The 60,846-nt window shown below is 40.5% G+C and overlaps 3 protein-coding genes across 3 annotated transcripts in view; 1 reads left to right on the forward strand and 2 right to left on the reverse strand.

Annotated features, from left to right (window-relative positions):
• faxca (failed axon connections homolog, metaxin like GST domain containing a) overlaps positions 1 to 7,416 on the forward strand; it is a 10,958-nt gene extending 3,542 nt beyond the window's left edge. Inside the window, exons 2-6 of the mRNA XM_063495623.1 lie at positions 134 to 269; positions 457 to 653; positions 745 to 962; positions 1,601 to 1,717; positions 2,649 to 7,416. Coding sequence (XP_063351693.1) covers positions 134 to 269; positions 457 to 653; positions 745 to 962; positions 1,601 to 1,717; positions 2,649 to 2,953 — 973 coding nt within the window. The 3' untranslated portion in view covers positions 2,954 to 7,416. The remainder of the gene's footprint in view (positions 1 to 133; positions 270 to 456; positions 654 to 744; positions 963 to 1,600; positions 1,718 to 2,648) is intronic.
• A 4,606-nt stretch (positions 7,417 to 12,022) lies between these two features.
• On the reverse strand, positions 12,023 to 13,423 carry pou3f2a (POU class 3 homeobox 2a). Its single transcript, XM_063495735.1, has one exon. It carries the CDS (start codon positions 13,421 to 13,423, stop codon positions 12,023 to 12,025), a length of 1,401 nt encoding a protein of 466 aa, XP_063351805.1.
• Positions 13,424 to 51,030: 37,607 nt separating this feature from the next.
• LOC134643553 (G-protein coupled receptor family C group 6 member A-like) lies at positions 51,031 to 59,295 on the reverse strand. The gene is made up of 8 exons (XM_063495980.1): positions 59,247 to 59,295; positions 58,002 to 58,146; positions 57,746 to 57,912; positions 56,284 to 56,405; positions 55,065 to 55,814; positions 52,742 to 52,957; positions 52,249 to 52,375; positions 51,031 to 52,079 (listed from the first exon to the last, which is right to left on the reverse strand). The coding sequence occupies exons 1-8, from the start codon at positions 59,293 to 59,295 to the stop codon at positions 51,031 to 51,033; spliced, it is 2,625 nt and encodes an 874-aa protein (XP_063352050.1).
• Between the last annotated feature and the right edge of the window lie 1,551 nt (positions 59,296 to 60,846).

The following is a 60,846-nucleotide window of genomic DNA, read 5'->3' on the forward strand; positions in this document are numbered from 1 at the left end:
TATGTCCATGTATGCAGTTGACTCACACCCAACCCACACACCCACACTCTACATTTTAGTGTTTAGTTGTTGTTTTTTCACAACCCTTGAAGTGTATGTGACATGCAGCTCTTTCCTTCTTTGCCTCATACAGAAAGGAGGAAGAGCTGGACTCTAAAGATGCAATCATACTCCACCAGTTCTCCAGGCCCAAAACTGGCGCCCCATCTCTGTCGCCTTTCTGCCTTAAGCTGGAGACCTACCTCCGTATGGTTGACCTGCCCTACCAGGTATGACTGTGTTTACGTGGCTGCAAAAGAAAAAAGAAAAACAATATTTTGTCTGTTATATAATAAAATGAATTTATTAAAAAAAATATCTCCTGCAAAGGTCACTCAGTTTCTTTTGCAGCATTTACCAACCACTTTGAGAATTTTCTCATCATCCTCCCACCCCCTTTCCTCAACCCTCTTCTAGAACTACTTTGATGGGAAGCTTTCGCCGCAGGGAAAGATGCCGTGGATCGAGTACAACCAGGAGCAAGTGTGTGGTACAGAATTCATCATCGACTACTTAGAGGAGAAGCTGGGCATGAGCCTCAACAAGAGCCTGACACCCCAGGAGAAGGCCTTATCACGCGCCATCACCAAAATGGTGGAGGAGCACTTCTACTGGTGAGGGACCGCTGAGATTTAAGCTGATTGTTTTTGTATTAAAGGAGTGCATGTGTATGTCTGTATATATAAATATATATGCATCTCACAGGACCATAGCTTACTGTCAGTGGGTGGACAACCTGGAGGAGACCCAGAAGATGCTGTCGGTGAGCGGTCCACTGAGTGACCTACTCAAGTGGATCCTGAGTCACCTGACAGGTGGGATCGTTAAGAGGGAGATGTACGGTCACGGGATTGGACGGTTCTCTACCGAGGAGGTGTACGCCTTAATGGAGAAGGACATGCGCACCCTGGCCACCCTGCTAGGTGAGGGTTTGTTTGTTTTTTTCAATTTAAAATAGTATGAGTCAGCCTATGGGCAACTGAATCTATTTAAGTATGCATTAAGGTTGGAAGTATGTTTTTCCAGAAGACAAATGGAATCAAAACTTGGAATCCAGCAAATCACCCAGATTTAGATGTGGTCACATTCGAGTCTTCAGTGGGAAAACAGTTTTTTTTTTTTTTTTTTTTTGCTTTGTTTTGTAAATCTACAAATCACTTTGTATTGTGAAGCTCGATCTCAGTGTGTGTCACCATTTTGCTTGCATAGTTTACCCCAGGGGCAGATCAGTGGCTTTTCAATATGCGCCTTGAGACCTATAACCAGAGACATCATGTTTGTTAGCAGCAGTGGATGGAAAAAAACTGAAGTTTTTCAAGCTCAACACTGACCTCCTGTGGTAGAAACTTAGCATTGCAATCACTGTCAAACCTGGCAGTTCATGGTAGGCGATTTGCAGTTATTTGGCCATGACAGGTGGCTTCTCAGGTTAAATTTTTTTCACTAAAGGTGTCAGTTAATCTGTTACCAGTATGTGTTTATTTATTATAAAACAAGAAAATGGAATTCAAGGGGGAAAAGCTTCACCGTTTGACTTATATTTTTCTGTCTGCTGTCTAAGGTGATAAGAAGTACATTATGGGCTCTAAGCTTTCAACAGTAGACGCCACAGTGTTTGGTCACCTGGCCCCTGCTATGTGGACACTACCGGGATCGCGGCCAGAGCAGCTAATCAAAGGTGAATTCACCAGAAAGGCAGTCTACCTAATTTCAAGCAAACTTGCACTTGAGTGATGTATGTACAGTATACACAACTCCAATTCCAAAAAAGTCAGGGTGATGCGTAAAGTGTAAATCAAAACAGAATGCAATAATTTGCAAATCTCCCAAATCCAGATTTGATTCATAATAGAACACAGAAAACATATCTAATGTTTTTCTTTCTGAATTTTTAATGGCTCTATGAGATATAGAAATGTGAACTTTTGCATGTTCTAATTACACATTCAGCACAGAATTCATACATTTGAACACTCTATTGTATGAGAGGAAAACAATACAATGTCCTTTAGCGAAAATCATAATCAACTGATGCAAGATGAGCAACATCAAAATGAAAATGAAATTCACTAAACTGTAAATCAAGTTAATTATCTAAGAGAATAAGAATAAAATTAATAATAAGAAACTCTCTGATCTTTGACTTAGACACTTTTTTTAACCTTTTCTGCTAACCTTTAAAGCTCATCAGTGCCTAAAAGGACCAATGGAAAAGTGATGAATTATCATTTTATTACTATTTATACATAAAAATGTGTTTTCTTCTTTTTTTAAATCTAAGTCATCATTACTAGAAAATAATATTTCAGTTAGGACCACTTTAGTCAAAAGAAGGTGTTATTTCCATTAGGCAGTGCTCTATATGATGTATACACAACAGCCCAAGATGGGATTAAAATGAGCAACTGGTGTTTAGGTGGGTTGCAAAGCAGCTTGTAGACAGGCTAGAGCAGTTGCACAGAAATCCCCAGTAAAGTGTTTCCTGAGCTGGCGTTGCTATTTGCTGTTTTATGGACTGTGAGATCTAATCTTATACTCACTTATATCGCTGGTGTCTCAGTGAGATACCTTCTGGGCGCTGTACCTACTGAGATGTTTGTTCCACCCAGGTGAGCTGATCAACCTCGCCATGTACTGCGAGCGCATCCGCCGGCGATTCTGGCCCGAGTGGTTCGTCGACCTGGAGGACTTCCGCTACAACGACACCACAGAGGGCAGCGACTCGCCCTCGAAGCTCCCCGACCTCGGCCTCTACTCCCGCACGGACACTTTCCAGGACGATACGCGCTCAAACACTTTACACACTCACACGCCACAAGACCCGCCATCGTCTCAGAGTGACCCCACGGGCCACTCGCTGTACGACTCTGACATGGACACGGAGTGCTCTGAAATAGACCAGCCGAAGTGCTGACGAAACACACACACACACTTATAGTACACACTACATATAGGCACGCCGCAGGAGGGAGCTGCATCCCACCTATGTTCTACCTCTTAGAACAGAAAACAAGAGGGGGGTGTATTCGGTGTTCGCCGGCCGGGACGTTGAGGGTGTAGAAGGGTAAAGTGCCAACTGCAGTGGAGGAAAGATTGCAGAACAAGGAAAAAAAGGTACAACAGAGATGAAACTGGAAAAGAAGTGAAGAGGAAAAAAAAGAAATGTAGGTTTAAAAGTGAGAACTAGACGCATTCAAATCAGGAGTAAATGACGCAGTTGCCGAGAAACTCCTCCACGTCAACTGCAACCACAACCTTCTACCCGTTGTCTGTTGCGTGCCCACCGTTGTCCCTCGTAGCAGCTCGCACCACCCAGCAGCGTTTTGCGTCTGTGTGTCTGTGTGTGTGAGTGTTTGTGAGTGCATGTGTGTGTGCGTGTACCAAATGAACCTTTAATACATGAAAGGAACTGTACAGAATCCATGAGAAAGAAAACATTTCAGTGTAAATATATAAACGAATCTGACTTCATTCTCAGATTTAATAGATAAAATCTGTATTATATATGAGTATAAATAATATAGATAGGCTGGAACTATAGTATTATGTCATCTGTCATATAGTGTAAATATTCTAGGTGTTTCTCTTATGAATTCCTACCCTGCTGGTCTAAGATCAGCTAGAGGAACCCTGTGAATTCTTGTACTGTATGTATCCGATTACAGGGATATTACAGTATTTAAACAGTTGAGAAAAGAAAAATCATAAAACATAATAGTTGGTAAACTCCCAGTTTCCATTAACATCTTGTCTAATTGAGGCAATTATTTTGCCTCCAAAAAATCCCCCACATCTTAATGTACGCTGCTGTATTTAGGAGATTTTACATGCATTCAAGCATTGAGCGCACGCCAAACAATCGTGTAGATATAGAGTGATAGATAGAAGACAGTCTGAATCAAAGTGCATGGCTGATTCAGGCCCATAAGTCTCTCTTAGCACCCCACATTGATAATCTTTAGCTACATTTCTTAGTAAGCCCAGTGTGATGGAATGATGTAGCTTGTTTGTCGGTGCCTCTGGCCAAATCAGCCATGCGAGCATGTATCCAATGGATTATGGAAAAAAAGCACTTGTTTTCTTTCAGCATTTCTGTCAGAAAATGTTACGTAAAGCAATAAGAGACACAGACACAGGTTCACTTTATGCCAGGCTGTGATAATTGAGGCGTGTGATGGTAAGGTGCAGGCTCTATGTGCGCTTGTCGTTCATCAAGCGCACGTACCGACAACGTTTTGTATGCGTGGAAGAAAGGGCGAAATACTATTTATGTTCCTGCGCATGCTAGCCTCACATCATTTTAAAAATATTTAGCTCTAGAAGTTCGTTGACTGTACTTACAGTCCTGGTATAAAGAAAGCACACCCTCTTTCAACTCTAAGGTCAGAAAACACGTCAGGACATATTAAAAAGTCACGTGGTCTTACCAGATTCTAAAATAATGTATATATAGCCTCAGGTGAATACCAACACATGACGTATTACACTGTGTTGTTATTTTAAAAAAATAAGCTGAAATGCAGAAGCAGGATGTGAATAACCAAGTATACCCCATGGTTCAGTAGCCATCTTTAGGAACATGTAAACGGGTGTAATTGTTTTCTCCATGACTAAATCAGTCTCTCGCATTGTTGTGGTGAAATTCTTTTCATGTGGCTGCAACACAGACCAACATCATCACACCTCCACTCCTGTACTGGACAGCTGGTGTGACATATTTGTGTTAATTTGCTTTGTTTGGTTTTCTCCAAACGTGGTGCTGTGCATTATGGCCAAACACCTCCACTTTAGTCTCATCTGTCCAAGCGGCATTGTTCCAGATGTCTTGCGATATGTTTATATGCAACTTTGCAAACGTTTGCCTTGCTGTCAGGTTCATGTCATATTTTAAAAGGAATGGGCAAACGAGTTACCAGGAGAAAGTTCAGTCTTTTTCTAACTGTCCTGTCAAGAACTGTAATGTTTAACATGCTAACCGAGGCCTGCAAGAGTCTCAGATTTAGCTCTTTGTTTTTTTTCAGTTTCTGTAAACACGGCACAGCCAGACTTTGGGGTGAATTTGCCAGGATGTCCACTCCTGGAATGACTGACAAATGTTTTCCCCTTGAGATTAATCTTTCTCACTGTTGTATGACAGACTTCAAATTGTTTGGAAATCGCATTATAACCCTTCTCTATGAACTTTGCAGAAGTCTTTGCTCCTTGGCAGTGTGTTAACGCAAACAAGCGGCAAAACCTTTTCCTTTCAGAGAATTGCTCACACTTCCTGATGATCAGTTAATGAAGTGCATTTGCTTAACAGCATCCGGTTGCTACTTTTGTGGAAGCAGTGAGGGTGTACACACACTGCATCTGTATTTTTGGCTTAGTTTTAGTTAAGTAAATAATGACATGGTGTAATAATGCATGTGTTATTTTTCACATCAGGTTGTAGTTACCTCATTTAAGGATCTGGTAAGGACCAGATGTCCTGATGTGCAAAACTGTAAAACTTAGTGTGGGTGTTCTTTCTTTTTGACACGACTGTACCTGAGCTAGTTAGGTGAACTCAGCTATCACAGTAAGTCCCAGACATTTTATTCGACCTGTCCTACACTCTGCCCATAACGGAGTTACAGAGTTGCTGAAACTAAAAGTTCTGTTAGGGAACTTTAGGGGAAATTACAGATCTCACAGTAAACAAATTGTGGATGTGATCAGTAATTACAGTTGGAAAAACTGTAATTTAAACCCTGATGTGAGGCCTTTAATTGGCGTATACATGATGTCAGCCAGTAAGTTACACTAAAATATATTTGGCGTAATTTTAAAAACTGCATCTCCAGTTAGTCATTTGTCCACCAGAGAGCACTGGAAGCAATTTTTTCAAATATGCTCACAACTCCTGCTGCTCTCAGTTCTAATAACCACATTTATAGGATAACATTAAAAAATGTCTTTTATGCTATAATAAGTTGCTTTTGTATGTTTGAGTCTTTCAAATGCTCAGATTTGTCTCCAAAATGTGCAAAAGTGGCTTTGTTTGTGAGGATGCTGCATGTATGTAAGACTAGAATTAAAAACAGATGTAGCATTAACTTACCTCTAATTCGAAAGAAGAAGCAACAATCCTACATGACGAAGGGAACTGATAGGGAAAGAGTCCAAAGGATGAGAGGGCTTTTTATTTATTTTTTGATCCTTAAGACACTATTATGATTCTGATGTCATTTTAAAACCATGAGTTTGAATGTGATGATGCCTCTCAGTTGAATTCTGCTCGATAAAACAATGCCATAAGTTGTTGGTCCAAACTCTGAGTCTGATCTAAGCCTTTTGTGGGGACACAGCAGACACTGAAGCCTTTATGGGTGTGTGTGTGTGTAAGTGTGTGTGTTCAGCAGCTGAATTTCAGTGGAGTAACAGACTGAAACTAAGAAGCTAATGAACTGAAAAGTTTGGTTTGGTGTCTTAAAACCCCTCGCCTGCATGCTATTGCCTTTTAACGTTAGTAGTCAGATTCAGCCTTATGGGAGCTGAAGCTAAACTGTTTACTTCATACCAGTGCCAGTGTATGACTTCTGTTTTTGAATGTTACATTTATTTATATATTATATTTAGTTTATGCTATTTCTATTAATTTATTAAGATGGCTGATGTGCTTGAATTTGATAAGCAATTCTATTTTTGAACATTTTGCACTTTAGTTATGTTTACACGTGTTTTGTTTCTATGTCTGAAAATGTATGCATTGGTGTATTAGTGCGCTACTAGATTTTCTTCAGGCTTCTGCTGACATATAACTCTTATAAAAGCTACACATGTCCATGCAAGTCACAGCAGTGGTTGCATGTATATCCACAACCTGGAAAATTTTCCAACTCATACATGCGGTTTGCTGCATGTCTGACATTTGCTGCAGACTCTGCCTTTACAAAACACAATAACTCAGCTTCGCCCTGCAGTGATTTATGTTCACTTGAAGCTGAGATACCAAACTGACACTCGATCTTCTGTAAGCAGGGTGAGGTGAGTCATCCTGCTGATCGGCTGATCATCAGTGTCTCCTCTCTCTCGTGCGACTTCACCTCTGGCAGTACAAATTGCAAAAGTCCTCCTGATAAGAGTCTGTTGCCAACTCTGTCTGTCTCAGTGTTCCTCTGCATTTCGAGGTGAGAAGTCAGGGTTTAAGCCCCGCCCTGCGCGTCACTGTTCCCATTCTACCCCGATTCCTGCTTGTAGACTTGTAGAAGCCACATTGCGCTGTTGTCTTGATGTTGTGCGTGCGGAAAAACACTTGTGGTATCTCGTTGGACTGTAAATAAGTGAGCCAGAAAAAAGCCAAACTAAATATATAATTTATAAATATATATATATATATATATATATATATATATATATATATATATATATATATATATATATATATATATATATATATATATAGAAAGACAGAGAGAGCGAGATAAATGAATATGACCTGAAAGAACATGCTCTGCAAGGGTTTTAAAAAAAAGAGATTCTTATGAATGTATCATAAACAGAGATAAAATGCTGTATGACAATGGATTACTTCTAATATTTCATTAAATATAACTGCCATATTTTCCTCTGGTTTTGTTTCCATCATTGTGTGGATTGCTACATGCATGAAAAATGAGAATATTTCTGCATGAACTGTTCAGTATCAACATGTTGAACTGGGTATACTCTGGCATATCTATCTCATAATCCCTCTCCCTCTGTGCTTGCTGCCATACGACAATACTAAGCCCACCCAACAATGCTGAAGGATTAGCTCTCTGCCCTTTTCTTTGAGCTCTAAGGGAAACAGAGAGGAAAAGCAGGGTATAGAAAGAGAAAAGGCAAGTTGCGGGAGCACCAATGTAGAGACGGAGCGTGGGTTTGGGTGCGAAGCGGGCTTGAAAAGGGGAAGAGACAAACAGCTCGAGAACAGATGAATGATATTTGATAGCTTTGGCTGGTTGCGTTTCTGAGACCATTGTGCAAAATCCCTGGGAGATCGCTTCCACACAAGATAGGGGAGACAATTCAGGACTGACAATGACACCAGAGTATAAATCATCTCTGGTGAGTCAAAGATGGCATACAGTGTCAGAGGGAGCAGCTGTGTGTGTGTGTCTAGCACGTGGCTGAATACATGATATGTGAGGTGAGACAATATGTGCAGTGAGAACTAAGCGTGTCTGAATGTGTGTGTGTGTGTGTGTGTGTGTGTGTGTGTGTGTGTGTGTGTGTGTGTGTGTGTGTGTGTGTGTGTGTAAAAATATGAAAAATGCAGAGGATGCCTGTAGGAGCGTGAGGGCCGGGAGGAGGGCAGATGGTCGCTTGCTGATAGGACAGAATCCAGGCAACGGGGTCCTCCAGAGAGCTGGGTTCAAACCAGGTTTACACACACACACACACACACACACACACAAACGCCACAAATATTCACGCTTATCTCTTTCTTTCTCTTTCAGGCACTCTCTTTTGTTGCCCCTCAACTGCACACACCAGTTTCAAGTGATGTCAAAATAAAAGCCTCAGTATATCAAATGATTGTAAAATAAAATACAGTCACACAGACAGATTTCTTGTTATTTAAGGTTGATAGCAAATTATATATCTAAATATTTTTTCATTTACTTCAACTTGACCTATTATTGAATATTTGAAATTACAAAAATGTGCATTGTGAGTTAGTTTAAATAAAGATATCCCAGTTCCACATTCTTAAAATGCAAAGTGTCAGAATGTTTTTTTTAACCACCATTCACCTAGAAATTCAACACAGGTAAATAAACTTTGCCTCCATCTCCCCTTTAATTAATACTACAATAAACCTTTTTAAAAAAAGATTTTAAAAAGGTTGATCAAGATTGTGGTGGAGAAATACAGGGATCTGGTAAAATAACATAATAACTGGATCTAAAAATTAGGGGAAAATTGTGGATCTTTATAGTAAAGAAAGAATTATAATAACAATAATAATAATGATAATAATTTCACTCAAAAATGAGTGAAACTCAAATTCTGTATGTGTTCTTCACTTTATACCTACTTTTTTTTTTTTAATTTAATGCCATTTTTAAGCTTGTGTGTCTTCTCTTGTTCTGTAACCTCATCACATAACTAATTGCCTAATGATTATTCATGAAAATCGATGATTATGGAATAATGGACACACTGGCCAGTAAAAATAATAATTTTGAACATCGGCATTCACCGTTCAAAAATCGACCACCTTACATTCAACTTAAGGCTCTTGAGGCTTCCTTTAAACCACTAGGTGGCGTCAGGACACTTTCCGATTTGACCACCGATCAGGCCAAGGTGTAATAAAACATACAGTACAGACACGAGGTGAACAAATCCAGTGCAGAGATGTACTGTTAAATGCATTTCCAGCTGGTGAAGGCTCGCACAGGTTCTGAAACAACAGTTTAAGCTTCTTCTTTTTTTTTTCTTTTTTTTTTTGTAATTTAGACTGAAGCCACAACCTTTTAATCTCTATTTGAAAAACCCTGTCGATATTTTCTTTTTCCTTTTTTTTGCACAACATTTCAGTGTTAATTTATTTGCACACGTTTCCCATTTAAACTATTTGCACATTACTTCATCGTACATGAAAATGATAAATAGGACAGGTTTATGGTTATTTTTAGTGTGCATGCTTATGGCAGCAGGCCCAATTATACATAATAACACTATTGTTACATCAGCTTCTGTCCCTCACCTGCAGTGAGGCCTATATACCTTCATTTCACATCCTTTGCAGACAGGCCTGCTTTATATTTATTTATTTATTGCCTAATAACATTTTTTTTTAAATTTTGCTTCGATGGTCAGAAATGATCTCGCCGTGCTTGTCGATCACATTTCGCATTTATCCTGATAATAATAATTTGAAGTCACTTGCTGAGCATCTTCTGTAACATCCATCACACAGCAGTATCAGAGCACATCAGCGGTAGCAAACACTTCAACGAAGCAGGTGAAGCATTTTAAACAACCGAGACGAACTGATAAAATCCCCAATTTTAATGCGAGTCCGCGCACAATAAAAAATACAGTTAAATGCGACTTTTTTCCCTTCTTTCTTCCACCCTGAAGCGCAATGAACGTGCAGGACTGCAGAGTTTTAGAAAACAAATACGCTTTAATGACAAAAAGCATTTAGAAATTGTGCAATCGTTGATTTCTTTTTCCTCTTCGTTTGATCACAGATTTCAGGTCACTGCTATTTTGTTTTGGTTTGCCTCTTTTTTCCCCCTCCACACATCAGAAACTCAAATTCAGCTGAAGATTAAACAGGGTGTGATTACAGTATTTTTTTTAAATTTCAGAAATATGAGGCCTTATTTTAATCGAGGGCGAATTATTATGTAATATCTACCCATAAATAAAAAAATGCCATGTGCGTATTGCAAAACGTTACATAAAAATATTGCTATGGTTATTTTTTTTATGATTGGCGATGAAAAGGGAGGTTATAGACCTACTTTGATGTTGTTAGGTAAGACTTATACATTCAGGGGTTTTTTTTTGTACACTGTCTCACATTAACAAGCTTTGGTCTATTAAAAATGTTCCTCTCCAGTCATCAGTATTCCTCAGCTTTATTTGAGTTTCCGCTTTCTTTCTTTCTTTTTTTCTGTTAAATATATATATAATTATTCTTCATAATTTGGTAAAAGAACCTTTTAGTGGGTTTTTCCTCCCACATACACTCCTACTATCAGATCAGGTTATCAATCACAGGATTTCAGTGGCACAAGAACACGTGTCTGTGTTTGTGCTTTGGCACAGACTGACAGAAAAGAAACTGAACATACAAACAACCAAACGAACGAACGAACGAAGCAATACAAAAACGAATGAAGATACATCCCACAGATCGCCTTCTCCGTGAATGAATGAGTCATACAGTAGTAGTAGTAGAAGTATAGCCACTGTGGCCAGAGCTGGTACCAGGATATATTCAGTTTTTTTCTTCTTCTCAGGAAAAGAAGGCAAAATGGGCTGGATTGTTCAGAGTGTTCCAGCCGGACAGTCTCGGTCTTTCTCGTCACAGCATTTTGGAAAAGTACAGAAATAACAAACAGCAAAAACACACTGTAAACAGGCGCACAGAAATGTCTGCACAAAAGGAAAAGCCTTGAAGTCCACCAATACTCAGTCTCAATTGTATTATTATTATTATTTATTTATTTATTTATTTTGTTATTATTATTTGCTGCTAAATTAGGAATGTAAAAATGTAAATACTTTCACATTTTATTATATTAAAGCAATACTGTATTTTTATTGCGAACAAGTTCAGATCGTCACAATAAATTTAGACGAATACCTACAATTTTACAATAATAATAATAATAATAATAATAATAATAATAATAATAATAATAATAATAAATTATCTGGCTGGTATTGGCTTTAATTTTTAAACATTGTACAGCAGGTGTCTGCCATTTCAGCCCTCTCTTGCCACAAGCCGCGAAGAACCCCTGTTGCTTTTGTTATGATGGAAAGATGGCGTTTATTTACCCACACTCACTGCGACTAAATCATCATGCCCGAAGCGAGTTTTTATGTTTTTTCTCCCCGCGGACACGTCTCGTCCGTGTCACACTCTGCCTTTTTTTAATCTCTTCTTCTTGTATTTTTTTAAATAACATATTTGATGATGGCACACTGGCGCCTGGGTCTGGCGTAAAGAAAATGTCGCTGTTTTTTTCTTATTCTTTTTTTTTCTGGTTAGCACACACCACCCCCGATACGTTTGGCAGTTCTGCGGCATGAAACCTCTCCATACGGCTCTGCTATGAGTATTTTTAGCGCTCGCGTGCCACTGCGTGTCCCACTGTGTCTGTCCGTGGGTCCAACATCTAAACTGGCTGAGGTCCAGTTCCGAGCGGTCCAGCACAGAGAATAAAAGAAATAAGGAGGCGTTATACCTCCTTTAAGGGGTCCGTGTTTTACTCGGGATTGAGAACTGAGGTCACTGCACGGGAGTTTGTCCTCCGTGGCGAGGAGGGGTGTCCCCGTACATGTCCTCTCCTCCAGGTATCTGTCCCCCAGCGGGCGTCATCCTCTTCTCCTTTTGCCGCCGGTTACAAAACCAAACCCTCACCACCTCCTTCTCCAGCTGCAGGCTGTCCGCTAGGGAGTTGATCTCCGCTGCTCCCGGTTTTGGACATTTGAGAAAATGGCTCTCCAGAGCCCCTTTGACGCCCACCTCAATGGAGGTTCTCTTTTTCCTTTTCCGTCCCTGTGCCGCGATTTTATCCAAGCTGGTGGGGCTCCCCGAGGTGGAGTCCGCCTCCTCCAGCCACTTGTTCAACAACGGTTTTAGTTTGCACATGTTTTTGAAGCTGAGCTGAAGCGCCTCGAACCTGCAAATGGTCGTCTGAGAAAAAACGTTCCCGTACAGTGTCCCGAGAGCCAGTCCCACGTCCGCCTGGGTGAAGCCAAGCTTGATTCGCCGCTGTTTGAACTGCTTGGCAAACTGCTCCAACTCGTCAGAGGTCGGCGTGTCCTCGTCAGACTGATCCTGATGGCCCCCGTGCTGGTGATGGTGTGTGAGAGACTGCTGGTGGGCCCCGGGGCCGCCTCCGTGTTCACTGAGGTGCGGACTGTGGCTGTGGTGGTCCTCTTCGCGCAGAGAGTGGTGGTGCATCCCCCCTTGCTCTCCCCCCGGCATCAGACCGAAGCCGGACTGAGAGTACACCAGGCTCTGGCCCTCAGATGTCGCCATACCGGAGATGTGCGTTGTGGCTGTGCTGGTTCGCCATGCTCTGGCGTCGTGATGCGCCTGCTGGTGCGCTAGGTGAGGGTGTCGCTGTTGCTGCTGCTGCTGTTGTTGCTGCTGCTGCTGCTGCAGACTGCTGGAGTTCTGCAGCTCCTCTCGGTCACTGTCATGCAATACGGGTTTCACGTCCTGTTCTCCGAGGGGACTAGACGGCCAGGGTGCCCCGCTGTCACCGTGAGACAGCGCCGTTATCCACTGGTGCGCGTGGCTGAGCGGATGCCCACCGCCCGGTAACGTGCTATAGTCGTTCTGGAGCAGGGTGTGCGCGTCCCTGTACGCTGCCGCCTGCTGCATGCTCCCGGACTCCGAGTGCGGCGGCGGCGCGCTGCTGGGGGTACTGAGGACGCTGTAGTGGTTGGACGTTGCGGTCGCCATAACTATCGGAGCCAGAGTGATAGCTGGAGTTAAAAGGAGGCTGCCTTTGACAGTAACTCTTTTGCGCCACGGGGCAGCTAGGCGTCTCTCTCCAGCATCTCCCGGGCGCTGTGCCAAGGGGACGCAGAGGCGCGCACCTGTGGTCCGCCTCGCTCCGCTCTTTATTGGCCAAGAACGGTTGACAGATGTGGTTACCCCTGACAGCACCCCGCTCATTGGTCACGGGAGATTGTACAGAAACCCCAATCACTCTGCCCAACAATACAGGCAGTCCTGCAGGATGCTAGAGTACTACAAAGTGGAGGGAGAAATCAGGCAGTGTAAACACAGAATAGGCAGAAGAATCTGGGTTGTACTAAAAGAAAAAAATAGGGGGGCTGACGTTTCTGTCTTTGTTTTAAAGTACTTTTATAACCTTGATCTGGGTCACTGGGTCACAAGTGTTGGATTTGTGCGTCAAAACGCTGCGTAAAAGTTACACACGAGATGAAGACTTTACATATTAATTATTGTAGGATAGTCATCACTCCCGTTTTAATCTTTTTTTTAAACGCAACTTTCAGGGAGCAAAATGTTCAAAATTACCAAACATTCCGACCACGTCTGATTCCACGCGCGTGAAGTTGGATATCTGGAGGTTATTTTGCGCCACGAAAACAAAGCAGCGATCGTGACGAGAAACTTCCAGCTGCCTCTCTGCCCCCAGGACGCTGTCCAGAGAGAGGGGCTGCGTGCTTCCAGCCTCTGCCCCGTTACCATGGCGAACGCAGTGAATGGAACAACAACGCCCACGTCACAGCTGCAATTCGCTCCTTCTTTTCGTTCCGTTCCAAAGGGCTCATTGGGGCCGCGCTCTCGGCCGACGGGACAAATAATAGGGAGGAGGGGGCGGGGGGCAGAGGAGAGGGCAAATCGGGGCCGAAAATAGAGGAGGCTTACAAGAATGGATCCCTCAGCCTGCTCTGAGCCCACTCCACCCTACACCACCCGCCCCCGCCTCCACCTGCCTGTTGGGTAAACTTTGAGATGTGGCACGCGAGGCTTGGCTTTTCAGACAGCAGGCCTCGACCTTTAATGTGCGGATGAGGAACAAAATGTAGAAAATATTTCCTCCTTCAGCAAATTAGTGCTCTCCAACATGAGTTAGTTTGGTATACCCACAAGTCCCATATACCATTTAAAATATCCACTTTATTGCACTTTAAAATCTCTTAGCTGAATAATTCATACAACTTTAGACTAATCCAGAAAATTCCACACTTATTTGACAGCTAATGTTACCTGTAACTATGAAGATTGAGCTTTTAAACATAATCTGATGCATTGATGTTTGATTAAAGCTGTGCTGTAATGACGATTTTAATGTATATTATATTATAAACACTACTTTGTGTACATTTTGGTCATTTTGCAGACTTTAAATTCTCCATGAAAGTGTTTTTAATGGAAACTAAGCTTTCAGTACCTCGTTTATCATTGTAGCACAGGATCATTAAGGTGTTGGGAAGACAATATCAGTTAAGTTAGTGAAAATTCATCAAAGCACTAATTTTTTTGCAGCATCTGCTGGTCCTATCTTTAAATTAATGCAATAATATTGAAATTAAACTATTCTTCATTCTGCTGAGTCCCCCTGAAACCCTATTAGACCCCTCGGGGGTCCCTGGACCTACTTTGGCAACTACTGGTATTTAGGAGATGTGATTTTATTGGCTCAAAGTGGGGCACTGACTGTAAGACATCACAGCTATTAGGAGGTTAAAGGAACCTCAAAGGACCAAAAAACATCAATGTTTCACCTTCAAATAGGGATGCTGTGCAGCATCATGGGCATCATTGAACATCTGTGTAATCTTTTATATATATATAAAATAAATTTAAAGCCAGAGGGACTCTAAGGCATGCAAAGAAAATAGCATTTATAAGGTTATTGAAGACCACGGTGACCTACAATAAAATTTCATATAAGAACTGATAGGTTAACCAATAAATCCTTCGACTGATTGAGCCGAGGATGCATAGACATAAACTGACGCGCTCAGATTTATAGGGATCGAAAGAACACTGGCTTATGATTAGGGTGTAATTCGGAGAATTACCAAATGTGTCGCCAGGGGCTCTGGCAAGCCGTGTGTTGAGAGAGGCAAAACATATTACCCTAATAGACTAATATGCAAACTACTGGCTGCCCAATTACAGGACTTAATAACGCATAAACGATGCGGGTCCTGTTCTTACAAGACGAAGAGGTCGTTGTTAATTCAGTCAAAGGGCCGGCTATGCTGTCAACACAGGCAGCGCTTTTGCACACGCATGCAGTCTTCGTTTCCCTGTCTGTATTCACGAGTGAAAGTTAATGATGGAGATTCTGAGCGTTAAATTAACAGTAATTATGGCCCCAGTGCTGTAAAGATTCAATTTCTTCCCAAGTCTAATGGGCCAAAGTGTCCCTGTGCGCAGGCACAACTCTTTATGAGATATTTATGATTGAATGATTATGATTGAGATGGAACGAAAACAAACACGCGCACGGAAAAACCCACAGAAGAAAGGCATCTGTTCCTTTTTTACATTTCCTACATTTTTGCTGTATTTGAATTTGTTTTTACTCTCTCTGTTTATTTCTTTTTTGGGTGTAGCAGTGCAGCAGGAGTACTACATTAAAGGCCAGCACTTTTTGAATCCAGATGTGAAAAGCCTTTTTTATTGGCTCCTGTGTAAACAGTACCACCCGCTCTCCCACACTGCTTTGAGAACGAACAGTTCAAGTGTGAGGTGAAGCCATTAATGTGAGCGAATGTTTGCAAGCACACCAGTACTCTGGCTGCTTTCACTTTCTCTAGACCAGTATGTGACCAGCCCATGTCCCTCCCCCTGTGGGAACTCTAACACAGGGGTAACTGGGGCAAGGGGGGCTCCTTTATGCTGCCGGACACAGGGAGATAATGGCCATTCCTCCACAGCTGGCCCATACAATCAAAGGAAGAGGGGGCTCGGAGGATTCCAGCTTTAACCAGCCCATTGTCTGGGCTAATTACATCTGAATGCAAGACTCGGAGAACCCACCTCCCCCCTGAGCGAAACCTGAACAGAATACCCCAAACAACCCTTCAGAGATGAGGGAGAGTGCACAGACACGGGGCACACACACAGGAAAATATAAACCCTGGACTAATTCATTACCCCTAAATGTAAGCACACAAACACTCATGCGCGCACACACACACACACTCAAGCCTCGTTCATTACCCATACACACTCTTGTCCCCAGCAGGCTCTTATCGTAGTTTCATGTCTCTCACTCGCTCTCACACACACATACTCACTCAGATGTGGCACTCAGCATTAGATCAGATCTCAGCTTGCTCCTCTCAGAAGAGATGAGGAGGTCTTAGAGGACTTAGGTTGAATAGAAAACACAGAGAAGAGCCATTCCCCAATGCACCCCCAAAGTCCCAATCTACACACTCCCTCGCGCCCCCAACCACCAGTGCTCGACTTCATCTGCAACCTGAAGTACGTGGCCTGGGCTCCGTTCGGTGCGGTCTGTTAAAAGTATATGTCAGGAGGTGATGCTTTAGTGTTTTCGGTTGTTTTTCGGGGGTTGGAGTCAGAGAATACATCCAGCTGGATTGATATGGATTTCCTCCAGTATGATGAGCACTGCAGTGAATGCTGGTGTTTGAAATAGAAAGAGCAAAGACAGAGAAAAAATGTGTTGCTGTGATGGCTTATACTAGAAAGTGCAGGTACAAACACAATAAATGGCTTTAAAAATGTCTGTAAGAGTTTGCTGCTTGCATCAGAGATTTTGAATGGATGTTGGAATTTAGGCTGAAGCTCTGAAAGAGTTTTAAATGCAAGAACCAAAAGCAGCTGAAATCAGTCAATGATTATTTGCTCCGAGAATTTAAAAATTAAATTTTTTAGCATGGCATTTAAAGCAGTTGGTGTGCGAGTTGAATTGTGAAGGACGACGGCTGTAGAAAATTTACAGATGAAAGCCGTTAAAATGTCAGCTAATCTGTAAACGATGACTGCAGATGAAATTTAATCTGAAGTTGAAGTGCCAAAGATAGTTTGGACTAAATGATAGAAATGTCAGTTGGAGTATAGTTGTGTAGTGAGTTAACATGCAGAGGCTGAAAGCTGTTTATTAAACTTTAATGTCAAGTTAAGGACTGTAGACAGTTTGTGTGAAGGATGAAAGCAATTGAAACCACTACCGCAGATAGTTTAAGTGCATCGTAAATAGTTGTAGAGTCAGTTGATGTGTAGCAAGTGGTCACCTGGAGGGTTGAAACATGAAGCCAATGCAGAAGTGCCAAAATGCAGTTCCCTGAACGGCCATTTGAGGCTGGCACCAAAACATATCAGTGAGTTGGTCGCCTTAAATATCAATTGTAAAATCTTCAACTAAATACCAGCATTATCCATGTTTACAGCCTAGTACCAATCTGTAAAGATAACCTGCTCATTTGCATTTTATGAAAACTTAAACTTCTGCTTTATTATTACGGGCATTGCAGTTTTCAGTTGCAGACTGATGCCGACTAGGTACCTTCTGCTGAACCAGACCTATCAAACATATTTGCAGGGTTGGTTTAATTTGGGTCATTTTGCTGCAGTCATCTAGCAAATAACATTTAATTCAATTCAGTTTTTTATATAGAGCCAAATCATAACAACAGTCACCTCGAGGGGCTTTATATTGTAAGGTAAAGATTGTACAATAATGTAGAAAAAACTCCAACAATCAAACGACTCTCTCTGAGCAAGCACTTGGTGACAGTGGGAAGGAAAAACTCTATTTTATAAGGAGGAAACCTCTGGCAGGACCAGGCTGTCATGACTGGTTGAGGGTGAATTAGGGCGTGGCTTGCTGTGCAAACAGTCATACCAACAGCTCATACAAGAAGACTATAATAACTTAGACTTTGGTCCTTCCATGCTACATATACAAGCATATAGGGAAACAACCTTTCTCAAGAATTTCCTGTGTTTGGAGGAGGTCTTGTTTTTTTCCCAGCTGATGAAAAACTATCTGCTGCAGATGAGCCGTATCTGAAAGTCAAGTATTTAAGAAATATGAAGAAATACATTAAAGGCATGACACAAGACCTGAGACATGCAACTGACTCATCAGTTGATCCACTGACTCTTCAGTGAAACCTCATAAGAAATGGTCTCAATGCAAGGTGGGCTTCTAAGGAAGGAAAACAGGGAGAAAAGGCAGAGAAGAGTTATGCCAAATTACACAAGAACTGGACTGAAAATCAGTGACAAAAGGTTTCTTGGACCTGTTGATGAATACAAATTAGAAATTTTTGGTACAAGTTGTTGCCAATATATATAGAGGTCAAGAGAGAGGTACAAGAGTGAGTGTCTGGAAACTGTCTGATTGGCACCAGATTAATTTTTCAGCATGACAATGACCCCAAACACACTGCAGTACACACACACACCTGGATCAAAAAACAAACAATATCTTTTCCCAGAGCTTGGACCTCAAAATTACTGGAGCAAAATGGAATAAAAAGGCAGCCAAAATCCAGTGAAGAGCTTTAAATATCCTTTAGGAAGCCTGGAAAACTATTCCTGAAGACTACTTAATGAAATGACGAGAAAGCTTGCCTATAGGTAAACAAATCACTGCACCAATTTTTGATTTTTCTAGCAAAATACAAAGAAATGAGGGGGTAGCTCAAGATTTTTGCACAGTGCTGATGGTTTGCATACATATAAACAGCCAATTTCTCTTTTCCTAGCTTGTAAGTACTGATATATGGACATATACACCAATTTCCATGGACACGTTTCGCATTGTGCATTTGTGTACGTGTGTGTGTTTATGTGTATAAGAGGTGGTGTCAGGGTTGGGAGGTCTCACTGGTGCTCAGTTTAGCATTGATTTATTCTCTTTCTCCAATTTATTTCCCCTTCGCCTGATCTGCCTCTGGGAGGACAAATGGAGGAGAAACACCAAGCGCAGTAACTATCTCACACACACATGCAGACACCACTAGCTGTATTTTACACATATAGTGACAAATGTTTCAAAGTACAGAAATACACTCAAATACTCAAATTCATATTTCTGTATAGGGGGTGGAAAGCCAACACACACATATAGTCAAATACCTCTAAAGCCTAGATCTCAATTTCCAGTGTTTCTGTGGTGGACCAATCAGACTGGTGACCGTTCTGTGGATCTATAAATTCACAACACTCCTCAAGTCCCAAGACACCAGAGCTACTATAAGACTTCCCATGTTGTCCCATATAACTGTCTTCAGAGAACCTATAAAGACATTAAGGGACGCTCCTACCTCTAGCTGAGTGGTCATAATTCACCAGCAGGTATTTTTACCGTGACATTGCTGTCGAGGTGCACAGATTCATCTCTCCTCCTGCTTTAAAATGTCCTACACAAACTCCAGTCAGGGGAAGCAGTCGTATTTTACCGGCAGCTACTTGTCACAGCCTGGTGTAATGGTTTGGAGGTGTAGGGTTGTATTGGAGTGTGTGGCCTCGTGGATACAAGCTTAAAGCCTCGTGTCACTTCTGCTTTGGGGGGTGATAACGAACCTCTCCCTTTTCTCCTCAAGCAGAAAAAGAGCACATCAGGAAAAGGGGGAGTGCGGGACGGGAGAAGAGGCAGGTAGGTCGTTAAACCCACTTGAAAGCTCAGCGCCTTGATCGATAGTCTTGGGCCAAGCAGGGATTAAAATCAGGCTAAGTCTGTTCCAATCAATACTGATGGCTAACCCTGGGGTTAAAGCAGGAGTAAATCTCCATAAACGTCCATACACAAATCTGCACTGCGCCCTACAGTACAAATAAATCTACAGCTATCCATGCAAATGGACACACAATGGGTTACTGTGTGAGCACAGTCGATATGAATGAGTCCTGTATAGGCCTTCAGCGAAGACAGACTGGTTGTTTGTACCTGGGTATATACTGTTTATGTGAAAGATTGAAGTAATAATGGAGTTTGTCGATGAAAATGAGCAGACTGAGTAAAATCCTTATAAAGAGGTGCAGAGTGTTTAAATTGAGAAACAAACAGCAGGTTTCCATGTTTGTGCATACACACAATCAGAGAATGATTTAAAGAGCTGACATGTATGACTGACTGCTTTGCACCCTAACCGAGGAGGGCCATTGCTGTCTAGACTGATCTTACAAACATAGGTCTCTCTATTGATTACTAATACTGATCAATGCAGGTATTGACAGGAAAGCATGTTGTATTTCGATATTCCAATCAGCTAATTTTTCTAGTGTAAAGTTTAATGTCTCTTTCTTAAATGGCTATCGGTTTCCTCTAATCATTGGGGACAGATCACAGACCACAAAAAAACAGGAACCAACAGAAGTAAAATTGATAAAAACTGATAACTGTTGCTATAGTAGCAATAGTTTGGGAAATATTTTATATTAAGTCAGGAGTTTCTGAGGATTAAAGACTATGTTCACGGTTGGGGCGGGGGTGGATGGTGGGCAGCCAAAAGTGACATCGCATCAGCTAGCGTGAGCCGTGATTTGGTGTTGTTTCAGCTTGTCATACGCTTTTTTTGGTTTTTGTAATGTGGAATGTGCCAGGTTGAAGACACCATTTTCTATCGATTTCTACTTTAATTTCAATGAATCAGTACAAGAACTATGTATGTATCAGTACAAGAACTCAGAGACTCTCAGATTATACAGAGGGAGATGCTGCAACAGCTTAAAAAGATTAAACTTTCTGGAGAAAACTCTGGAAAAAAATCTCTTTGCAATTCCTTCTACTCCTATATCAGCACTGATATGAAGGTTTTCTTTGTGTAGTGAGTCCAAGTGTTCAGGAGAAGATTACAGTTGTGATGGGACTATGATGATGTCATTGTTTGTGTGTGAAACAGCAAACGTATCAATTAGGCCATTAGATGAGAAGACTTTATGGTGAGTCTCATTTAGCAGTTATTTTCACATTTAGTGTATACTACTATGTGTATATAGAGATATTAGCTTTAAATTGTGTGCTAGTATACTTTTATTTGCTATTTTCAATACATTTGGGGATTCACAGTGAAATGTACAGATACCAGCATCTTACTGGGATGTCCTTAACAGTCAAAGATTTAAAGGTTGAATATTGTAACCTTCTTACTCTGATCACAATTTCAGTACAATTGGGGGGCCAAACAACTTGCTAGCCAATGCTAGCTAGCTAACAACAACTTTGTCTTTATCAAACATTACTGTTTAATGTGGTGTTGTAACATGTCACCGTCAGTGAAGAAGAAATTAGATTTATGAGTGGTCAAAGAGTTAGCAAGTTGCAAATTTTTGCTAACGCAGCTAGCTTAACAATCCATGAGATGCTGCTATTATTATTCGCTATGAGTGCACAGCTAGTTTGTGAAATTCAGACCTTAATCTGGTAAGTACTAAAGTTTCTTGATGTCGTGTGTGTTTTGCTTGAGATATCCACCTTATTGGAAGTGAAACAACCACTGGCCACTAAGAAAAATTTCTTATTTCAAAGAAGTTGGAACAAGTGTGCTGGACCAAAAATATCCTTAAGATTGTTTTAGTCACCAGCAGATTGCCTCAGTTGCCCAGTTGACTTGTCTGCAGATATTTGCTAATTACTAGCTAAGCAGTAGTAAAACTTCAAAAAGTGTTGACAATTAAATTGAGACAGCCACACCTTTTAAAATGTGCTGGGTGCAGTTCTGAGGCACAACTTTTACTTTGAAGGCAAATGATCTCCATTTTTGCGTTTTGTGTAAACAAGACGGTGTGTTCCAGATGGTTGCCAGTTGGTTGGAGATCAGTCTCTACGCCTGTGAGACTTGAGCTTTAATTACTTGACCCTGCACTATTACCATGATTGTCACACATCCAAAATAGCGGAAAAGTTAGTCTCAAGAGATTGTATGCAAAATCTCAATACTCTGTGCAATACACGAAGGTAGGAAAAAAGTACCCAAAAGAGGCAAAAAGTTATTTTTCTACTGCTTTTACACATTTTTTCTCTATCTTGTTTACATGTTAACAACTAAATTTAACACACGCTTACAAAAACCTGACAGCTCTGTCTAAAACCCCTTGAAACCAAAAAATACAAGCACATTGTCCGCTTTTCACTTAGACTCCAATGTGAAATCATACTTTTTTTTTCTCCCCCCACCGAACACACAACACACAGTTGACAATATTTGGCACAGTCTTCACAACTCAGCTCTCTTGTGTTCATGTGCTAAAGCATTGTCTGTCAAAACGCTGAAGCAAAAGGATCAGTTGGCCACACTGATGACTCACAGGTGCAAACACTAGTTACTAAATTGGTCAATTACAAATCAGAACAGAGGGGCGAAGGTGAGTTCTCTTGCTTTGGAGATGAACGGATGACAACGGTGCACAGAGAAATGGAGGGAGAGGGTAAAGAGGAAAAGGGCACAAAAGATAAAGAGGGAGTTGCATTGTAAAAACAGCTGGGTAAGTTTGGGTGAATGGAAAGATGGACATTTTTATTTTTATCAACAAAAATGTTCGAGGAGCTGCTTTTCATTTGATTTTGCAAGATTTCTGTTTACTGGCTTGTTGTGATGCATTTTGTTTTAACGAGTGTAGTTCAAGAAGATTAAATTATCTCACAGTTGAGTTAAAAAAAAATTTAGATTTCCATTTTAGATACAGGACACAATATATGGATGTATTTTTATAATGCATATTTCATATATTAAAAAGAGGACTCCATATTTATTCTATGAAATGTGCTTTTATTGTGGATCGTGTCACTTGCATGCATCTCATCTCTTTACCAGAGAATCTAGCTGCCTTTAACCCCTGTGTCCTCCATCACTCCTACGAGCTGTTGGGGGTTGTGGAACGAGGGCAGAAGGAGGGCTATTCAATAGACTTCTTACTTTTGTGTGTCTTTTTTAAACACCCAACAAACACACAGGCCCCCCTCCAGTGCAGCACCCACGCCAAACCCAGATGCAAAGGCTAGAGTTTGGGCCAAGTAACATATATTTCCCTGAGTTTATAAGTAAACCAGTGTGTGATGTGAGAAGCATCAACCACATCTCCTGGTTTTAAATCATTTGTGCTGAAATCAGTCACGCTGCTATGTTCATGAAGTTAAGGTAAAGAGGACGTGTGTTCGAATGGATAACATGTGATAGAGATGGTGTGAGGCATGACTACATTTAAAGATCTTTTCCTGAAACTTACCCAAGATGCATGTCCAGAAATCGAACCAAGATGGATAGGGGAGAGACCTTGGGGAGCAGTAATGGTTGTTCTCAGTGTGGTAATCAAACTAATCTCTGTCTTGTTCTCTTACTTGTTTTCTCTTTCTAAAGCTCTTTTAAATCGAGTTTTTCTTTTTCTTTTTTGCTTTCCTGTGTTGCTTTCCTTACATGTACCTCCAATTTTTTTTCCCTGAGTATGAAATCTTCAAAGGATTAGTCCCCCAGTGTTTCCAGTCTCTAGTTACCATGGGATACAGATGTGCTCAAGTTCATTACAGTGTCTCTCAGCATGTGGAATTTCATAATGAACAGACAAATTCACTGTCAAATAAAACATGAAAGCAACGTGGTATTTGCCAAGAGGATATGTATTTGTGGAGTAACTCTAATATTGAAGGCTGTACTCCGATGTGTAACAGCTTATTTAATGAAACAATTGTGCATGTGCAACCATATAACTGGAAATTTGAAGACAAGGTACCAGGATTTCTGCACGGATTAAATCTTATCTGATCTTTAGCTTAGTCGCAAGTATACAATTTGTCTTTATTCACCAATTTAAGTAATAACTTGAAGTACAGGCTGGAAAAAGAAAGCGAACTCCTGAATTTGCAGAAGCTTCTCTTTGGCAACAACAAACTGCAATGAAAGTTTCATATAGCTGCTTGCAAATGAGGAGTCATTTCGAACCATTCCTCCCTCTAAAAGTGTTTCAGTTCATCAATATTTCTGTCATGCCTCAACTGAACAGCCCTCTTCAGGTTATGTTGCAGCATATTAATGAATTAAGGTCAGGACTCTGACTTGGACATACAAAAAACAGGATTTTTTTTTTTTCAACCGTTCTATTGTTGCTTTACTTGTGTGCTTTAAATCATTGCTTTGTCTACTCAAACTCTGTGGAGCTTTTAGTCAGAGACTGCTGCAATGACATTCTCAGATTTAGAATTAATTGTTCCCTCAGTGATTGCAAAGCATCCTGACTGCACCATATGCCAAACAGCCCCAAACCATCATGCTTCCTCTACCATGCGCCATAGGTTTTTTTTCCCCTCCAAATGCCAAAATGCCAATGAATTCCACTTTTGTCACAATAATGCACAAAACCTTGTCCCAGAGATGCTGTTGTGTGGGACATCCAGGTGACTTTTTTGGTATCTGCCATTAACAACGTTGTTATTAAGTGTCTTTTTTATAGTAGACACTGAATCAAAGTTTCAGTGTCTACTATAAAAAAGACACTGCATCAAAGCTAGTTGTAGAGATTTCTGGCAGTTATTGTGCTCTTGATGTGATCTTTGCAGGATCACAGGTATCCTTTTCCTTAGCTACACTTTCCAGTTCCTCCTGGGGGTTCCCGAGTCATTCCCAGGCCATATGAGGAATATAATTGCTCTGAATTGTGGGTCTAACCCAGGGTCTCTTCCCAATTCAGGTGCCCTTTTGAGGTGCCCAGACCACCTCCAAAGGGACGGACTTAAGAAGATCCTAATCAGACATAGACTACTTCAAATAAGTCCTTTTAACATGGGTTGACAGAACTATGAATTACCACCATATAACCTGGTAGTAAATATATTATAGGGTTACCCAGGCTACCAGAACTTGGAATGTCCCCTAGCGACTAAACATCAGCGACAAAGCAGTTCGCTTCCTGTGTGGATGGAGCTTAATTTCATCTCCTGCATTGGAATGCCTGAATCCAAGTAATGTTATTAGCACAGATATTGACTTATTTTTTTCAGCCTGCACTTTATCACTCAGTGAGATCAGCAAGACTTTAAAAGTAGAACTTTTTGTGTGTTATTAGTGAAATTGTGTTTGTCTGTAAATGTGATTTAGACAAAGATTAGGCTCATTTTACGAGTAATTAATGCAGAAATCCTGGTAATTCTAAAGGGTTCACAAACTTTTCTTTTGCAGCTGTCTCATTATATGATTGGCAGATGCACAAAAGCAAAGAAATGAAAGCAAACATTGCATTTTTTTGTGAAGGAATACTGCTTTACACGCTTCTCCTCCATGCATATCAAATATGCTTTAGCAATTGAAAAGCATAATTCAGGGTGGAGGGAAAACAGAGGAGGCACTCTTGGAGGCAACCTAGCCAATTAATTTGCCGCTCAGATCTCAAAGCCTCACTGGAGAGGTGCTAGGCTACATACCACCAGGCTAATTTGTGTAGTAGGTCTGTATTAAATATATGCATGAGGCTAATTCAGTTAGTGTCGTAGCCCTGTAGCTGTGGTGAGTGCGGCGCTAGCTCCCATTAGCGATGTTTCTGCCTCCAGTGGAAATCAACAGAAGTCGAGGCCGATGCCGCTTTTTTGCATAAAGCAAACAAAATTAAATTTGCTTCGCTAAATCAAAGTGTAGTGCCAAATGTGGGACTCTCTCGCGCTCTCTCCCCCGCTGTCTCTGCCTCTCTGTCTGTCCGTCTGTCTGTCTCCTTTTCTCTCTGAGGGATAAATTACTCCAGAATCATAAAAGAGTAAAAAAAAAATTATAGAGAGAGGAAAAGAGAGATTTTAGTCAAGTGGGATTCCCCCTCCCAAACAATCCCGGCATGCTTTTGCTTACTGAGATGCGTCTCCAGCGTGTTGTGAGAATTTCTCTGATTTCGGCTGTCTTGCTCTGCATGTTTCCCTGTGTGTCTCTGGTTGTACGGTGCATGCATTTACAGGATTTGTGTGTCTCGATCAGCATGATCTCACAGGAAAATTCATATTTATTTGTCAGGAAAATTAAAGTCATGTTCAGCGTGTGATGTGAACAAAAACGGAACAGACCATCTGGGCGAGTTTTGTTTATTTATGTTTTACATTAACATTACAAAAACCGTGATACAAACCATATCCAAACCTCATTTTAACTTACAGTTTGTCTTTTGACCATGAGTTAAACTTCATTTTAAACATGTTTCATACTGAAAATTAGATGTGATGGATTCTCGAGAATGGGATTTAATCATGTGGTCGTGTGAGAATTCATTTATTTTGTGCAGAATTTATTGCCAGATTCAGGTGCCACTATCAATATGTGTAAAAGAGTGTGACAGAGTGTGTTTGTATTAGTGTGTGTGTGTTTGTGTGTGAGGGAGACAGATAGATAAGGAATGAGAGCTCCTTGCAGTATACTGCAGAGCTAGTCAGTTAAAAAAAAGGGGGGGGGGGGGTGGCTTGGCTGTTCCTATTGAACTTGACCTGCGGGCCAGATCAATGTATGTGTGAGTGTGTTTGTGTGTGTGTGAGAGACAATCCTGGGGTGTGTGCATGTGTGTGTGCGCAGGTGCGTGTCCACGAGCGTGAGTGCGCGCTGCCAGATCAATGTGTCTCCGTGTGCCACAGAATGAGAGAGCACACTGATTACCCAGGGGGTGGCGGGAGGGAGGTGGAGCGGGAGGAGGAGGTGGGAGGATGGAGGAGGATGATGATACAGAGGGGAGGAGTGGAGGGGAGTGGAAGGGTAGGAGGGGGGGTGATGAGATTGAGCAGAGGACAGAGCTGAGACCAGGATCAGGAGAGAAGCTCAGCTCATTTCATTTTCATTTTCCCTTCATTTCACTGCGAGCTGTGCCGTGTGCCGGGGCATTCCACACGGATGGGGTGCCAAAAATTTAGATCCACAGCCAGATGGCATAGATCAGTCGGGAAATAGCAGCACAATCTGAATGCGATGGGATGGTTTTGGGGGGGTCAGTGAGCCATGCTTCTTGAGTCCTCTTGCTATGCTCTTTTTCTTTTTTCCTCTGTCCGTTAAGCGCCTCTACATTAATAAACTCTCACATGACCAGAGAGATGCAGTTTATATGACATAGACATGAAATTCAACCAGCCTCAAGGCCACTGACAAGATTTCTTCATGTGTGTATTAAGATGTTTGCTGTCTGTGTGCCTTGTCTTGCTTTTTTAAAAAAAATGTTTTTTATAGTTAAGAGTATGAAGGACTGTGTAGCAATCCTCAGCACTGCAGGGGCTCCTCTCATCTCTGTGTACGTGCATGTGTGTGTGTGTGTGTGGTGTGTGAGTTCTGTTTGCAAACCCCTGCCCGTGTCCAATCAGCACGTAGCCTGTGTAAAGTGTATGTGTGTGTGTGAAAGGCAGACAGAAGAGGCTATGAGTGGAGGTACGAGGTGATCTCCTGCCTTCTCTCTGAAGGGTTATACTTCATCTTCCATTCATATTTGGATGAGAATGTACAGCTAATAAAAAATCGCACAGCAGCTAAAGAACTGTTGGCATTTTCACCACTTGCGGAGAAAATTAATTCCCAGATTTTTACATTTAATTGAAAATAGTCACATAAATGCCTTTTTTACTAAACAATCAATTGTAACAGGAAGACTCTTATTTTCAGTGAAAAGTGGAGCTCTCCAGTGTCTGCGTCAGGCGTTTCAGTGCACACTGCCAGAGAATTTTAACTAAACTCAACTCTGACCCCTAAATATGCCGGCTTTTATGACTGTGTCCAATGCTGTTTTAGCTTTGACAGGCAGTGAATTGGGCAGAGTGATGGCATCAGCTTTGCTAGGGATGTGAAAGAAGCTGAATTCGAGAAAGCCTCATTTTTTTCTGCAGGGACTGAACAAACAGAACAAAAAAGACAAAAGAAAAGTTCTATCTTACCAGCTAAAAGTTTTAGAGTACCTCTATCCCTTATGGTTTATGGGAACCCATGGTTGACCTTAAATAGAACAAATGTATCTTGCAAACAAGAAGAAAAGGAAAGAATCATCTCAAACTCATACAAAAATAACCCTTTTCAGGCATTAAAAGATGAATTAACTTGTCCAGGAAAGAAATGCAAATAATTCTTAGAGATGCCGTAACTTCTTAAAACCTTCTGCTGGTGCAAGCGCTGGAACAAACTGTTACTACACCAGCTGTGCTGACCTCAATCACAAATGTCATGGTGAAGTCAGATTCCACTGTTAAGTGCAGGATTCAAATACTAGATCCTTTTTTAATATGATTTTTGTGTAAGGTTGTGCTGCTATGAATTTTTCCACAAATGTGCATTTCAGTGTAAATCAAGCTCTTCGTGACAGTTTTTAAAACTTCACTTTAAACAGCTTGTAGCTTCAATGAACAAAACATTTAATTAAAATCTTGGTAAAGTAAAATCGCTATGCAGCTTACCAATTTCAAGTAAATGTGCTTGTTATTATTATATAGCTCTTTTCTACTCAATCACTCAAAATGCTTTAGACAACATGCCTCATTCAGCTATTAACGCAAACACTTTTTATGCCTCATTGCTTTCTAGCTAACTCTCCAATGGACGCACCAGAGAACAACTTGGGGTTCAGCATCTTGCCCAAGGATACTTTGGCATGGTGCAAAAAACCTCAGCAACCTTCCAATAAATAGACGACCTGCTTTACCTCCTTAGCTACAGCCACCCTTCTTCATTCAAGTTCTACCATACCACTACCATTACTGGGTTATTAGCCAGTAACCTTTACCAGGAATGGAAAACATAGATTAACACTGAGTGACATTACAACCCCGTGTCACCTGTGTATGTACTGTAAGTGATACATTGCAAGACAATAACCTACATTACATTACAGTATCTGTGTAGCTAAGAAGAAAAGATAAACTGCATTGCTGTGTTAGCATGTATTAATATTGCTATTTAATTAAATGTGTTAGTTCAGTTACTTAGCTTCATTTTCTTTTGCTGCAAGTTAACATTGCATTGACTCGTGAAGATGTGACTGTATCTGTCTGCAAACATTTATAAAAATAATAAAATTGGATACTAGTATCAATAATTATATCACAAGACAGAGTCTTCGCTGTTTAACACATACGTCCAAAAAATGTTTTTTAAGATCACAAAAATCATTTTAATAAGCAATAATTCTGTAATTAAACACATTTTGCACCCGAAATGAGACCCCATCTTTACACAGTCACTGATGAGCTGTTTAATATTTTAAAGGGACTTACATGTTGTGCAGTGATCACAAATGGACATGTTTTTTTTAAATAATAGATTCTAATGGTACATTGTTGTTTCATTGTTATTGATGCAAGTAAACTAGCGATAGCAAGGCTAACCTACTTGTTTCTACACAGCACACCTGTCCTCTCTTTTTCAGTCAAATCAGCATCATTTCTTGGCTAATCGCTAGCGTGTGCACTGTGTTCAACTTGTTTCAGGTATATCTCAGAGATTATTGTGAACACAACCCAAAGTTAATCTTCTGAACTCCTAGCAGTTTCTCTTTTTCTACAAAAACCTAGAGTTTTGCCAAATTCTAACTTATAAGAGTGAAACTATAGTGACTTCCTCTTTAAGAACTTTCCGGTAATCTCTGGTCTGCACTTTCCAATGCAATCTAAGATAAATAATAAGCCACTGCATGAAGTAAGCATCATGTTAAACATTAAATAAATAATAACCTAACCTTACCTAATCTGAATAATGTTTAGGACAATATATACAAAGCAGAAAAAAATATTTTACGTTAACAACATCTTGATAGCTGGTGCACAAAATTCTTTATAGCTGTGACAACAGTTGGCATGAACCTCACGGTGGCTGTGGCCATGTGCTCGTGATGGTAGTTCTCGCACACTGGAGTTGTTTAGTTCCCACAACATTTGACCTACGTCATACACACACCATTCATTCATACAGAGTTTCTTAAAGACTCAGCTGGCAATCTGGAAACCCATTGGCTGTTGTTAATGAGATATTACAAAATGTAAGTTTGAGTAAGAACTGGAAAAACAGAAGCGTGTATTAGGAGGGCAGTGCTGGATTTACAGGTAAAGATGTGACTGTGTACATGACAAATAAAAGTAGTTTGAAGGTGAGGGAAGATTCAGGACGTAATAGGGAAGGGACTAATGACTTAAATGTTAAAGCATAGTGGCGCATCATTTCAGACATTACCAGAGACATTTATATTGAACAGAACTTACAGATTGTTGTTTTTTGACATTTCTAAAAAGAAGCTTCAGAAAATCTGATCAAATCAAATTGAGAAATGTGTGGAGGAAGCGTGTTTTCGAGGCTGTTTGACGATCTGATGAGCGGTTCTGAAGAAGGACGATGGGAACTTTGTTACAGCACATTTTATCCCAGGTTGCTTCTTTTGTTTAACCTCCTAAGACCTGAACTCTTCCATGGCATGCATTTTTAATTTCTCTTTGATATTTGGGCATATTGGGACCCGATGAATGTAAAAACAAAGAATCACCAGATTTTTTTTTTTTTTACCCGATTTTTGTTCCTAAGAAAAATGAGGATATTCGTTTTAAATTTTGATGAAACAGAGGCAGTATAATGTCCTCGTGAGTGGATATCAGGCCCTTGTAGAGCAAAATTTAGTATTTTGGTCTAGACAACCCATGATGTGATGTCCACATATGTGGACGCCAAGTCCTAGGAGGTTAATGTGACTCAACATTTTTCTGTGAGGCTTGTTGTTACTCTGAATAGAAGTCATGGTGTCCGTGAAGAAGACTGAAGATGCGTATCACATGTAAGCTAAGGTCAGAGTTAGTTACATATGAAATATCAAGTAAAATGCAAGCTGTGATTTAAAAAAAAAAGAAAAAAAGTTGCCTATAAAGCAAACAGGGAACACGTGATTTGAATTTAAACTCTCTTCCAAGGTCGTCTCCTTGTGTGTGTCACATTGCTCCTGCTATTCTATTTGTATATCACCCCTTTGAAGGAACATTCACAACACAAGTGCCTGCACATTTGTAATTCCACTATGGACCTCAAACTGGGACAGAGAGCAAACATCAACTGTTGTGTCCAGCCGAACACGTGACCCGTTATATGTGGATGCTCGTAATTGCCCCTAAATAAACAACTGTGAGTAATCGAAACTGAAAGACCAAATTAATGCAGAAGCAGATGTTAATGGACAGTTCAGTTGCAGATTATTATTATTTATTTATTTATTTTTGGTCACAGTGATTTCCCAGAACAGACTAACGATGAGCAATGAAATGCTGTCGACTGAGTGAAGACGGCAACCGCCGGTTGTGCGGTCAACTTGAAACGACATCAATCATACGCAACCGAAGAAACACAGACAAAAAGTGCAGACTGATGTCCACTTTTAAACTCCGAACTACAGCTGTAAATCATAACAAAGTGCTTTAAAACATACTACTTTAAAAACTAGCTGTACATTCAATAAAAAATAAAAGTACAGTTTGCTTGTTGCTGACTTTAGCTTTATCGAAGCTGTTATGACGATTTCACACATTGCAGCAGTAGCTACATCCATGTGTGATATTAGGACAGACACACACATACACACACACACACACTGCTCTCTGTAACCCCTGCCTGTGTAGCTCTACCCCAGGAGGAAATTGAATTGGAGAGTTGACCCCGCCTGACACAAGGCAAGCACCATTGATTTTTATTGAAACATGAGCCATCAATACCGAGATTGCTTTTGATTCATGGGGTTTCTTTGCCCATGTTTCCCCAGCGAATGGTGCAGGCTGGATTTGATTATCACTTAAGTCATCTTGTTGTTGTAATTTCAGTTGTGGCACACATAAATGAATCCAGAACCTCATGAATTATATTAGAGAAACTGTTTCATTTCAAGCAAATTAATATTAGATATTTAAAAATAAATAAATAAACAAATTGGCTCCGCTTTCAGCGGGGACAACTATTGTTTTTGAAAGTGAACACTAATGAAATTTGAAGTTTATCGACCAGGTTAATAAAAGTATTCTATACAGACTATGTAACATTATGACCTGAATACCTAAACAGACGAAAACAGTCACACCTTAAAGTCCTAGTGGGTGTTGTTTGAGAGTTTTGGTCGTATCACAGAATCTTTATGAAATCAAATTATACATTTGTGAATTTGATTATTTCTTTCCTTAACGTACAAACCGCCCCCGTGTTTTTCCTTACGCTTTAAGGCTGTTAAAATGATCATATTCATCACTGACTGACACAGTTGGCTCAGTTCCACTCTTCATTAACTCTACATTATGAAAACACTGAGAACCTGGAAAAAGTCCAGATACACAACATACGACTTACAGGTAGCAGGCTGCTTATAATGAGGATAAGGAACGTAAGTGTTACAAAACGAGTGGTAAACCGTGATACACTTTCTCTGCTGATTGTTCTGAAAATATTAAAATTGGTCTGAAATATTAAATATTAAATATGCTGATCCAGAATGCTGCAGTGAGAGTACTGAATGGGACTAGAAAGAAAAGAGCATATTTGTCCCACATTGGCTTTTCTTCAGTGCCTCCATGCTAAATCCACAATCAAATTTAAAATCCTTCTTCGCACATACAAGATCTTAAATAATCAGGCCCCATCTTGCCTTAAAGCTCTCATAGCATAGTACTGTATCACCCCATTAGATCATTTTACTCTCAGACTGCTGGTTTCCTTGTGGTTCATAGAGTATTTAAAAGTAGAATGGGAGGCAGAGCCTTTAACTTCCAGGCCCCTTTTCTGTGGAACCAGCTCCCAGTTTGGATTAAGGAGACAGACACCCTCTCTACTCTTAAGATTAGGCTTAAAACGTTCCTTTTTGATAAAGCACACAGTTAGGGCTGGATCAGGTGACCCTAAATCCTCTCTTAGTTATGCTGTAATAGGCCTGGGCTGTTGGGGGCTTCCCATGAGCATTTCTTCTTCCTACCATGTGTTTTCCCTTCTTGTGTGTTTACACAACACTACTATATTTAATCATCCATCATTTTTCATCTCTATCTCCCACAGTGTATCTTTGTTTCGTCTTCCTCCCCTTACCTCCAACTGGTCTTAGCAGACAGCTGCTCATCTCTGGCCCGTTTTACCTGAGGTTTCTGAGGTTTCTTCCTGTTAAAAGGGAGTTTTTCCTTCCCACTGTAGCCAAGTTCTTGCTCATAGTGGGTCATGTGATTGTTGAGGTTCCTTTGTAATATTGTAAGTTTTGTACCTTACAGTATGAAGCTGTTGTTGGGAATTGGCACTATTTAAACAACAGGATTTCCACAATTTCCCCCACTTTATCCAATTCAAGAAGAAGGGCTGGAGCCTAACTAAGCTGCGATAGGACAAGAGCTGTGGTACACCCTGGATAGGTTGCCAGTTTCTCACAGGGCTAACACAGAGAAACAGACTTGCCTTTAGACTGTGGGAGGAAGCCAGAGTACCCACAGTATTTCAAATACATGCAGAACCAGTGTCAGTTTCAACCCCAGTAAAATGTCCCTACTTATAAACAATTTGGTTGGCTCCATATATTAAACAATGGGAGGATCCCCCACTGTGTGTGTGTGTGTGTGTGTGTGTGTTCCTGTCTAGCTATCTTTGTGAGGACCGAAATCTGCATTCTACTATACTTGTGAGAACCAGCAGTCACTTGTGAGGACACACAACCCGGTCCTCACATTTTTGAAGGCATTTAAAGGCATTTTTGAGGCTCAAAATGGGGTTTTAGTGTCAGGGTTACAATTAGGTTATGGTTAGGTTTAGGGTAAGGGTTAGGGTTAGGCATTCATTTTTAATGGTTAGGGTTAGGGTAAGGGGCTAGGGAATCCATTATGTCAATGAGGGTCCTCACTAAGATAGCTGAACGGGGTTGTGTGTGTGTGTGTGTGTGTGTGTGTGTGTGTGTGTGTGTGTGTGTGTGTGTGTGTGTGTGTGCTTCATCGTACTGGTGGGAAAGCTGTGCCCTCCCTCTCCCACACTAGAGAGCTCTTTTGGTTTAGGGAGAGTGAAAGTGTTTATAGGTATTCACTAACGTGCTAACCAACTCACAGATTTGTATGAATGACTTGCACCTGTCCTAATGTTACAGCATGTGCCTCTTCTTTCATACACTGCACACTTGTGCTGTGTTTAAAGTGATAAGTAAATGTCAATAGGTCTGGCCTGATAACATCTTTTAAAAATAAGACATCTATTGTGAAAAGTGACCGGGGTGCTCTTTTGGACGTGAAGACGAGGATGATATGTTCAGATACTTACACTGCATGCTTTCTCTTGGCTGCTGTAGCATGTCTTATCTTCAAGCTAAATACGATCACCTCTTGTGCCCAGCGTCACACACTTGTTTGGATGATTTGAACATGGTCACACGCAATCATATGAAATGTTTTAATGGGATTTCAGTCATTGGATGCTGTGACCTGCTTCTCAGCTGACCACTTAATTCTATCAGGACTCTGGACAAAGAGCATCGCTCTGCCTCTTGATCACGGTTATGACCACACAGCTCACAGCATTAATGAGCCCTTTACAGGCAAAATCATGTGCACATTCATGAGCACATGGACACAAAAACACACACTAATGCTTTTATATGAACTAATTACAGACAAACACGTTTGATCTGCGCTCAGGTACTTAACAACGCACACACACACCCATACTCGCACACATTCGACTGATGAAAGCCAGCACAGTGCGGCTGTGGTGGTGCATACTGATGCCTAGCCAAGAGCTCCCCGCTGGGCTTTGCTTGATCCCAGTGTGCCCCTGATGGCTTGGAAACTCTGAAGATCTACTCTATGGTTAACCTGCAACGTACACTCAAATACGTGCATGTCCACACACACACACACACACACACACACACACACACACACACACACACACACACACACACACACACACACACACTCCTCACAAAGCTTCAGTATGTTTTATTGGGCTGAATTTGGCTTTCGGCACACAGCCGCAATTCACTGTCACCAGAAAACAAAGCACGAGTGACCTGTGTGAAACTGTCAGTGCTGCTCGTAGCTAGGACTCTTTTCCTCTCTAACACACGCTGATAGACACTCATATTTCCTGTGGTAACAAGCGTGAAAGTGGCCTCATAAATCCAAAGTGATTTTACAGAGACCACATCAGCGGCCTAAAGGAGATGTATTATGTAAATAAAACAACATGCCGTCTGTAATGCTGCCTTGTTGCTACCAGCAGATCATAATGACTCAGTGGGAGACCTTCAGTTGAATACAGCAACAGTTCGATTAGGTGTACATGAGTGTGTGTGTGTGTGCAGGCAAGCCCCCACGCAGACACACTCCTCCACTACATGATTTGATATTTCATCATAAGTCTGTATCCCAGCATGATGTGCTTCTTTGTAGCCTGCTATGGTCCAACAATCTGTGAGCAGAGCACGGGGAAGGCAGGGCCGGTGCACTTCCGTGTGTCACGCACAAACACACAGGCACCAGTCACACTGTTTATTAAAGGTGAAAGAGCGAGGAAGCTTGTGTGTATGTGTGTGTTTGTGTACAAAAGCTTGCATGCAAACACCAAATGGACTCGAGCACAGTTGGGTCTTCGCTGTGCGCCACAACAGCGCAAACATGACTCAGATTCGCATATTCAGTCATTCACACACACACACATCCACACACACACCTACGCACGCCCTAACGGCTCGTCCAGCTCCGACCCGTGATGGATTGGCTGCACTCCTGCCGTGACAGACGAGCGATGGATGGAGAGCCGAGAAGATGAAGGGAAGAAAGGGACGGAGGAGGAGGAAGAGGAGGTGGGAGGGGTGGGGTGAGGGTGTGTGCATGCACGCGCGGGTAGTGTTGGAGGAGAGAAAAAGAGCTGAGTGCAGTGGTCTTGGTGCCAGGGAGGATCTTACACGGGGGCCAAGCAGATCATTTCCTCCTCGGCAGCACGTGTCATTTCCTCTAAACAAACAGCCCTTCTGTGGACATGAGAGAGGCTGAAGGTCTGCCCTGTCAATCTCTCCCCTCTCTCCTCTGCCTCTGCCTCCCTCTGTCCTTCTTTATCTCCTCTATGAGCCTCTGTGTGTGTGTATGTGTGTGTGTGTGAGTAGGAGGAGTGTGCATTATTTATGTGTATTAGTGCTGTGAATGAAAGAGCAAGAGCAGTGTTTGTGTTATGTTGAAAACTGCTGTGAACATCTGGAGGGGAAAAAAGCAGCTGTTTCGAGTGTGAATGGCTGCTAAGGTGCAGAAATAAGGTAAAAGAAAAAAACAACAAATATTTGCACTTCTTAAATGTAAGCATCTGTTTCTATATTTTCTTTGATGCACTATGCAGGATTGGTTTAAAAAAAAGAAAACTTGTGTGTGCAGGTGGTGCAAAGGTGACCAAACAAGGTCAAGGGCATCCTACACCCCTATCCTACACCTACATCCACATTTTTCTCCCTTAACTAATTCACTTTTTAATAAATGAATGTAAAGATGCATTTGCATTTATTTCAGCGAAGAGTAATCTGTACTTATGCGTGCATCACTGCAGAAACTTCGCCTGCCGTGTCGTCTCTGCAGTAAACAGCCATGTTAGGCATAGTGTCACACACGATTTGTGTTTTCCAGTCAGGAGTGTGCCTTGTGTGCTACCCACCAATTTAACTTGCTCCTAATTACGCACTTAAAGACATAATTAGGCCTGCTTGTTCCAGTGCTGCACACAGAGACATGACAGTAGGCCACATCTGTGGAGAGGGAAGGGTTCACCCGTGGTCAGGCAAATATGCAAACACAGATGCATTTTAATGAACATACGCTAACGTAACATACAATAGAAAGTGAGAGTATTTGCCTCCTTCCTGATTTTTTCAAATTTAATTTTTAATGTATTTATTTTTGCATTTATGTCACGCATACTTTTTCAGGTCATCAAAGTATCTTTTATATTAAACAAAGATAACCAGAGTAAATACAAAATGTATTTTTTTTAAATCAAGAAATCCCTTAAATAGAACCTGTTTGACAGAGTGAAACAGGCTAAAAGATCTTTTTTTTTTTTAAAAAGCAACACGTCATGCCACGTTTTAAAGAAACTCAAAAACATCTGAGAAACAAAGTCATGGACATCTGTCAGTCTGTAAGAGGTTACAAAACCATTTTTAAGGCTTTGTGTCACAGTCATAATGGCACAGTCAGAGCCATTATCCACAAATTGAGAAAACATGGGACAGTGATGAACCTTCCCAGGAGTGGCCAGTCTTCCAAAATTACTCCAAAAGCGCATCGGTGACTCATCCAGGAGGTCACAAAAGAGCCCAGAACAACATCTAAAGAACTGCAAGCCTCACCTGCCTCAGTTAAATTTAATGTTCATGACTGGGCAAAAATGGCATCTATGGGAGAGGTCCAAGACAAAACCCACTGCTGACCAAAAACACCACATTGTCATCTCACAGGACAACTTGTAATTGATGTAATTGATTGAAATTAACTGAGAAATTGTTAATTTGAAATTGTTGTAATTGATGGAACCATGAATTTTTCTCTCTACCAGAAAATCCTGAAGGGGAATGTCCGGCCATCAGTTCATGCCCTGAAGCTCAAGTCACTCGAGTTATGCTGCAGGAAAACAATCCAAAGCACACCAGCGAGTCCACCTCAGAATGGCTCAAAATAAAAAAAACTGTTTTGGAGTTGCCTTAAATCTGATTGAGATGCTCTGGTATCACCTTAAACAGGCTGTTCATGCTTGAGAAACCTACACTGTGGCTGAATTAAAACAATTCCGCAATGTGAAAGACTCACTGTCAGTTATCACAAAAGCTTGATTGCAGTTCTTGTTGCCAAGGGTGGCACAACCAGTTATCAGGTTTTAGAGGCAATTACTTTTTCCACACAGGTTTTGGATAGCTTTTTCCCTTAATAAATGAAATGATTATTTATTATTATTACATCTTGTATTTACTTGGGTTATCTTTGGCTAATATTTGATTTATGATCTGAAACATGTTAACTGTATATGTCAACAAATCTGGTTTATCTGCTGTGGGTTTAGGTGGCATAAAAAGCTCATCATACTCATCTCAATTTCAATAAAATCCACATTTATAAGTACACAGACCATTTTTTCATGACTTTCACAAGGCTTACATATAATGTTTGTCAGCAAATAACCTAAACACACAATTGTGAAGCACAATCAAGACATTAAAACATCAAATGTGCCGAAAATTTCCACTCAGCAATTATTAGCATCTTTCTCATGTTCGTTATATTTACAGCCTTGGTCTACTAGCAGCATTTTTAAAGAAATGCATGCACATGTTTATTTAATTAATCTTTTTGCTTTATTTTTTAAACATGAAGTAATTATAGTCTTTTTCGGGGGTGGGGGGTGTTGGGAGGCTAAAACATTCCACAGATCTATCTAGCAAACTGCTTCAGTCAGCATGCCCTTACATATGCTGAGGTGTACTTTATACTTCTGACATCTTGCTTAGTGTTCCCTCCTCCTCTGTTCCTTCTTTCTGAATGACACTCTCTCTACAAAAAAGGGAGAAGTTACCACCTTTAAAATAACCAAAAAAAAGTTAATAAATGTGATCAAAATAAAGATACAACACCATGGGAAATCAGAAACAACTGCACAGACGCACCTAATCATTACCTCAACAAGCATGGTGGGGCTCCGAGGCACCGAGCTACAAGAAGAATGAAGCACCAGCCTTCGTCTGAACCTTGGGATATAAGTAGTGTGTGTGTGTGTGTGTGTGTGTGTGTGTGTGTGTGTGTGTGTGTGTGTGTGTGTGTGTGTGTGTGTGTGTGTGTGTGTGTGTGTGTGTGTGTAGCAGCCCTCACTCTCTAGCTGGCTGCTGCTTAAGAATCCAGTCACATCTCTTGCTAGCAGGCAGGCAGTAAGGCGCTTTCACGCTCACAGGTTTGCTTTGGTTGGGTCTAATACCCTTTCTCTCTCTCTGTATGTGTGTATGTGTGTGTGTGTATGCACGTGAGCATATGCCTAAATCCGACTGCATGTGTGTCTTATACCCACCACTTCTTTGTTTCTTTACTTTGTGTTAACGTGCGACAGTTGTGTGCTCAAGTTTATGACGCGCGCGTGTGTGTGTGTGTGTGTGTGTGTGTGTGTGTGTGTGTGTGTGTGTGTGTGTGTGTGTGTGTGTGTGTGTTGGCTCTCGGCGGCACTGATAAACCCACTTAGACTCTCCCCTGATCTGTTCGCTTTGGGCTGGCAGCCCCCTGCCTTGGTTGAAACACACACACATACACACTCACACACACACACTCACACACTTGGAGCCCTCTGCTTTAGTTGCTAGCTGATCTGTGACAGCCTGCCACTCAAACGCAGCTCCGTTGAGACACTGCACAAAGGAGTAGAGGAGGCTGAGAGAGGAGGGAGGAAGGGGAAGAGGGAAAGGAGGTGGTGCTGGTGGTGGTGGTGGCTGTGGTATTGGGGTGTGAGAGGGGGGTATCAGTGTCTTTCTTCCGGGTGCCTGCTAGCTCCCGCTCTCTGGCTGTCTTCCTTATCTCCCTGCTCCTCACTCTCCTCCAACTGACTGGCTTTGGCAGCTGCTCCTCACTCCCCAACACATCTCCCCTTTCCTGCGCCTCTATTCCCCTCTCTTACTCCCCCCCTCCCCTTTTTTCTATTTCTTCCTGTCTTTATTTTCCTACCTGACCAAATGTCAGTTCATCTCGCTCTCATTTGCCTTTTCAAGAGAGGAGGACTTAGTGGAAGATGAAAGAGAATGGGAGAGAGAGGCAGGGCGCATCATAGAGACAACCTGCAAAGGCATTTGGCAATGAAAAAAAAGGGTAGTGTATGAAACAGGAAAACATGGCTTGTTGAGGGAATGCACTGAACCGACCAAAAGAAAAACAGAAGCAATGTGGGGCGAAAGCAGAGTGGAAGAGCAGGTAAAAAGCTGTGCTTGTAAATGCACATTTTTGTGTGTGTCCTGGTTGTGTTACTGGAATGAAGCTAACATACAGTAATAATGCAGCCAGCAGCTTCCAGTGTTTGAAAATCCACCAAATACACACACAGTATAGTGTCCAACCTGGACAAATGAATTAAACACTATCTACACATCTATATTTAAGGCATATATTTATGATTCTGTGTATATGTATTAAAGCTTTTTAGCGTTAATAATAAATCACATTACTAAGCGGAGTGCTTGTAATAAATTATCACTGTCTCTGGATGTAGTTACATGCACATGTTCTCCCTGCTAATTGGAGATTTCAGATCGACTGCTTTTAGCAGTATTTTTAACACACGCTGCTGTTTACATCTGTAAACACACTTAAAGGCATTGGAACAGAGAAACAGGTTCCTACAGGTGATAAATAAGAGATGCATTTGTCTTCCTTAGTTGGTATCTTATCTGTCTGACACTGATCAGCAGCCAAAAGATGGCTATCTTTTTGTCTGTTCAGAGCAGTAGCTGCTAGAGTTTGTAGACTATTTATTAAGTAAATGGAAGAGAAACACTTCAGCTCAGAAGCTGCCAATTTTGGAAAGATCACAAGCAAATCTCGGCTACTATCAGACCAGAGGAACAGGGTACCACCTTTGCAAGCATCTCACACCCACAGACTGTTTATACCTTTAGTGTAACTGTTGAATAAAAATTATATAATATGATGCTTACATTCCTGCAGCACCTTTTCTTGTCACCAATGTCTCTAACGTAGCTGTGATGTCTTTGTTGTTGTTCTTATATTGACTGACAGGCACCACAAGACACAAATGAAATTTCCAAAAGGTCAAAAAATACCGCTACAGTACTCTACACATTTACATGAACACAGAGGACACTCAGAAATGAAGCAGCAGGTTAGATCGTTCAGATGATAGGATATTTCCTGTGAGTGGTTTACAAAAAGCTTTGCTTCACTCCTCTCCACTAGAATTCCACCTGTTCCTCTGGCTGAGATGTTTATATAGAGTGGATAATAGAGCGCTTTAGTTCTTTGTGCAAAATCTTATAATTAATGAGAGTACTGATGAGTTCTTCTTCGAGTTCTTTCTCGCTCCTTTCATTGAATAAAAGGATATCACCTACCTAACAAACCATCCTAACAGCACCCTGAGGCCAAAGTATGTGGCATTTCTCTCGTCGGTTGGTGGAGACCAAAACAGAGCGATACATGAATGATGAACGATGATAAATAGTCATATTCGTGCAGCTACGGTCAGTTTAAAATTAACAGCAAACCTAACAGTCATGACCTGTGACTGTGGGATGAAGCAGGAACGCTTGCAGAAGGATCCACACAGGACAAAATGAAAACTAGAAGTGCTCCAGCTGATCAGCGTGGGTTCCTTTGTGACTTTAGTTTTGTTATAATGAATAAATCCAAAGCGAAGAGTCCGCTTTGTGACGAACGTGATAATATGTGTGTCTGGCCCTGGCGAATCAGGTACAGTGCATCTTTAAAGGACTAAAAAAAAGAGGAAAAAATCAATTTTCTCGTCAGCGTGTGGCTGCAAAAGCAATGCTACAGCAGCTTCTGCCACTGCATTTCATTAAGGTGAAGACTGTGTGAAAGTGAGAAAACAGTGTGTGACAAAACAACTGAGATAATGGAAGCTTCTATATACGAGGCAGGCCAGAGGGAGAGAGATAAAGAAAGATGCAGCGGGACAGAGTCGGGGAGGGGGAGGACAAATAGAAATAGAAAAAAAACAGGGCAGTGATCCCCAACGAGCTGGGATGGATGACAGGAACAAAGTTGGCTGTAGGTGGAGTAAAGAGACAAAAGATGGAGTTTTGCCGTGAAAGAGAAAGAGCGTGCTCAGCAATATGGATCCATAGCCCTGGGTTAGAGAAGACGGAGGGAACTCTTCATCAGCACCTCGACTGCTGCCAATATCGCTGAGTCATCATCGTCCTCTTGCACAACTGCAGGGTTCAAAAAAGAAACAGAAAGCCTCCCCAACCATCACCTTGATTATTTCATGTCAGCCATGTCACTGTCAGTATCATCACGTGCATCATTCACTATGAGAGAAAATCCAAACGCTCACTTTTTAAAACCACTTTCAGATTGAATCAGAAATTGTTGGTGGAGTTCACCCCTTTAACTGTTCTTCCGAAAGCCTAGTGGGAGACGCCTGGAGCTATTGGGCATCTTTCCCAGCGCCAGCCTCGCACCTGCTCCTGGCAAAAACAGAATAACTATGCAAAACTCTTTTCCACTCTTGCAGACTCCCTCTCCTTCCTTGTTTCCTCTCTCCCTCTTTCAGTTTTTAATTAAACAGAAGCAGAGGGCTGCGAAAACCTGCTACTAATTACACAGCCGCTGCCTCCCTCTCTCTCACTCTTTCTCTTCCTCTCTGCCTCTCTCCCACTCGCTTCTGTTTGCTCCTTTCCTCTCCATTCCCTTCACTTTTCTCCCTCACTCTGAGCCGTGCTGGAGATCCGCCAACAGCCTGTGGAATCACTTACCAGCTACCACGACGGGAGTGGAGGGGGGGGTGGGAAGAGAAGGTACACTTGTCGGCGTGCGCACACAAAAATCCGAGACATCGCACGTGTGCACGCGCACGCTAAGATGCAGACGAGCCCATTCACAAGTCAAAATGTGCAAAAAGCAGGCTTGCAGACACACACACGGGTCACACTCAACACATCTGAAGGTGCTTACCCATTTAGCAGCTTTGCTTTCTCCACTGTAACTGTGTTTGTGTGTGTGTGTCTGTTTGTTTGTGTGCGTGTGTGAGTGTGTGTGGCAGGCAAGAGGGTGATCAGCTCCCTAATGAGAGAGAACACTAATCATATTTCACACTGACACAAACACAATCACAACATCTGTATCTAATGCGGTCCGCCCTCTTATTCCTCCCCCACTCTCCTCCACTGAGCTTCCCTCCCCATCTCCTCCCCTCATCATCGTTCACCTCAATCCCCCCACCCCCCGCCGGCTTCCCCCTTCCTCAGTTTCACTTTCTTTTCTCCCATCCTCATCCTCTCTCACCCCCCCACCTCCTTCTGAAGTAATCAAGCAGGGATGCAGACTGACACCTCTCCCTCTCTCTTGCCTTCGCTTCATACCTTCCTCTGTCTCCATTCATCAAACTGCATACCTCCTTCTTTCTCCCTTCTGCCTTAATACAGAGCTCCCTTATTCAAGCTTGCACTTTGAAGGGGTGGTTATCCAATCCATCACATAGATCATAACGTACACACACACACACACACACACACACACACACACACACACACACACACACACACACACACTTTTACCATGCATCTTGCAGGGGAGCGTGTGAGTTAAGAGAAAGAGCAAAAGATTAAATGAGTGAAATGGGAGGAAACAATGGCAGAGATAGCATAAAGACAAGTGTAGCGTCACATCCACAGATGAAACATGCGGTAATGGCTGTCGGACAGAGGAGGGAGTGATAAAACGGGAGTGGTAGCTTGATGATAAGGGGAAGAGGGAGCAGATAGAGAGAGATTGCAGCTTTAGCTAAAGTAGCTGGACAGCAGGAGTGGGCGGGACACAGAAGCCCCCCTCTCTGCTGCAATCAAGCCTCTGTCACCATCTGGACGCCATTTTAAAACCATCAGCTCTGGCTCCCCATGTAAACAAGGGCGCGACCCCTAACATGCTCCCCTCCCTAAATGGGCTCTGTCTGGCATCTGCAGACCCCAAAATGGCTGACTTTGTAGGGTGAGAATTGGAGCCAGAATGGCAGACTGATGATCATATGGGGGAAGGCGTGTTTTTCATTTGTGAGGCATTTCTGACTGCGCACAAACGATGTAAAGTTGCTCAAAATATGTTTGTTATATTGCTCAACTGATAGCGCTGCAGGAGAGGTCTGATTCAAGATAAGGAAGCAGGTTCGGGATTATCAGGACAGCATGTCAGAACCAAGTGTCTCTCTATTCCCATGGACCGTACAGTAATTAACCTAGCATCATGCAAAAGTGGAAAATTACCAGTTGATTTGTATGCAGCGTTGATTTAAAAGGTAGTCACTAAAGGTAGTCCCTCCATTTAGTCAATATAACAGGTAAAATCATTTATTTTTTCATTGTTATCTGACATCGACTTTCTCAGTTAGTTAATAAACAGAAGAAAAAAAGAGGTCACAGCTGATGGCTTCAAACAACCAGTTTTATCAAGCCACACTTAAAAATCTAATGTCTAATCATAACGGCCTGGGAAGAGCAGCAAATATTCATTTTGAGAAATCAGAACTGATAATTAAATTAAGAGGTCTGTGCTTTTTTTCTAATCTCAACTGACTAATCATGTAAAATGCACTCTATATACTATATATATATATATAGTAGCAAATGTTACCATTAAATGACTCTAAAGTACTACATTTGCCAACATTAAACTTGTGTTTAAAGATTTTACTGTAATGTGCTGTAGTAAATACTAGGGGCGATCGTGGCTCAAGAGTTGGCAGTTCGTCTTGTAATCGGAAGGTTGCCGGTTTGAACCCTGGCTCCGACAGTCTCGGTCGTTGTGTCCTTGTGCAAGACACTTCACCCGTTGCCTACTGGTGGTGGTCAGAGGGCCCAGTGGCGCCAGTGTCCGGCAGCCTCGCCTCTGTCAGTGAGCCCCAGGGCAGCTGTGGCTACAATGTAGCTTGCCATCACCAGTGTGTGAATGTGTGTGTGAATGGGTGAATGTCTGAATGTACTGTAAAGCGCTTTGAGGTCCATAGGGACTAAGTAAAGCGCTATACAAATACAGGCCATTTTTACCATTTACATGCTTTACAGTTAAATACAGTCTATTGTGTTGTCATTGTGATGTTCTTTTAGTATTCCTTCAGTAATCTCCAGAAGCAGTTTACTAGTGTAAGATGTTTAACCGCGCTTGCTCTTTTAGGTACCCTGAATCACTTTCTTGTCTTTCTTGAACTAAGACAAGACATCAGTCTTTGTCATAACTCCCCTGCTCCTCACTCGGCACTATTATGGGAGCGCTGCTGTATTCAGCACTTTAGCAAACAGCCGGAAGATGAATCACTACAGAAGTCTTGGTCGTGAAGGTGCATTGATGGCTGAAGCTTAATATTGGAAATCACACATCACACGTCCACAACATGTGAGTATAAGGCTAAACACAACATAAGTGAAATAAACATCACAACGCCATTTAATTAATGCTTTTAGCTTCAACAGCTTTTACATGCCAATCAGCCACGTCATGAAATAACGCTCACGACACTCCATATGAACATATGCCTTAAATAAAGAAAAAAAAAAGTACTGTGGAGCAGCTTGGTTGTAATATTTGTTCCTTAAAGACACGATCACGGGTAGTCCAGTGCTGTATCACTCCTCTGCGAGAAAAACAAAATGTTTTTAAAATAGTTTTAACAAACCACCAAGAGAGCCGCGTTTTTCTCAAAAACAAATGTTAGCTATTGTGGCTGTCCCACCAACAGGTTGACTTTAATTGGAATTTAGATTAATGCAAACAAACATGTAAACAAGCATTATGAATGGCAGATTATCAAGAATTATGATGCGCTTACATGGGTGTGGGACGTAGATAGAGAGATAGAGTCTGTGACAGTGAAAAACAGAGGGAGCATGTCAGGGGGATGTGTGTATTCCTGTGGGAGGCTGTGTGCATGCGTGTTTCCTCTGTGTGTGTGTGTGTGTGTGTGTGCGCGCGCGTGTGTGTATGTGAGAACATGAGTGTTTGCGTGCCTCAGAGAGAGAAACAGTTGAAGATCTGATGCAAAGTTCAGATGCATGCACACACACACATGTGCACGCACACACACAGAAACATATCACAGGCAGCAGAGTGATAATGACATGGAAATGATATGGTAATGATATGGTAATCTGGCAACATTATTCTGCCCACCAGAGACTAGGAGGGAGAAGAACCTGCCACACACACACACACACACACACACACACACACACTGACAGAGAGAGCAAGCAGAGATCTATGCACTGACATGGCAAAGGAGAGTAAGACCAGTGTGGGGGAAGGTGTGTAACGTTAAAGTGTTAACGGTGAAAGGAAGGGTCTTTGGTTTGGTTTCTTTATCATTACTTTGTTGACTACACAAGACTTTTAACAGTAATCTTATTTAGTGCAAAGTGTCAAATTATTTTAATAAACTTAAAATTGAAAATCCGTGGTGTTCTGCAGAAAAGAAGTCCGATGAGCATTTTGACAAAAAATTTCAATTCAAACTCCCGGTTGACTTATTAGTGATTGATTTAGACCTTTTATTCTAATTACCCCTGATGACAAATCCAGAAGCTCAAGTTGCTGTTAAAAAAGCACATGAGATGGAGCTGGAAGTTTTGGAATTAACTTTTTGCTGAGCTGCAAAGGTTAAGAATAAACTATCATGCTAGAAACTTATAATCACACACACTTACATAGACACACATACAGGCAGACAGAGAGTTATGTGAGAGAGCATAATGCAAATGTATTGTAATAGGGGGAAACAGACCTAAAAGCATCAACATAAAGAAGATGGCCATAAAGCACTAATAGATTATTTATTAGACAGGATGTGAGTATCCAGAATGAATACAACACCGCCACCCTCTGGAAAGACTTATTCACTACAATATTTCCAATGAAGAGTGCATGCAATATACTGACTGTAAAAAAAAAAATAAATAAAAAAATAACTAACTTAGAAGGCAGGCCAACCTGTTTTTGTCAGAGTGCCTCAGTATGCTTATGTATATGTATTAAGATAGGGTTGTCGAATTATAAAACAAGTCTGACTGAATATCAAAATATTTAGGTGTATTGACTCTGATGAGTTTAAGGAAAGAAGATTAATATTATAGTCATTTGGTGACTCTTTCAGACATACTATAGATATTTAATCTCAAATAGTTATTTTATATGCACTCTTTCAAAATACTTATCACAGACTATACAATATTTGAGCCATTTGTGTAAAAGTGATTAATCATGTCACCTGCGCAAAAAGAACGCAGAAATATAGAAATATCAGAGCAGAATTTAAACAAGATGCAGTGGAGATGAAAGTTCACCTAAAAACTCTAGTTTGAATCACATTTCTAGTTTCTTACAGAGCACTCAACTGTATCTTGTTGTCTTCCTCTTTATTGTTTCAGTCTGAACTTCATCTGCTAATCACTAGATGCTCTTCTACGCCAACATCGCCGCTCCTTCTTTCCTTTCCTTTCTGCTTCTTGCTTCCTCCCTAGTTGTCAGTGTTTCCCTTGCTGCTCCTCTTTAAGTGGCTGTGATTGACAGGTGGGCTATATCCATGCAATATCACCCAGCGCACGTTCCTATTCCCTCCTGGAGCCTTCATCCGCCGGTCAAATTAACCTTTCGTGCCAACGGGAGGGGGCCCTGCGTGGGCCAATCAGCAGGTGATTAGGCCGGGGGTGGGAGGGGTTGGGGGTCACTGCGATGGGGCCATCGCAAGCCTGATTGGTTTCAATCAGCGACCAGCCGCAAGGACAGCTGGGAGCTGAGCCGCAGTGAGCACTAATCAACGCGTCCCACAGTGAGGCATGAACAGTCACCGCACACACATACACAAGCAGACCGATGTTGGTGTATACACACTGACAACACTTACCTCTCTGTGTGCACACATTCGCCCTGAGACAAGAAACACACACACACACAGTAAGACATGGGATGCAGAAATGAACAGTCAAGACCACAACAGATAAACAGAAAATCCCATAATGGAAAACTAGAGAAAATAGAGAGAGGGAGACAGGGAAAGAGGGGCACACTCAGAGCAGCCACAGAATCTCACAGTAAATTGAATGACTAATTGCATTGGATTCGTTAATTTGACCACTGGCACATCAGATAGGGGGCCCGTGACATTGGTTTGAAATGCTCTGTCCTACAAACCGCGACAACAAATCTCATGTGATGTTTCAAATGTGGAACAATCCACATTCGCTCCGCTATGGCTGATGTCATGCCGATTCTTGTTCAAATATCATAAAGTACAGCACTGACCAGTCACTGATCAGATTAAAAAGAAAATGTTGCAAAGAGCACATTATAGCAACTCTTTGATGGATCAGCTCAGGTTTGTTGTTTATGACAGTTAGGCACTTCTTTGGATGAGTCAAATGTCTGAGCTACAGAAGAGAACTACACTTACAGATGTTAGGTGCACTGGCCTCCAAAGTCACCAGTAAAACATCGTTGGGATGTGGTTGAACAGGAGGTTCACATCAGCTGACAAATCTGCAGCAACTGTATGACATTATTGTTGAATCTATGCCATGAGGACTGGAGGCAGTTCTCAAGCCATAAGGGGGTCCAACCAAGTAAGAAGGTGTACCTTAAAAAGTGTCAAGTAAAACCTACACCCAGATTCAAACAGATAATTCCTACTTTATTCAAACTATGAAACAATGTGCATGTATTATATAACTGGTTCACCTGTAACTGAGTTACTATTGGTTTTCAAAGTCTTATTGTGACCTGAATATAAGTAACAGGTAACAGAAAGTTATTCTAACATACATACATTAACTGGCCACTTTATAAGGCCAGTTGCTGGTTAACACAAATATCTAATTTGCCAATCATATGGCACCAACTCTAGGCATTTAGGCATGAAGACATGGTCAAGTAATACAAAAAACAAACAAACACATGAGAAAACACCCACAAATATTTCTGAAAATGTAGCGTTTTGTTTGTTTTTTTTGTTTTAAATTTCAAATATTGAATAACAAGACAAAACAGCTAATGTGAATGTAATTTTTTTCACTCTTCATAACTGAAGCCTTTCATTGAACTACTAAATAAACAAACTGGTACTCTCTTTCTGGCCAGATACGTGGAAACACTTCTGCTATAATTTTGTTTGTATTTAACAAAATAAAAATGCAAACACAAATGTATGCATTAGTTTTTGACTACGAGTGAAAATTGTTTTCTTTACAAATAACTTAAAGAACTTATTTTAACATTCCACTCAACAACAAACAAATCCTTCCTAGAAAAAATTGTAATTAGGGAGAAGTGGGCCACAAGTGGCACCCAGGCCACAAGTTTGAGACCCCTGGTCTAGTACAACTAGACCAAGTATTAGCACTTTGCAGCTAATGAAGTGAGTTTAGTTCTTAGAGAGTCTCTTAACCTTCAGATGCATTTACAAAAATATAACAGAAGAAGACATGATCAAATTCAGTTAAAATATGTAACAAATCTGTGATGGTAAATATTGAAGGTCATAATGTTGAAAGTCACCACCAATAAATATGAATTACACAAATGCAGAAAGATGCTTTCAATATTTCAGATGTTTTAGTTAAAAAAAGAAAAACATCTTTTTAAAAATGATCTTTTACTGTACTGTACTCTTTTCACCTTTAACCCCCGACTAGTCAATTATTATGTGAATACTGGCCACTAAAAGGCCATCATCTAATTGAATGAATGTGGCTACACTAATTTAATAAATGTGTGAAGTCATCATATTGACAAAATCTGTCCAGACTAACAACATGAAATCAACAGCAACTATGTTAACTCAGCTGCTAGCATGTTGATGTTCTGGAGTCGCACGAAGCTGGATTTAAGGAATAACTGTTTAAATTAAAGTTTTGAGAACATCTTTAATGCCATTTTGTCCAAATACATAACATGACGTCATTGGGTTGGTTGCTGCTAATAGACTTACATTAGTTAAGGTTAGCTAACTAGTGAACGAACCAGTGACTCAGTGAAAAATAAGGAAACTAAAAATAAAAAGCATTGTAAAGGAGATCATTTTTGTACTGATCAGGCTGCCACAGTGAGTCGTTATGTTAAAAAAAAAGCCAAGGATATACTGTCCACTTTGTCCACTTTTACTCTCTGACACTTAAGCAGTAAGTGGTTCCTCGTTGTTTGGCTACCTGCACTGAAACGGTAAAATCCACCTGTTAGCCATCATGTTCAGGCTTGTAAAGCACTTTATAAATGAGGGCAGTGTGCAGGAGAGGCTGTTTGAGTTAAATTTCCTGGTAGCTCAAGAGAACGACAAACTGGAGTCAGACATGGAGTATTCCTCCTTGGGCCAGGTGTACAAGCAGCAGAATCAATTGATGAGACATTACACATTATAATAATGGTCTCTTACATCAAGGACATTCAAACAGTTTACTACATGTGCATCACAAAACAAAAATGACCAAATTTCTTACTGAAACATGGTCGGGAATCCTTGCAACAACAAAAAAAAAAAAGAAAAAGAAAAGAAAAAAGGAGTCTCTGAGGAAGAAATGCAGTTAGTTTTGGAGATCTTTTTTTCTCTCACATCATCTCACTAAGTGGATTATTTCATATTAAAAGTCAGGAAAATCAAATGTAAGTGGAGAAGAAGGAATTTTTTTCCTATGGAGATGCTGATGGATGTTTTCAATTATTACGTGTTTTAAAAACCTGAACATTACAGCTAACAGATGGATTTTCTTTCTTTCTTTCTATTTTTTCTTCTTTTTTCTTTTTTTTTTTACATAAAACTGCCTGCTGCAGCCAGGGGCAGAACAAAAGTGATCCCCTTAGACTGTTTTTCAGTTTTAGTCTCCTTAATTTTCACGAAACTATTGGTTCTGTCACTAGTTAGCTAACATAAATTAATGTAAGTCTATTAGCTGCAACCAACCAACCAACCTGGTGATGTCACATTCTGTACTGGCACAAGATGGCGATAAAGATGTTCAACAACTTGATAAACAACTTTGCATGGACTCTAATATTTAGTCCCCTTTACACTCCAATTGTTTTTAACTATTGTGAATCATTTGATTAGTGATGGTGGCAAGTTATTGTATCTCTGTAGGGTCTTCTTAGTGGATTTCAGGTTGTTTTCAAGGACATTATTCTATGAGTTTGAGACTGGAAAGAGAGAGTTTGAGGAAACACAGGGCGGTGTGACTGAATTCCATTTATCCTGTGACTCAACTGATGCAGATAAAGTAGGGTTTTCAACTCTGTTGGATGACAGCTCATCCTCACTGCCTTTGTGATCCAGGGAATAATTCCTAATATTGCAACGGAACGCTTTCTCTGTGTTGGCTTCCTTTTTACACAGAATAATGTAGCACTTTGTGAAAAATTGACAAAACAAGATGCCGTAGCATGAGATGAGGATAACGATCATCTCCACTGCTGGAAGGTACTTGCCTGTGACATTGACGTAGACTGGGCCAAACATGATCCAGGAGATGAAGTAAATGAGCATTGCAAAAGTGATGAACTTTGCATCATTGTAACTGTCAGGCAACTTTCGTCCTTTATAGGCAACACCAAAGCAGATGAGAGCCAAAAGGCCAATATAGACTAGCATGGCTCCAAACGCAGGAATTAGTTTCTCATTACAAAATATCAGTTTCATGTTGTCCTGTGTGATCTCTGAGTCAATGTATGGAGGACCGTGTACAAGCCACATTATAACAATAACCACTTGAACTGCCATGCAGACTGCAATAATGAGGTAAGGCTTGTAGAGCTTCTTCAGCACACTTTGAATGACCGGGTCAAACTCAAAGGCTAAGACGATCTTAAAGGACTTGACCATGATGCAGGAGACACACAAGGTAAAACTCAAGCCAAACACCACCTGCCGTGCTTGGCACTGATAGCTATTGGGTTGACCACCAAATAATATAACACTAGTAAATGTGATCATAAGGGAGAGGAGGAGAATGATGCTGATTGGGCCTACAGATGAGCGCACAACAGGGGTATTCCAGTGTGCAAGGAAGATGATCCCAACAACAATGGTAAGCACTGCTCCCAAAGAAGTAAAAGACAGCAGCACAATAAGATATACATCACCCCATTTCAGAAAATCAATTTTTCTGGGTAAACACACTGAACTGGTGTTTTTGGAGTAATAGTTTTCTTTGCAAGGATGGCATGTCTCAGAATCTGGAAACAGAGGACAAAAGGTCATTAGAATATTTAACTTGGATTCAAATTCCTTGAGCTGTCAATGCAACAGACTGTGTAATATAAGCATTTCAAAACACTTGTTTTCATAATATTTTGCAGTTAAGTAACACAAATGGAGTTAGGTTTTTTTTTTTGTAATACACACCGGTGGTGTTGGAATATTGGTTCTCAGCACAGGGTTCACACTGATAGCAGCAACCAGGCTGGCCTGTAACTGAAGTCTTCCTGTAGCCAGGCCTACAGCTGTCTGTGCACCTGGAAGTCACATTTCCCTTAGAGAGGAAAGAATCACCATCATGGCCGTCAGTTTTATTTACTGACCATATGAAATCATACCCCACCCCACCCCCACCCTTTTATTTTTAAATCAGTGTGGCATATACCATCTGTTCTTAGACACAAGGTTTTGCATGTTTTTACACACTAACATATACATAATCAACAAAAAAAGAGACTAAAGTATCAATGATGGCAGTTTTTACTATGTGCAAACTCTTAAGTTAGCATGTTAGCATATCAATATTTGCTATTTAGCCATAAACACAAATTATAATAGAACCCAGTACCAATGATAAAAGAATAGTGCAATAAAAGAGTTACAGAATAAAATAACTTGCCTGTGGAAGGTAAACACTTACTATGTGTCTCTGAAGAGCCTGTTGTGTTTCCTGTGAGGTGAAAGTCAGGTTCTGGTGTTCTATACTGTAATAGGCTAAAATGTTGTTCACATCTAGAGAATCTTGAGTCTGCTTCCACAGGATGATATCATATCCAGAGTTGAGGTCACCATGGTGATCAAATGAATAACTTTTTCCCTCCATGTGGAACGTTGCCTTCCGTAAGGCTCTTCGTAGCTGAAGTGTTGAAAACACTAATTAAAAATAATTTACCTGTAGCGGTTAGAAAAATTAACATTTATCGAGGATTGTGTTTCTGGCCACTTGTTCAATATCTAGTACAATAGATATACACAAAAATATACAGTGGGTAAAATAAGTATTGAACATGTCACCAGTTTACAAATTAAATATATTTCTAAAGGTGCTATTTACATGAAATTCTCACCAGATGTAACAACTCATCCAATCAACACGCGCAAAGAAATAAAATCTAGTGCTCTAATCGGGGGCTACAGTACTATAAAGTCATTACGATAAGATGCGACCTGATTATTCAAGAATGTGAATTCAGTTCTGGATTTAACATATATATAGAAAGACAGAAATATGGTCTCTCCTTCTATTCCTGTCAGTACTCTTGCTGTAGCATTTTGGATCAACTAAAGACTTTTCAGGTAGTTTGTTTGGAAATCCTACCTAGAAGCAATAAATGCATAAACTAGTTTTTCAGCTTCAGTCTGAAACTGGATATTTCTAATTTTAGCGATATTGTAGAAATGGAAGAAAGCAGTCCTACATATTTGTTTAATATTCACATTGAATGTAATATCGTGGTCAAAAATGACTCAAAGAATCCTCACAGTGTTACTGGTGGCCAAGGTAATGCCATCCAGAGTAAGCATCTGGTTAGGTACGATATTTCTATGCTATTTCTTTTTTATAGCCGAGTACAATAACCTCAGTTTTATCTGAATTTAGAAGCAGAAAATGAGAGCTCATTTAGGTCCTCATGTCTTTCCTGGCATTCCTGCAGTTTAACTAATTGGTGTGTGTTATCTGGCTTCGTGGATAGATAAAGTTGGGTGTCATCTGCATAGCAGTGAAAACGTATGCTATGCCTTCTAATGATACTGTCTAAGAGAAGCATGTATAATGTAAACAAAATTGGTCCTAGCATGGAGCCCTGTGGAACTCCATAATTAAGCTTAGTGTGTGAAGAGGACTCTCCATTTAGATGAACATAATGGACTCTATTAGATTAGAAAGATATGATTCAAACCACTGCAGCGCAGCATCTTCAATATCTACAGCACGCTTCAATTGCTGCAATAAAATATTATGGACAGCAGTATCAGATGCTGCACTGAGGTGTAGCAAAACAATCACAGAAATGGCTCTACTGTCAGAGGCCATAAGAAGATCATTTGTAACCTTCACTAAAGCTGTTTCTGTACTATGATGAGCTCTGAAACCTGTCTGAAACTCTTCAAACAAACCACTTCTCTGCAGAAGATCTTTTGGCTGTTTTACAAATACTCTTTAAAGAAATAAAAGGAAGGCTGGAGATTGACCTATAATTAGCTAAGGCAGCTGGGTCACGTGATGACTTTTTAAGTAACGGTTTGAAGGCCTGTGGTACATAGCCGATTAATAGTTGATCATGTTTAAGGATAAACATTAACAGCAGTACTTCTTTGAGCACTCTTGAAATGGGGACAAGTTGATGGTTTGGAGAAAATAATTACTGACGTACACTCAGAGGTTTCAGGAAAAAAAAGGTGCTAAAATGACCTGACCTGAATCCAGTTGAAAATCAATGGAAAGAACTAAAGCTCAGAGTTCACTGAACCTCCAGGATTTAACTGGTGTGGAAGAATGGGCCAAAATCTCACCTGAGCAATCCATGCAACTAGACTCCATACAAGCTGTCATCACCGACGAAGGCTTTTGTACGAAGTATTAAATAAATCTCAATAAGCGTGTTCAATACTTTATTCCTGTGTCATTTCCCATTATTACACATAAGTTAATTTATGGACATCTATGGTTTGATTTCTTTGCCTGTCTGGATCGGATGAGTTGTTACTGACATCTAGTAAGAATTTCATGTCTATAGCACCTATAGAATTATATATTTAGAATATATTTAGTTAGAAGATTGGTGATGTTTTCAATACTAATGGGTAAGTCAGGTCCTCTGTGAGACCTGACACGCCTCTGTGGATCATTTATGTGCTTCAGTATTAATAGAAAATAGTGAATATAGTTTCTTAGTATTGAAAGATTTTCTAATATGCTGTGCTGTATGTGTTTACGTGTTTTTGTGTTTCTGTGATTTTACCTCCAACGGCCGTAAGGGCTGTCTTTTACAGTCCCGGTTAGTACAGAGGTCTTTAACAGCTTGAGCTATTGCTTTAACTGCCAGCTCAATACTGAACACAGCATATGGATATATCAACTTCTTTAACTCTTCTGATGAATTTGTCCCATGCTCCTTTAAAAAATTAGACAAAAATGTGTTGTTCTCGTGGTGGTTGGGATTTTCATCAAGGTCATCGAGATATCGCTCAAACTTGGTTGTGTTTCCAGATTTAAGAGTGATCCCAAAGATTGTTCCTATGTCACTCAATTTGTAGTTCTGAGAACTCAGTACTTCAGGTGACTGTGACCAAATATCACTGGCCAACCAAACTTTCCCTCTGGCTTGAGGATATTTGAGAAGTTTGTCAAAAATATCTATCATATAGTAAGCTTTGGCAAAGGAAACAATAACACTAACATTTCTATTATCTATGATGCTTTTGATTGTAGAGTTAATTCTCTCTTCATGCAATTCATCATTTAAAGCATCTGGAAGAACAGAGGTGAAGGCGAAGCAGATGCCTTTTTTGGTTGCATGATGCTGGAGGCGTTCAGTTATATAGCGACCGTATTCACCATCAGTTGCTACCACACCGATCCAAGTCCAACCGTAATGATCAAGAATCTGGGCAATGGCACGAGTTTGGTGATCATCTTGTGGTACGGTCCTCATAAAGCTTGGAAAACGGGTTTTATCACTCAGGAAACCAGAAGTTGCACCATAACTTATCTGTGGAAAATATCACAAAACACTATGAAGTGAAACAAACATTTCATATTCTGTCTGTACACATATATCTTAAGCGTATAACATAAGTGATAAAGTATCTACAAAAAACTGTTTTTTTAAAGTTTAAAGTCTTAGTTAGCAACATAGCTACTTTATGAAGCACTGTAATATTACAACTTGCTAGCTGAATGCAGAAACATCTTGTTTTTTCTTACGGCTAGGGGAGTACAGAGACAAAGTTTCTGCTACAGTCATTTTTAGACTAAGTGTGGCTGTTTCACCTATTTTCAATTCTTGGTTTTTTGTTTTGTTTTGTTTTTTTTGGGGGGGGGGGGGGGGGGGGGGGGGGTGCTGTTCATCATATCCATGAATGCAAAATGTATCATCCAAATATTAGCTGCTAATGTTTGTACAATAGATTTTACATTTAGGGTTAGGTAACATAACAGACCTCAGAAGTCGGTCATACCTCAGGGATGTACTCCAGGTGGAGCTGACCTGTAACTCCTATGGATAACTCTGAGTAGTAATCACCAATGACGACCAGGACAGGTGGAGAGGATTGCTGTGCACAATCTTGGCGATTATTACCTACAAATGAATTAACTGATACTATTACCTTCATTTAAACTGATACACACACAGTGTTGAGGAGTAAGGGAATACATGTACCGGTGTTAGATATTTAAAATACAAAATATGAGTAATTGTATTCAGTTACAGTTGCTGCTCAAATAAGTGATAATTAAAATACAGTTACTTTGTTGAAATACATGGATTACATGGCGTTCTTTTCCTGTTTCAAATATTAGGCTATCCCTTCTCTAATTTTGGTAATTCCACGTATTGCCGGAAATCCAAACAAAACACGCAACAAGAGGCAGTTACACAATGGACCCAGAGCCAACACAACAGAGCCAGCAGTGCACAGGCAGGAATGAATTTCTTACTTGGAAATTCCAACACCACTTCACATTTAAAGAAGAAAGGGATGGATGAAATCTGAGAGTTCAATGCAAACTCTGTCTGCCAGCAACCAAGCTGCTCTCAGCATGAAAAGACTCCAACCTAAAGAAACACCTGGAAGTAAGTTCTTTTTTAAAAACTAACGTTACCCTACTGCAACTACCTTGTCATAGTTGTGGTAGCTACCTGGGATATTTGCCTCTTCAGTATCTTTGATGTACCATTGCTGTGTGATTTATTACTATTACTGAAGGCTGGATTACAGGCTGCATTACAACCTGCAGAAAGAAAACATTTTACTGATACAGACATTGTTTTCTATATGAGATCACTGCAAAAAGTGCAGTCTTACCTAATGTCCACCCTACTGTTACTAATTTTATATTAAGATTTAAAAATCTAGTTGGTATTGCTTTCAGAACTGCACATGATTATTTGCAGCTACCAGGTTGTTAATGCTGTCCATCAAGTCTAATAGTGTGCGGTCTCTGAACTAACCTCAGCTAACGCCAGCTAACAAGCTAAAAAGCATGACAATATATCAAGTAAACCAAAGTATTCCAAATACATTATTCACATTGAGTAACTTAACAGAATACGTTACAAACTACACACACAAATAATGTATTAATCTTTACTTTTGTTAGAAGTAATTCAGAATAACACTTAATTACAAGCCAGAGAAAGTAATTTGCTACACTATTCGTTATTCGTTACACTACTACATTACTTCCTGCTGATTCTGTAAAATTACCTGAAATGCACAGTCTCATAACTACCAGTTACCATATATAAATATTAATGTACAACTTTTAAGAAAATGTTCACAAATGCCTATTTTAGTATCCATTGATGTGCTATGTTCCCATGATGATCTCCAAAGAAAATTCAATTAGTAAGAACTATTCCGTGTCAAAAATGATTTTAAAATAACGAGGCAGATTTCTAGCCCCGAGAGAACTCACTGTTTCTCATCATGAAGGCCTGGGTTTGTATCAGGGCAGTAGTAACTTCCCCACAGGAGTCAAGTATGAGGTATCCCAAGGTGAGGTTTCCCAACTCTCGCTTCTGATTTATCTCCTCCAGTGCCTGCACCATTATCAGAGAGTGGACCAGACGAGCTGTGCTAAACCTGTACAACACAATCAGATATATTATATATATAAATACACCCTAATAAAATGTGTACAATGATCAGTTGTGTATGTGTGTGTGTATTACCTGTCACATGTCCGGTTTTCACGGCCATCATCATTCACAGTAACAGTAACGCTTTCATGAATCGGGAACAATCCTCCGATAATGATGTCACCTTCTGCTGTGGCTTGATTGGAGCATTTTGTACCAGAAAAGTGATGTGATAAAACTGCAAGAAAGATGTAGAAGCTGAAAGAATTTTTCATCTTCCTTGTGTGCTTCTTATGAGTGTAAATCAGTGAATCTTCAAAAACTTGCTCTGAAAAATAATTTGTGTGTATCTCTTCAGCATTCCTGCAAAAGACAGAGGTGTGGTTAAAGTTCTTGAACTTGAAATACTATCATTTCTTTCATTTTTTTTCTTTTCTTTTGTTTTTATGGTCACACGGGGTTCGATGTCACTGAGAAATGGGATGTACTTTTACTTTCCATTTACTTTACTTACTTTTCCTGGTAATTATTTTTTAAAGGTTTCACAGTTGTGAGCTATAAAAAACAAGTGATTTATGAATTATTCGGACTGTAGCAGCTGTAGTTTTGTTACACAACATATATCTACTTTGACAACTCTGGTTACAGTTGAGTCGAAGCATTATCAGTAGTTGTACTGTTATATAATACTGACATATTATGCATCTGATACTTAGCAAGACAATACCAGGTATTTCCCCAGGAGGATTAAAAATAATTCTATAGCAGTCAAAGGAAGCAAAAAGGCTCTGACACGAATTCCTGACATATTAGCTGCCATGTATGTCTGCAAATCATGAGTTTTCTTACTTGTTTACATGCCCTGCCTGGTGTCTGTTGGCTGCTTTTCTGACTTTGTTGTCCCAACAAAACATTTGAGATTTTTATTATATTATTACAAGTAAAACTTTGTTATATAAAGTAATGTCAAATTCATATGTTTTTTTTTAATTTCTTTACTTAACTACATTCATTTGACAGCTGTTGTTGGTTTGAATTAGAGAATGTATAATTTTGTGCTTACACATCAATTGCCTTCCACTTTTCTTCAGGGACACCTGAGCGAGAGCCCATCCCAGCTGACATGGAGCAAGAGGCAGGGTAGAACCTGTACAGGTCACCAGGCTGTCATAGTTCTAACCCAGAAAGGTAGACAACTGTTCATGCTCACAATTACGCCTTTGCCCAATTCAGAATCACCAATTAATCTTCCCCCATACATATCACTGGATTGAAGCCATGCAAACACATGGATGACATGCAACTTTTACACAGAAAGGCCCCAGCCTGGATTCAAACCCTGGACTTTCTTGATGTGAGACAGCAATGCCAACCACTGTTCCGCCATGCCGCCCCATTAAAAAGTTTCACACAATAATTCCTCAGCATTATTATGTCATATAGTTTAACACTCCTAAATGGCAAAAAGGTGTCACCTACCTACTTGCATTTACGATTAGTCACTGTAGCCTCAGTTTACTGCTCTTTGTTGACTTCTACTTCTGTCTTCAACTGTAGTTTTGAGGTACTTGTACTTTATTTGAATTTTGTTTTATTACTTCACAATGCTACTGCGCTATTTTATTTTTTAGAGGGCAATGCTTTTTTAACAATGCTAAATTTCTTAGAAACACAGAACTACTTCATTAAAAACAACAAAAATACATCTGTAGTAAAAAAAAAAAAGAAAGAATTGGGGCAATATCACAAAGTCATTGAATGCACATGTTTGATACTGTATGTACATTTAGGAAATAAAGATTCTGATGGTAAAACTTATACTACATAATCCAAGACTTTTTTTCTTTATTAAGTAGCCTATACACAATCTCACCATACATAAAACCGAAAGCATTTAAGTAAAGGTTCACATTGTATATGACGTTCAGTGGGAAAGACTTTGAGTGGAATTGTACAACAGCGTATGAGAATAACTTTGGTTTAAAGAAAAAAAATGAGGCAAGGTGGCCACAGGGAATTATGGAAAATCATAATATTGTTTGAAATGATAAAAGTCATAATTTGCTTTTCAAAATTGTGAAATCAAAGTATTCTTTTTAATGAGACAAGAAACCACATTACGCAACTGACACACAGTAAAGAGGAAGTTAAACAGTCGCATCCATAGATCTATTCAGTGAACTGAACACTAGTTTCACTACACATTTCTTAGAACATCTGGATAATTATGACAATATCATGACTCTAGAACAAAATCACAATTATTTTCATATAAACAAATATCTCGGTGCCAATTATACAAGTAAAGAAGGAAAATGAGGAAACTTGGAAAAAACTAATGCAACCAGATGCAAAGTCTTTATGGGTTTCTTTCAACTAAGAGATGATGCATTGAACTATGTAGAGACCAGATTCAGGAGTAGATAATTCTAAAGTAAAGCTTAGTTTAACATAAAAAGCTTAATAAAAGCTTAATATTCAGATCTATGAATGTGTTTATTCATCATCTCTAAAAGGCATTGCTGTACTTATTTTCAACTTGGTTTACTTTCCCATTAGGTATTTCATATCACCACATCAATATGAAAACAGCGCAACACATGTTTGCACAACGCTGACAATCAAAACACCTGATGTACACCCAGCAGATACCCCTGTATTAAAAATAAAACAGAATTATAACAGACTGTCAATTTAAATCTGTTTGCTTGTCGTAATGTTGGAGTTGTGCTACGTCTTACACAAACTAAGTAGCCATGCTGTTTATATCCATCAGCAATACTGTTCACAAACTAATGTTAAAAATCTAAACCATTCATACAAACAAAGAGTCTATATAGTGACGTCCCAGTATTATCACCTTCTCTGTGTTATTGTTTTCCCACATTACTGTCGTGTTTCATTAGTTCAAACCTTTTCAAAACTACTGTCCCTCCCA

This window comes from Pelmatolapia mariae, linkage group LG15 (genome assembly GCF_036321145.2).
Source record: "Pelmatolapia mariae isolate MD_Pm_ZW linkage group LG15, Pm_UMD_F_2, whole genome shotgun sequence".
Lineage (NCBI taxonomy): Eukaryota > Metazoa > Chordata > Actinopteri > Cichliformes > Cichlidae > Pelmatolapia > Pelmatolapia mariae.

Coding starts and splice junctions, on each gene's coding strand:
- pou3f2a (XM_063495735.1), bottom strand. CDS start 13,423: ATGAGCGGGGTGCTGTCAGGGGTAACCACATCTGTCAACCGTTCTTGG.
- LOC134643553 (XM_063495980.1), bottom strand. CDS start 59,295: ATGGCGGAACAGTGGTTGGCATTGCTGTCTCACATCAAGAAAGTCCAG. Junction 58,147..59,246: donor TCACATCAAGAAAGTCCAGG/GTTTGAATCCAG, acceptor TCTTTCTTGCAG/TTTTATCACATCACTTTTCT. Junction 57,913..58,001: donor GAAAACCGGACATGTGACAG/GTAATACACACA, acceptor TGTGTTGTACAG/GTTTAGCACAGCTCGTCTGG.